This window comes from Centrocercus urophasianus, unplaced genomic scaffold, assembly GCF_019232065.1.
Source record: "Centrocercus urophasianus isolate 14NV4802_14NV808 unplaced genomic scaffold, USGS_Curo_1.0 seq_13, whole genome shotgun sequence".
In the NCBI taxonomy this organism is placed as follows: domain Eukaryota; kingdom Metazoa; phylum Chordata; class Aves; order Galliformes; family Phasianidae; genus Centrocercus; species Centrocercus urophasianus.
The window spans coordinates 44,209,809-44,269,027 of record NW_024884475.1 but is presented as its reverse complement, the minus strand read 5'-3'; the positions used below and the strand labels follow the sequence as shown (position 1 = coordinate 44,269,027).

The window sequence follows — 59,219 nt, the reverse complement described above, 5'->3', positions numbered from 1 at the left end:
CCCCCCCCCGCCCCGCCCCCCCGCCCCCCCCCCCCCCCCCCCCCCCGGGGGAGGGAGGGGGAAAAGGTTGTGTGCAGCCTTTCTAGACAGCATTTTCTGTCAAATAGCAGTAGGCAAGCTGTTGATCATTTTCCAAGACACTTTTTTTGTAGTGAGTAATGCTCCCTGGTGCTTAGAGTGGTAATTCTGTATTAGTGTGCAGTGGGACCTCTGGTGGGCATCTGGTAGTATTTCTGCTGAGAAGTCTTGAGAAAAAGCTTTTGGTCATCAGCCAGATCCAGACGGCTGACTTCTACCAAAAAGGCATATCCTACACTGTATTTTATGGTCTCTGGGTCTTGTGTCATCAGCTACTTTTCAGCTTGAAAACACAGCTGATAAGGATTTTCAAGGGAAATAGCCTATTTATGGTGCTACTGTTGTTAAAATTCTGCTTAACGCACTACAGACTCTAAACTGCCAGATATGAAGTGTGAGTTTGCCAGAAAGTGCATTATTGGCACCAGCAGACCACTTTGCCACAATTCTACCATGCAGTATTAAGTCCTTCTGGAATAAGTTTATCTTGTTTCGAATAGAAAATTTCAGCTATAATGTGACCTTTAAGGATGTTTCTTTATAGGACAAATGCATGCCCTGCAAGATTTCTGCTTTGGTAGTACTGTTCTCCCCTGTTCTATCAAGTCCAGGAGGTTGGAAGGGGATGTTATTCTTAGGTGATAATGGTAGCATTTAGATGCTGAGTGCTTCACTGCTTTTCATGGTTGTTTTTTTTCCTGAGAGAAAATGCTTACACAGAAAGAGCTGTGGTTGAAAGTTGAAGGCAGATGGCTGAGAACAGTGAATGATGTGGAGCAAGGAAGTCCAGAGGAGCACATATTGTCAAACAAAGAGATTGGTTCCACTTACAGGAAATGATCTGTCAATTGCTAAAATTGCAGCTGCATCAGGGCCTTACTGTTTCTCAGGGAATATTGATGTTCTCTTGGCTGTGTTCTTTCAGAACTGGGCTATCTCCCACATTTTATTTCTGCCATCTTTCTCAAAATTGAATGAAAGTATGAAAACAAATAAAACAGAGCAAATGAAAACGTGTATAGGAGAACTGCTTTTAGCAGAGTTTGGTAGAAAGGCAGAAATAATTATGGCTGGGAGCACGTCTGCCATTTCAGAGGGAGCGAGGTTCTCCTTACGCCTCCTCCCCAGCTGGCTTTGGTTTTCATTTTCTGTCAAACAAGTCAGAGAAATAAAAGGAGAAGAAGAACATAAGAACAAGTCATGGAATTAGAGAGAAGAGGATATGATAGGAGATTGGCTAGCATCCCTTTCCTGCGGTAATTAGCGTAAGTAGTATTGAAAAGAAATGCATGCAAGCAAAGTTACAGTGGTTTGACATGTATGTGCTGCTGACGCAGATCCTATGGTCATACACAGAAATAAGCAGTGATCTATTGATTGAAAGGACATAATCACAGCATGTGAAATTCTAGTAAAAGTGACCCAATAATACAACAGTAAAAAATATATATATATATAATAGTAATAATTCGGAATCTTCTATCAATTTTTATACAAGCATTTGGAATTGCTGAAAGTACTCCTGCCTAGCATGTCTCTAATCCAGATAATTCCATACTGAGAGCTAAATAGTTTCACTGAGCTGTCATCCACTGTCAAAAAGCAGTTTAGCAGTGTGAGATTTGAGGAGCAATGTGACACTTGATGAAAATATGTGCATGATGAGGAGGATGCGTCCTTAGGTCCTTGGTTCCCATGGCAGGCACTGCAGCCTCAAAACAGGCAGAGCTAATTTGAGACAGTGTATGTTACACTAGGCTTCCTCAAAACAAATTATGTAGGAATTTATTATAGTTCTGATAATTTATTCCTGATTCTATTGTATTTACTTATCCCTGAGAATCTTGCTGCTTAGAGAACCTGGATAGGATAGATTACATTAGTGAGGAAAAAAGAATGAAATATAAAGAGAATGAAAAGTGTCAGAAACTTGGAGTCGAAACTTGGATTTTAAGAGCAGCACAGATATCTTCTGAGGCAAATGAGATCACCAAGTGGAAGCCCTTGTGTTTTCCAAAGTTGATGTAGTTTTCATTTTTCCATATTAGCCAGAGACAGTCATATTGTTGCCTTATACTGTCTGCTCTGTTCTTCCCAGCTGCAAACTAGGCTGCAGTGATGGAAAGAACTGAAGAAGCGGCTTTTCTGAAGCTGGGCAAAGGAAAACAGGACTGTCTCTGGCCCAGAGTAGCACATTGCTGTAATGAAGGGGAGAGAAGGGTGTTACTGCTGTGTGAAAGTCCACTGAGGTCTGACTGTAGCTCTGATAAAAGTTCTGTTTCCATAGAAATATTCTGTGTTGTGAATGTTTGGGGTGAGAAGAGGATAGGCACAGCAGTATATGAAGTGAAAGTTCTCTAACTTCGTTCTAAAATATGGCTCTATTTATCATCTTCACATCTTGCACGGATGACCAAAACTGTGCAGAAAGGTTTTCTCTCTTATCCCCATCTAGTAACTGATCTACTTAATGCCAATAGGGCCATTTCTCAGCACAGTTATTACTCAGCAGCAATTTGTCAATAAAGAAGCAGATAATTTAGGTACAACTAACTGAAATCAATCACTCAGAAGGATCTGTTGTGACATTTATGTGGTAAGTTTACTGGAAATGATGAGTAACATCAAGAAAAAGCTTAAGAGCTGAAACCAGGAAAGATAATTTATCCCTTACATGGGGGAAAAAAATTCCAAGTAGATCCACATTGTTCTGTCTCTATTTAGCCTTTTTTTAAGGAGCAGGAGAGAGTTTTATTTTCTGGGACCACTCAGCCATCCTGTCCTATCAACTTTATGTGAAGCACAGTAAGTGAATATTGCTCAGCATTGAGAAGGTGAACTCCAGTTTGCCTCTCCAGAGGAGAATGTGTGAGAATTCCAAGAACTGTGTTTGATTACAAAGGTTGGAACTGATGCTAATAATTTCTGTAGCAGGGAACAGAGCTGTTTGCTGAAGTGGTTTCATATGAACTTCTGTAAGGTATTTTTAATAGTGCTCACCAGGGGTGCCTCAGACATCTTTAAGTAACATATTAACAGTGAAACTAATTGCAGCTGAGATGCATCCTGATTAATTACCATGGCGCTAAGAAAATTGTCTTCTAAAGAAGCAGCTGTCCTCTTTGCTCTGGTCTTCTCTGTCCACATACCACAGTAGCTGACTTGATATTTTGCTTCTTGTAACCACAGTGTTAATTGCTTCCTTTATCGAAGATCAAATTTACTTCCAGAAATCTTTTGAAAACAACAGTCATGTAGTAAAACAAAACGTGGGAGGTTGCTAAGGAAAACTCAGAGTGGAGCAGGAACTGAAAATCACAGAATCACAGAATGGCCAGGGTTGGAAGGGACCTCAAGGATCATGAATCTCCAACCCCCAAATCCCAAAAATCATAGTAAATCCTATGAGAATGGTCATTTTCTGGCAAATCCCTTAACTATTCCCACTTTGGAGTCTGTTCAAACAAATATTTTAAAGGTAACTTTTAGATCATTGAGAATACTATGCTGTGGCTATCCAGAACTTCTAGAAGCATGTTACAGAGATGTCCTGACTGAGGTAACTGTGAAGATTCTTTGAATTCCATAACTCTGTAATTCTTTTATGGAAAAACATGAGCGCATTGTCAGAATGCTCATGTGAGCTTTTGTTTGGGGTCTTAATAATACCTTTAATCATGCACTTCATCTTTTGGTTAACCGTGAAATGGTCAGGCACTTGGATGCTATGATTCTTGAGGTCCCTTCCTTCTCTCTCTCACTCTCTCTCCTCTTCTAATTTTTCAGCTGCTGTCAGCATCCCAACCGCTAGATGTCTGCATTGCACAGAAAACTGAAATGTGCCTTGAGAAAAGCAGCTGGGAAAATAGAAGGAAAACCAATGGGGAGAAGGGGGAATGCAAAAGGACCTGGAAGAGCTCACTGCCAGGCCCAGCCACCCTTCAGCCAGGGATGATATTCAGGCTTCTCTTGTCAAGTCTCATTTCAGTGCCCAAGGCTATGTTTCCACCACCAGGAATGCAGAACTGATGATTTTATTTTGTTTGGAGAGTGGGAGGGAAAAGGAGCATTACCTCCACCTCCTTCCTGGTGATAGGATGTGGCAGTGGCATGTTTTCCATCTATGTTAGGGTTGATTTAACCTGGTAAATGGATGATGGTGATAGGATGAGATGTAATGCAAAATGTAGAGTTTTGCACTTGGGCCAGAGGAATCCCAGGCATCCTACAGACTGGAAGGAGCAGTCCTTGAGAGCAGCCCTGTGGAGAAGAACTAGGGGTCTTGATAGATGAAAAGCTTAACATGAGCCAGCATTGTACTCTTGTGGCTCGGAAGGCAAATGGGATCCTGGGCTCCATCAAAAGAGGGGTGGCCAGCAGGGACAGGGAGGTGATTGTCCCCCCCTCTACTCTGCTCTTGTGAGGTCCCATCTGGAATACTGCGTCCAAGTGTGAGCCCCCAGTACAAGAAAGGCAGGGAGCTGTTGGAGTGGGTCCAGAAGAGGGCCACGAAGATGATCAGGGGACTGGAGCACCTCCCCTATGAAGACAGGCTAAGGGAGCTGGACTTGTTCAGCCTGAAGAAAAGAAGGCTGCAGGGTGACCTCATTGCAGCCTTTCAATACCTAAAAGGAGCCTACAAACAGGAGGGGAATCAACTCTTTGAAAGGATTGATAACTGCAGGACAAGGGGAAACGGTCTGAAGTTGAGGGAGAGGAGATTTAGGTTGGATGTCAGAGGGAAATTCTTTACAGAGAGAGTGGTGAGGTGCTGGAAAACAGGCTGCTCAGAGAGGCTGTGGAGCTGTTCAAGGCCAGACTGGATGGGGTCATGGGCAGCCTGGTCTAGTGTTGGGTGGAGGGGTTGGTGGCCCTTCATGTGGCAGTGGGATTGGAGATTCGTGATCCTTGAGGTCCCTTCCAACCCTGGCCATTCTGTAATTCTGTGATAAGCTGTGCCAGGGGAAGTTCAGGTTGGATAATACAAAACATTTATTCTCAGAAAGATTGGTGAGGCATTGGAGCAGACTGCCCAGGGAGGTGGTAGAGTTGCTGTCTTGGAGGTGTTCAAGAACCACGGAGATGCTCACTACCACTTTGGTTAGTGGGCATGGTAGGGATGGGTTAATGGTTGGACTAGATGATCTTAGTGCTCTTTTTGCTCCTGAATGACGCTATGATCCTATGATCTCCTCTGGCTAGGATGGCACAGGGCAAGGATGTCCTGGAGACTCCCTGTTTCAGTGGTGGAGTGTGTGAGGAAGCAGATAATGATCCAGGATGACAGAACCTAGCTCTGTGACATGCATATACCCATAGAAAGCATAGCCAGCGCAAGATCAGGCACTGGGACAGCTGAGCACTGTGGTCCCCAGGTTTCTAGGTACAGTATTAATCTCCACCTCGGACCCCTGTATCTCTTTTATCATGCACAAGTCTACCTCCAGTTCTTGCTCCCCATTCTTTTATTTCTGCAGTTCACCTTTCTTTGCTCTCTTACCAAGTTTGGGGTTTGTTTTTTTCTTTAAGGTACCATCCTGCAGTGCCCTGGTCATAACATGGCATACTATGCTGCTTTATTCACAGTGAAGACTTTTATTGGCATGATCCTCCAGCTGTCAGGTCTGGGGACTTTTATGGGATATTAATTAGTAATTAGTCTTATTTGTATCATGATACCCATGGTCACAGGATTCAGAGATGTAGCTGCCCACTGTCCCTATATCCAGCTCAGGGTGACTTTGGTGCTCTGTAATGTCAATCTAATTTTGCCTAGAGCAAAATCAAGATATGTTCTCTGCCGGAGTTAATGGTAGTGACGTCCTATGTAACAAAATAGCTAGCTGTTTGCCTTGCGTATGTTCTTGTAGCATTTTACATAATTTGATTACTACTGTTGAGGTCACACAATGCATTTAGACAAGCTACTGTTGTATTGATATAAAGACAACAGGCTGCTACAGAAGAGACGGAACAGGGAGTTGTAACAGGTTCAATGTTAAATAACACTAGCTATAACAGTTTGGCTAAAATTGCTTTTTACATCTATAACTGAAAAACATCAGTGAGAAACAACACCCCAAGTGCAAGACCCAAGTTGACTTGAAGTCACTGAAACAAATTTTTTCCATAATATTTTCGAATGCACTTTCTATAATACTTACACTCTGTTTAGGTTATGATTTCATTTTTACTTCCAGTGCCAAATTCAGTGCAGTTCTGAAGTAACAGAAAATGCATACTAAAATCTTTTCAGTGCTGAAATTACAACTCTGAAATGCTGGCTAGGGATAAGCATAATAACCTCAAATGCCTTGGTTTTCTTATATTGAGATGACTCCTGCTGTGTTTCTTGAAGGACATTGGGAACACAGAAAATGCCATTTCTGTCAAGCAAGAGAATTTTGATGCCGGAAGGCTCTGGATGAACTTCCGAGGTTTTTTTGTTTGTTTGTTTGTTTTTTCAAGCCATCATTTATTTATATATATATATATTCTCTGAAGCATTAGAATTGGTGAATGATAATTGGTAGAAGTGTATCCTTTACTGATTCAGTAGACCAGCCACGCAAGTAAGAGTAAAATCTTTGGAATGCAAATATGTGTCTAGAAGCTAGAAAGGAGGAATAGCATTACCAACCTGTAATCCCCCACTGTTCGATTCTTGGCTGGGAGGAAAAGAAATGCTATGTTTAAAACATGTGGTTTGTTCTGGTTCAAAAGTGAGCTCTGCAAAAGCAAGGCACAATCTGAAGCTCCATATTTTCAAGTTCATGCTCCTCATATCTTTATGGTTGCAAATCTGATCCAGTTCTTGATAACAGGCAGCACTGTGAATGGAAAGGATTATGCATAGGATGTTTCCATTATGCTACACTATTTTATCACCGCTCCAGAAGCTTGCAAATAGGAGAATGGGAATTATAGATTATAGCATACAGTTTTCTTTTAGTACATGCTGTCCAGGGAAGAATGAGAAGTGAAAACTAAGTTGTTTCAGAGCTATTCCAGCTCCAACTCCCTTTTATTGTGATAAAGCCAGGCTAAGTTCTCTTTTCCCACATGCAACAACCAATAGCTGGTCTGATTTCTGGTTTCCTAGGCTGATAAGTTATCAGAGTTCCTTTGTTTTGTGCTTGATGTGGTCCTCAGGATGACTTACTTTCTCAGATACCCAGCTGCACTTCTCAAGAAGGATCTCTGGATTCCCAGGACAGCAGTTCCCATGTTCTGAGTTAGTTGCCTGTTAGTGATTTAGCGGACATCTGAAAGAAGAGAAAATAAATCAGTATTTTTTCTCCATTCTCACCAAAAATCTTTGAGACATGAAAGCAGTTAGAGTTTGAGTGCCCACCTTTGGATAGGCTGATTTCCACTTACCTCATCTGTGAAAGGCTCTGTTCCAGTTTTGTAGCTTCACAGGGGCACAGAACCTCATTGTGACTGCTGAACCCAACAGCCTGCAGTTCTAATCTCCAGCTCCTGCATTTCCATCAATTTCCATCTGTTTTTGGAATATAATGAGGTTGTTTAGTGGGTGTATGGATGGAGAGTTGATGGTTGGACGTCGTGATCATGGGGGAGTTTTCCAATCTGTATGTTTCTGTGTCTATGATTCTTGATGGCTGTAAGCAGGTCATGCCACTGTATAACATCCAATTCCCTAAAGTTCACTAATGCTAACGTACTCAAAAGGAAAAAGAAAAAAAAATAAAAATAGAATAAAGCTAAAAAACTACAGAAATAATGAAGAAAAAAGAGAGTTTTTGTAGGTTTTGGACTGCTACCAAATCAAGTTCATTTTGAACCTATACTGAACCAAGTGTTCCTACTTGTAACCCACTCATACTGCCACCCTGAAACACTAAAAAAAAACATTCTCTAACACATACTAGAGACTTTAGAAAGAGGCAGCGTGGGATTTCAGTGAATAATATTGCACTAGTGTGCTCTGGAGTATTTCCTTGCCAGTTCAGTTTCCTAAAGCGTCTATTTCCACGTCTTTTAAGTTAAAGTTACTGAGTTCGGAATCTGTGGTGCTGTCTCCAGAAGGTTTGTTTAAAATATGGCCCTCTGCAAACAACGTAACCTATGTGAACAGGACCAAAAGAAATTTGTAACAAGTTCTATGCAATTTTTACCCCTGGACTGGTCTGGGTCTGTTCAAGCTGCAACAGTAGCTTTATTGTAACCTGTGTTACCTCGGAGTTAATAGGCAGGACAGCAACTAGCTGTTGCCTTGCACTTTCTGGTTATTTGAAGCTCACCAAAACTGTAGTAAAGAAATCATCAGCCTACACTTCAGAGGCCAGAGTAACAGTGATAGGATGAAAGGTAACAGCCCCTAGTTGCACCAGGGGAGGTTCAAGTTGGAATTAGGAAACGTTTATTCGCAGAAAAAGTGGTGATGCAATGGCACAGGCTCCCCAGGGAGACGATGGAGTCAGCATCCCCAGGCATGTTTGAAAACCCTGGAGATGTGTCACCGAGGGACAGGATTAGTGACCATGATAGGAGTGGGCTGGGGCTGGGCTTAGGGATCTTGGAGGTCTTTTCCAATGACTCTGTGATTCAGAGACAGCATAAAGACTTGGGCATTTTTCTTCCAAGCACTCCAAGCAGCAAGTTTGTGTTTGTAATCGGGATGAAACACGATCCACAGTCTGGGGGTGAACAGACAGACACTCCCAAAGGAGAGGAGAAAGGTTGGAGGAGAAAATCAGAGCTCCAGGCGCGCGTGCAGTAGTACCACCCTCCCTGCACCAGCCGAGCCGCCAGCCCGTGCCGTGCGGGAGCTGCTCGGATCCACCGCACCGAACGTGGCTCCGCAGAGCCCCCGCGGCGCTGGCTCAGCGAGGCCGCAAGATGGCGCCGCGGGCGGCAGGAGGAGAGGGGGGACAGCCCCGGCCACGGCGCCCGTGGGTCCGTCCGCTCCTTACCGCCCTCGCCGCTCGCTGCCCGCCCCCCTCCGCACCGCACGGCCGGCGGCACCCGAGCGGGGCTGCGCGCTGCGCTGCGGTCAGCGGATGGAGCGCGCTCTGCTTTGACTTATCGCCCACAGACAGGTAAGGCAGACCTGTTGTTTGCATTCCATCTCTACACCGTGCTCTCCTGTGCCTGGCTGCACTCCCCTCATCCCTTTCTCAGAGGTTTTAGACGCCTGCCAGAGCCTTCTTTGGAATGCGGTGACTGCCACTGCAGCATTTCCTATGGCAGACTGCTGGGTGTGAGGACAGTCCTCCCATAATCTTCATTTCTGCTCTATGTGTCGTAACAGTTTCGTCTACCTTTGATCTGCCTGCATGCTGAGCTTGGATCTTCGGTTGTGCCATAGGTTGCTCCTCAGAGATAACTGATGTATTACCTAGATACATGCGTTGTTTGAATTCTGCTCTGTAGCACGGATCCATCAGTGGTGAACTTCAGGACTAGCTGAAGTGCCGGCTGCCAGGAGACACCAGGAAATCACAGCAGAAGGTGAGTGGTACACCATGTCACAGTGAGCACCCGGAGCCGAGAGGAGCAGAGACTGCTTGGAGGAGAACTACATGTGAAACGTAAGTAATATTGTCTAATACTTCTGTCGCTACCTGTCAAAAGCAGCAAAGCAGGGCAGAACTGTATTGGAAGCCTTAATAGGCTTCACTGTGAGTCTGAGCTGGTGTTCAGGAACAGCAGCTCCGTGCAGTGCTAAGGCAATGCAGCCCTAAGCTCAATTCTTCTTTCCAAGTGGAGATCTTTTTAAGCTTGAACTGCATCAAAGCTGTAAGCTGGCACTGTCGTAGTCCACAGATGGGATTTGTAGGCAGATATTGCTCTAAGACTCCTTTGACATAGGGTTAATTGAATGCTGGACACCCAAATGCAATCTGCTAGTTTTTTTTCTTCTTCTTCTTCTTCTTTGTTGTTTTCTTCTCCAAATTATGAACATTAAATATAGTTTGCTCACCTTAAAGCAAATGATATGCCAAAGGGAAGAAGATATATCGCTTTGGAAACCTGTGGAGAGCAACTGGGTGCAGCAAATGTATGGAGAGAAGTGTCCCCACAGTAATCCAAACTCTGTCAGTAGATCTGACATTTGGAACAGCACATGAACCAAGTGCTGTTTCTATAAGGATCTCCTTTTGAACACAGCTAGAGACAGTCAGATCCTTGCTCTAATCAGCATGGCAGTTTATGTTATTTACGGACGTGCTTACAAAAAAATGTATCCTTTATGTCGGGTAGATGTGCACCCAGTGGTTGAGTTTGTGTGATCAATGACCTCAGTGGAGAAAAGAAGCTGTAGTGTTTTCATGTACTAAATTTTATTCTTCAGCAACAGAGCATGAACTTCTCTTCCCATTTCTTTATTCCTGTTTTGTCTGTATTGGGTTGAGAGGAGCTTGCACATTTTTTCAGCTAACAAAAAGAATTTGCTGCCTTTTGCTTTCTATCCACCAACTCACCACCCTTTCTTTTCCCTGTATCCCTCACTTTCAGGACTGAAAAAGGTGAAATCAATCAACTAGTATAGTCAATTAAAATTTTGCTCCTAGCTAAATAGTTAGCACTCGTTTCCTACCATTCAGCAGAGATATTTTCCTTCTGTACAGGCAACCAAGTAACACTGCAAATGTATTTTTGCACTTAGGTCATTGGACAAAATGGGGAATGCATCAATGAAACCAAAACATTTGAGGCAGCCAGACAGACACATAGCAAATCTAGCTCTTGGTTGTGCTAGCAACTATAAGTTTCTAACAGACCCTGGTTTGGGCATCCACGTCACTGGACAAGTTGATGTGCTTTGCAGCAGAGTGCTTGAACTGGAAAAGGAGCTCAGAAGAAAAGATGAAGAGTTGCAAGAGGGTCAAAGTCTTGTTGCTGAGCTTCAGGAGCAGCTGTCCGTGCAGACAAAAGTCATAGCAGAACTCACCAAGGAACTTCAGAACAAATGCATACAGCTGAACAAGCTGCAGGATGTTATTAACACTCAAGGAGAACACTCTCTTCAGCCTTCTCCATTCAGAGTGACTCCAAAGAATCAAGTCTCTGCTGACAGGAGGAAAGGAGCTAAGGAGGGTGTATCTGCAGAGCCAACAACACAGCTCTATGATTCTGGCAAACAAGCTAGATTTTCCTTTGAAAAATCAAGAGTCAGAAAGGATTCCAGGTGAGCTCACTGTAGAATGGCTGTATGTTTGTGTTGCAAGGATGTAATTTCTGTCCCGACTATATTGTCTCTTCATGAGAGATCACAATCAAATCAAATCAGCCATCTTTTTTCCTGTATAGGCTTTGTCACTGTGGTAGTTAGGTGCTAGCTAGATCTGTTTAACTTTTAACAAAGAATCATCTGTGTCTCAGACTTTAGATTGAGTTGTAGGTGGCCTCTGTATTTTAGCTTTTAGCCTCTTCATTACTATCAACCAAGCAGAAACTAAGTCTCAGGCCCAGGTTTGCCCACAGCTTACATTTTAAGCTCTGCTTCGGAGCACTGATGTGCAGAAGACTGGATGCCATCACATAGGTTCAGAACCTTGTTCTTGTGTTATGGATGTCCTGAGAAAGAGCAGATGGCCTCAGCTAGAGTGCAGTGTGGGCATGATTCCTAGCTGTATACTAGTTTTGTCATCCATCTGGGCAGTCTGTTCTAGTGGTTGACAACCCTGAACATGGCAGAAGGGTTGAAACTGGATGATCATTGCGGTCCTTTTCAACCCAGGCCATTCTGTGACTCTATGATTCTATGATCACAGTACCACTCCCTGTTGCAAAATATGACAAGATATTTTGTACAGCATGATTATCCTGTTAGTACTTCCTCCTGCCTTCCAACTTCTGACAGTCATGGTTTAGGAACATATTCGTACTTTTACCTCTCTGAATCCAATTACATTTCCAACCCCTGCAAAAGCCAAGAGAACCAGCAGTTGCAGCTCAACATGGAGACAGTTCTCAGGCCAGTATCCTTACACATACTTTACAGTTTTACCCTTCAGTTTAGGCAAATCCCAAGTATGCGACTGAACATGGTGATAGCCAGAATCTGTGAACTTCAGCTAGCAGCTCAAGTGTCTCAGTTTTGTGCATCTTCATGATTTTGGGGCATTCATGGTACATGCACTGCTGTAGACATAAAAGCCATCTGGCTCAGTCAAGTTGTCGTCCACTGTGTCCATCACTACATTCCATTTTCCCTCCAAATTAATATTTCATAATCTGATTCAAAAATAATCACTCTTACTGGTAAGGCTCCCAAAGATTTGTAACAATTTAAAATATACTATTTCTGCATTTATTCTGAGCTTTATTGTCCTGGAAATAACTGTTTTAATATTCACTGCTTCAGCATTAAGAACAGCCCACCATTCTCTTTCCTCTCCACTGTTTCCAGCTCTCCTGCTGTTCTGTTCACTTCCATTCTATTCCCTTCTGTTCAGCACCTCCCAGTTTCCTTCATTTGCACTTCAGTTTTTATTGGAACTCTTATCCTCCACGATGGCCACTAAACTTTCATTTGCCTGCTAACTATTGCCCTGAGTATAATTTTAGAGTGAAGCCAAATTCATTGTTTCATTATCAAGTGTTAGTAAGTGTTTCAATTTTGTTGCTGTAATTAGCATTAGAGAGTTTGTCATTAGAGAGCTGGTCATGTGTTCTTTACAGAAGTTGCTTTGTAGTTTGTAGAACTAAGTTAAAAAAAAAAAAACAACCCACAAAGTTAAGAAGTTAAAAAAAAAAACAAAACCCACAAACAAAACACAATAATTTTGGATGTGGACCGTAAAGATCACCTTTTAAAGCTAGCTATTACTTGGCCATTGACGTAAGTCAGAGAAGACAGAATTGAAACAAAAAATATTACTTCTTGGGTGTCCTCTGTGTTCAATAGATCATGCCAGAGATTAAATTACTTCGTCTTACATTATTAAGCTTAAATTCAACTTCTTATTCTAGCAATTGTTCTTAAATTACCAAGAAATCTTCCATAATTATTCATTTTCCTGCTCTAACTCTGGGTAGGACAAAAGGCAATATACCTGGGTTTTACTTGAAAGTGCAGGAGCATGCTCCAGCAGTCATAAGACAGTTAAATAGCTGAATATGAACTTGTATTAATGGTGCTGTAGCAATAGTGTTGGTTGTTTTTTCTTTTTTTTTTTTTTTTTACGTTGTACTAATGCTGTAAAAACTCATTGCATAGTTCTCTGCTATTTATTGAACAGGGTTTTAAAGAGAATTCACCACTGGGAGTATTTCAATATAGATGCTTTAATGAAAACTCTAGAAGCTTCAGATGATTCCTCATCTATAGACTATGAATGCATACTCTTGTATATATGCAGTCTTCTTAGCTAGTTGGATAAATCCATCCCAGCTTCCAAAAATGAGTGTGTTCTTTAGGGGAGATGGAGTATTGACAAGTTTTAGCAAAGGTCTGTAGAATATACCCCTTGAGAGTGGTATTTGAAAGTTGATTACAGTCCAGCTATTTTTCAGTCTGAAAGTAATTCAACTTCTTACAATTTGCACAGCATTGCTAATTTAAATGTCTGATGACCTGTGGTGCTTTTTCTCCACTTTTGTGTGTCCCTTCACAGTATGCTTCCATGATCAGTAGCATTTAAGCCGCTGATGTAAACTTTTTCCTCATTACAGTCTCAGGATTGTGACCTAACTGCTACTAGTCGTTATTGGGTGGAGAATAAAATTATTATTATTATTTGTCACTTAAAAAATACTTTTAGTTTCAGCCATTTCCAACATATGTCCAAAATCTCTCATCGCTAATAGAAAGACTGGTGGAGAGAAAGCATTTTGCCCTGAGGCATACGCTCTTAGCAAATCACAAAACTGGGGTGGGTGTGGGAAAGCTGAAAAAAAACCAGTCAACAATGATATATTGTGCTGGATGTATATGAAATGAGCAAACAACTGAGTCAAGACTGTGATACTTCTAGGTCCTCACTGTACTTCCTGAAAGCAGCACCATCCTCTGTTTTGTATTTCTGGGAGCTTTAGTGCTTGTTCCTAAGTATCATTTCATGAGCCATTACTGCATTTTATTGTGGTGTAATGTGCATGATGCAGGCCAGGGTAAATGAAATAAGCAAAGCCATTTTTAGTTGGAAACAAAGTTAGAGGCTCTATTCCAATAACCGTATTGTCTTCAGAAAAAGCCATGTTATGATCTCTGTTTCTAAGCAATCTTTACCATAACTACTTGATTTTATTTTCTTTCTTCTTGTCATTACCATTACAGATTCACAGACATTATGTGGCGAGTAATGTGGTGAATGTACTTTCTTTTCATTCCCCATTTCCATGACAGTTCATTGCTGATTTCCCTCAGGAGACTTTGTACTTTCCCTGGTTTTGATGACTGATTTGCATTGTTTATACAGAGACAAACAAGAGGGGTTTGCTTGTAGAAAGCCATGAGGGTGCTGGTTTTGTTGGGCAGCTTGTCTACACATGCTGAACAGGAACAAGGGGACTTGAAGACATAATGTCACTTAAACTGGCAGTAAAAGAGAACTGCTCATTTGGTCCATAAAGGCTTTCAGTGCCGCATTTGCTTAATTGCTTTTGTTTCTGGCAAGGATTCAAGACACTATGCGGTATTTAGAGGCAGCCCATGACCCAGAGCAATCAGAATGCATGGATTGCCTGGTGTGTACACAGAGCCAGCTCTGTCCCAGCTGGTTAGTCACTAGTGGTCAATTCAGGTAACGTTGATTTTCTGACATTCTCTCCTTAAAATCCAACCATTCCATTCTTCCACCAGCAGAGCAAACATGCTGTTCTTGTCCTTGAAATCATTTCTAAATCAACATTTCCTACTGCAGGAAGTGATGCAGAGACACTGTGTCAGGAAATATGAGCCAAGAACCAACCAGGACACAGTCCCACAAGGTCCAAATGGGTGAAACAGCAGGATGGTGATAACAACCATCAGCAAACCCAGTCAAGGGGTTCAGTCAGGTCCAAGATCTAGCCAGGATACATGACCATGGTACTTACAGTGTGGTGCTCAAATCCCTACAAAATCAAGAACAATGATGGCACTTCTTACGGGATTCCTTTAAGTTACAAGGAGTATTATGTGCATCTGTGATACTGATCACGTTGTCAGTGTTAGAAATTAGAGGAAACATTTTGAGGAGAATGAATGCCTGATGAGTAATGTAACCCAGCTGGGCTTGATCTATCAAACTTTGCTTTTCATCAAAAACAGTGAGAAGAAGCTCATCACAGACGCCCTGAATAAAAATCAGTTCTTGAAGAGACTGGAGCCTCAGCAGATCCGAGAGATGGTGGAATGTATGTATGAGAGGACTTTCCAGCAGGGGAGCTATGTCATCAGACAAGGAGAGCCAGGAAATCACATTTTTGTCCTCAAAGGTGAGTTCTGCTTGCTTGTGCAATGTGTAACTACCAGAATCAGGGAAGCAATTTGGAAATCTTTGCAGGAGACAGAAACATTGTTATTTGTACTCATACTGGCCCCACTGACGTCAGTGCATGTTTCATCTGTGACTTTTGTTTCTTTTTTAATAGAACTAGAATTACAAGAATTATTAAGAATTAGAGTTCATGCTGCAGAGTACAGGCACATACTTGAAGAAAAGAACTGAACTTAAAGAGTTCAGGTTCATGAAGACCTCCAGAGGAGGGCAACTACTAATTCTAATTAGAAATGGAAGGTTTAGTGTGAAAAATTGATGGTAGCTGTGCTTGAAAAGAAAATACAGGGTGTAGAGAAGGAAAGAGGCAGGATTTGTGCAACCAGAATTTCTCCTGACACAGTAGAGCTTTCCTTAGGGACCAATAGGTATGTTGAAAAGAAGAGGTCCAAGATTTCAGGATGGGTTTTTTGGGGGCCATAATCTGTGAAGAAATTCAGATTAACTTTTACTTCTGATAGATTGATGGTAAGGGTCAAGACCACTTTATCTAAGGATAAAGTTACTTGCTTCTCATCTTTCTGCCCTCTCCCTTACAGTTTGTGCATACACACGAATGTGTTTGCAAGAACAAACAAGCCTCATGAGGAATTCTTCTTTCATCACTGTTTTAATTTGTGTTTGTCTAAAACACATGAGGCTATCTCAACCACCACAAACTGTTTTGTTGTAACAGAAGTTTATTTCATTGGGGTTTAGAATGACTCTTCTCCATAGCCTATTCATGGTGCTGAAAAGTTTCTCAACTCTTTCCCTTCCACATCCAAATCGTATATTAGCAAAACATCCAAAAGAGAAAGAAACCACTCTGATGGTTTGTATCTGTGTTTCAAGGCAGTGTCCCTATCCTTGTTTGACTTGAGAATGGTGAAGCCAGAAATGCATTAATTTTTCTTCATTTCACTGTGTGCAATAGAGCTCAGATTTAATTCATGCTAGCCTGATGATTTTTGACAGAGGGCAGACTGGAAGTCTTCCAGCAGAATAAACTGCTCTCCTCCATACCTGTGTGGACAGCATTTGGTGAACTGGCCATTTTATACAACTGCACACGGACGGCTTCTGTGAAAGGTACGTAACATTTCTTACAGGAACATTGCTCAAAAAGAAGCCAGTAGGTACACCTGTGAGATTCTTGTAGTATCTTGATTGTCTTTGAAGTTGTCATTTAATAGATGTCTGCATCTCCTAAGTACCTATGGTAAGCTCATGTTTCCTTCTTCGAGTTTGTTCTTCCTGGGCAGTTGAACAATCCCCTGCCACTAATGTTTTTTATCTCCAGTATGATCTTTGATAAATGATCACGCGTCTCCAAACTATGCTTTTTAACCAAATCTGTACCAGATTAACAACTAAGGAAGGGTTGTGTTTCAGTGTAGAATGATTTAGTAGCAGAGGTGATCATTAACTCTCAATGTTCATATTTCAAACACTGATTTTTAAGTGATCTCAGATCTATATGCTGTTATCTTTTTAATAAAGCAGAAAAAGCCTAATTTGAGAAGAAATAAAACTTAAAGGAATTAGTTGCTTTTGTATTTCTTTTAGTTCCATATCACTCAGTAAGTTGCTGAGTCTCACCATGGTCCATTTGTGTATGGCATTCAGGAGAAGAATGAGTTTGATAACAGTGAGGTAGTGGGAGAGGTGATATTTCTCATGGAGACATGCTGTTTCTCCAAGACAAATATTGACTCTTGCTTTGTGTTTACTGCCTAACCACCATAGAGTTCAGCGTTGCTGTGATATAAGTATCCATCTTCTTGTGCAAGACCGGATAGTAACCCATCCAGTATCCCTGGATTCCTTTTCTAGCCTGCCATCTTAATTCTGTGACAGAGCAGTAAGTGAACAAATGTGGTTTTAATTCCCCATCCCCACTATTCCACTCTCCACTATCCTGCAAAAATAACTCATGTGGCAGCATATTTCTTTTCTTGTCTAAATCTTCAGGAACCTTGAACCATCAGTAAGCATGAAGAGTTTGTGTGTGCTTAAAAAAGGAGCAAAGGCACTAAAACAAGAAGTTGTTTGCTTTAAAAACTTCTGCTCCTTCTTCCTGTACCTAGTATAAGCACTTAATCATTGCTGACTCTGTAGATGGAGTAACCTCCTGTAATCTGTTTCTTTGTGGCTGCCTGATAAATAGAACAGTGTCCATAATGTGATTATTTTTCATCCTAGCATTTGAATGTTTCCTATTTTTCGTATTTGCCTTCTGTATAGCATTAGCATTGTAAAGTAATGGTTCAGCATAGTAAGATGTCATGCTATTTGAGACCTTTGTTAACGTTAATTGGTTTTGAGGTAGGATGAGAATTGCCCAATAGTTGAACAGAAATGGTGTATAAATAGCTAAAATCTCTCCAGAACTCACTCACAAGCTTTCTTGTGTTTCTTGTATTGGAAGAAGAGCACCATGGTGCCACCACTGAGCACAAGTAGTAAATCCATATGTGGAAACTCTAATTCCTTTATATCACAGAAGGAAAACTGCTGAATGTGATGCAGCATCTTTTATTTTTATTATTATTTTTTTAAAAAGCAAACACCATATTTTGCTCCAAAAAAAAAATTAGAAGTGCAATGGGGTCTGTCGTGTCAATGGTTACACATAGAGGCCACCCAATAGTTTACGTCTTTGATGATTGATCTTGTGCTTGCTTTCATATTTTGATTACATTTCTAAAGGTAATTAGAAATCTGTAAGGTTTGTTTTTACTACCTTTTATTCCCATAGAAAAAAAAAAAAGCTTTTAGAGGAAGAAATATTTGAAGTTTATAGGATGACATGAAATTCCATGTGTTCTTTACCTGTTATTCCTATCTTATTGTGTATCTCAAAATCAGTTATATGTTATCCCAACTAGAGATTGATTCAAATCATAGTATGCAGTACTATCTATCTCCTATCAAATTGTTAGGAATTCTTACGGATTTTTCTGCTTTTTTTTTTTGTCTGTTTGTTTTGTTTTCTTAAAGCAATCACCAATGTTAAAACATGGGCACTGGACAGAGAAGTGTTTCAGAACATCATGAGAGTGACAGCACAGACAAGGCAAGAACAGTACAGAAACTTTCTTAGAAGGTAAACATCATGCATTTGAGTTTCTGAGCACTGGTTTGGGCTCTATGGTAAGATGCACAATAACATTGTGCTTAATAACATTAAGAGCACCTTAATGCCTTTGCATTAGGTACTCAATAACCTGAATACTGATCTCTTTCAATATTCTTTAGGATTCACAGAATCATTTTGTTCACTTTAATTGTCTTTTCCTGTATTGCATTAGGAAGTAGCAAGACCTGCTTGACAAAATGAATAATTTTAAGTAACTGGTAATTTAAGTAATTTAAGCTCTGGAAACAAGGCTGTGTCACCTGGGAAGAATACAGGAATGCCGTCCGGACTTGCAGACGTGGGATCAGGGAAGCCAAGGCGCAGGCAGAACTGAACTTGGCAAGGGACGTGAAAAACAATAAGAAAACCTTCTACAGGTACATTGGCCAGAAGAGACAGGCCAAAACGGGCGTACCTACTTTGGTAAATTTAAAAGGAGAACTGGCTTCAACAGACGAAGAGAAAGCTGAGGTGCTGAATGAGTTCTTCACCTCGGTCTTCACTGGTGGCCAGGATTCTAGTCTTTTTCACGTCCCTGAACCCTGCATCCCCAAACCTCTATGTGGGGACCAAGGAGGTAAATCCCTCCCCACTGTAAGGGCAGAGCAAGTCCGAGAGTGCCTCCTTAGACTGAATGAATTCAAGTCTATGGGGCCGGATGGCGTGCATCCCAGGGTCCTGAAGGAGCTGGCTGAGGTGGTTGCCGAGCCGCTCTCCATCATATTTGAGAAGTCGTGGCTGTCAGGTGAGGTCCCGGATGATTGGAGGAAGGGTCACGTCACTCCCATATACAAGAAGGGGAGCAGGGAGGACCCGGGGAACTACAGGCCGGTGAGTCTCACCTCCGTGCCTGGGAAGATCATGGAACGGATCCTCCTGGACAACATGCTCGATCACATAAAGAATGAGCATGTGATCCGAGACAGCCAGCACGGCTTCACCAAAGGAAGGTCATGCCTAACTAATCTTGTGGCCTTCTATGATGGAGTGACGGCATTGGTGGACGAAGGGAAGGCGACTGATGTCATTTACCTGGACCTGAGCAAGGCCTTTGACATGGTCCCCCACCACATCCTCATCTCCAAATTGGAGGGAAGTGGATTTGATGGGTGGACGACCCGATGGGTAAGAAACTGGTTGAAAGGCCGCAGACAGAGGGTGGTGGTCAATGGCTCTATGTCCAGGTGGAGGCCGGTAACAAGTGGTGTCCCCCAAGGGTCTGTCTTGGGACCGGTGCTCTTTAACATCTTTATTAATGACATCGATGAGGGAATTGAGTGCACCCTCAGCAAGTTTGCTGACGACACCAAGCTGAGTGGTGCGGTTGATACGGTGGAAGGAAGGGATGCCATTCAGAGGGACCTCGACAGGCTGGAGGGCTGGGCTCGGGTGAACCTAATGAGGTTCAACACGGCAAAGTGCAAGGTTTTGCATTTGGGCCGGAAGAACCCCAGGCACCCGTACAGGCTGGGAGGAGTGGTCCTTGAGAGCAGCTCGGCAGAGAAGGACCTGGGGGTCCTGATGGACGAGAGACTGAACATGAGCCAGCAGTGCGCTCTGGCAGCTCGAAAGGCAAATGGGATCCTGGGCTCCATCAGGAGAGGGGTGGTCAGCAGGGACAGGGAGGTGATCGTCCCTCTCTACTCGGCTCTTGTGAGGCCCCATCTGGAGTACTGTGTCCAGGTGTGGAGCCCTCAGTACAAGAAAGACATTGAGATTTTGGAAAGGGTCCAGAGGAGGGCGACTAAGATGATCAGGGGGCTGGAGCACCTCCCCTATGAGGACAGGCTGAGGGAGTTGGGCTTGTTCAGCCTGGAGAAGAGAAGGCTGCGGGGTGACCTCATTGCAGCCTATCAATACCTGAAGGGAACCTACACCCACGAGGGGAGTAAACTCTTCAAAAGGGCTGACAACAGCAGGACTAGGGGAAATGGATCGAAGTTGAAGGAGGGAAGATTTAGGTTGGATGTTAGGGGGAAGTTCTATACAAGGAGAGTGGTTAGGCCCTGGAACGGGCTGCCCAGGGAGGTTATGGATGCCCCGTCCTTGGATGTGTTTAAGGCCAGATTGGACGGGGTCCTGGGCAACCTGATCTGAATGTGTGTGTTTGGTGGCCCTGCTAGGCAGGGGGGTTGGAACTACATGATCCTTGAGGTCCCTTCCAACCCGAGTGATTCTGTGATCTGTGAACTGGACAAATGTATAGGAAGGCTACATTGGCTTGAAGTCAAAACAATGTATTAAATAAAGAAAGTTAATGAAATCCTCTGACTAGAAGTTAATTTGCTGCTGGTGCAGATTAACTAATATATTCGTCATCCCTTGGAGACTTGAATATGAGAACTATGTGGCTCTCTTTATGAACTCTTTCCTTCATATAGTATTGGGAAGACTATAGAGCAGTGGAGTATTTTTCCATCCTGTAGGGGACTTAGAGATGAATTGTCCTTTTTTCTCCAGAAAAGCGTGCTTCAAGTTTCCAAAACATAATTAGCAGACTTCATCTTTTCCTTTTCTTCAACTTTTTTCCCTAAGCATGGCCATTCTGATATTGTTTCAGAGATCTCAGGCCTGACCATACATAGAATGTATTTTTGTGCATTTTTTTCTTGTCTCCATCTTTGATTTCTGTAAGTATTCCTATATTGAAGCCAGTAGTTGGAGAGCTACTTGCCGTCCTAACTTTCACAAGCCAGAGTTCTCAGAACAAGAGGTTTTCTCACTCATAGCAGCAGGTTCACTAAGTCATCACTGAGGCTGAATTTCTTTTAATGGCTGTAAATGTAATACTGTTTTTTTTTTACCTTTGTCTGATTTTGTGGTCTCTGTAATGCATTTGGAAATACATGATTGGATTATTATAATTTCTTGGTTTTAAATGGATGGGTCCTGAATGACAGAATTTTGAATTTAGAGCTTTTTCCCCAATCAAAATACAAAGTTGATTTACAAACTGACGAACGTTTGCCACGTTTCTCTAATTGTATAGATTTTGCTTATCTAAAAAGTGAGATAAGAGTGCTTCAAGCTTCTAGATAGTGCATATTGTATACTGTGTATTTGATTAAAAAAAAAAATCAGTTTAGTTAGTTACAAATTGTGTTTGTGGTAATTGTTTGGATGAGAATAAGTCATAGTGTTTATCATAATATATACATATATATTCTTTCGCTTTGCATTTTCTTTTTTTTTTTTCTTTTTTTTTTTTGGTAGTGTGTCCCTCTTAAAAAACTTACCAGAAGACAAATTGACCAAAATCATGGACTGCCTGGAAGTGGTAAGATGCTGTTAAATTTATCCAAACAATGTTTTAAACAAGTTTTAAAAATAATGAAGGATGAAAAAAATAGAAATAAATACATAGATAGGAAAGCTTTTCTGTTTTTTAACACGAGAATATTTTTAATTGGTCAGAGTGGGATTCCAGATTGGCAAGAAATAACAGCAGTGCTAATACGTTTGATGAAGCTGCATTTAGATGTGTTACAGATTGGCCACCATGCCAATTTTACATAGTAGAATATCTGCATATTATTATGGGATGTGACTTGTGTTGTACACAGGAAAGTAGACATCAGTAGCACATTCAGATATATTAAGAACTCTGCAAATAATCAGATTTTTCAAAGAGACTGATGACATATCAAGCAATGTGGTCTCCTCTTTTCCTCCCAACAGGAGTACTATGACAAAGGAGATTATGTTATTCGGGAAGGAGAAGAAGGAAATACCTTCTTTATAATAGCAAAAGGAAAGGTAAGATATAATAAAACAAACTAATTATGTATACAAACACTTCTATTGGTAAAGGATAACAGATTCTAAAGAATCAAAGCTGGAGAATTTCATCAATAAACTGCCAAGAGATTATGTTAGTTTACTAAAGCATGTCTGCAACTGCAGATGTTTGCTGGTATGGCTGAGTTGAGTTTATTTGGGTTGGGTTTTTTATGACTGTAGTCACATCAGCAGTATTAGTTGTCTCCAGTTTTGATAGTTAGTACATTGTTCCCTTGAGGAACTTCTTATCAATGTGAGAGTGTTGCTTGCAGCAAACCTTTCCTGAAGATCTGAAGGAGACCATTTTGCAATCCAGACACCTGTAGGAGCTGTGTATTACATACTCATTAAATTTATGCCTTGATTTTGTGAATCAGAATACTAAATTGAAACAGTGAAATGCTTTTTGAGAATAATTTTTCATCCTTTATTTTTTAAAACAGGATGGATGTTAAAAAATGTGAAGTGTTACAAATGTTAAAATTCTTTCATAAATTCTCTGGTCTTATTTATTTGTAAAGGTGGAAAATATTAGTTGCTGTTCTACAGGCTGCTTATCTGAGAAGACAAGCTCATATGATATCTGCCTGTTGCATTGCCTGTCTTGAGAAACTGAAGCATTTTTTTCAGTTTTTTGTTCGTTTTCAAAGGGGATTTATTTTATTCTGTTTTAAAAGATGTGAGGAGAAAATGTTGGAGAATGGGAAATAGATTAATTTTTGCCATTTCCTAGTAAAATCTGGGAGGGACTGCAGGATGTTTGGTGGATAGGTTTAAGTTTTGAGATGAAGTACAAATTATATTTATTTGTAACTTACTGCAATATCTTTGAGTTTCAGGTGTTTATGAAATAAATAAGCCATGGGATGCTTTGATGGGATATTTCAATCTTCCTGAATTTTTGTTCCTGTGCTTTCCAGGTAAAGGTTACCCAGAGTACTGCAGATCACTCACAGCCTCAGCTGATTAAAAATCTGCATAAAGGAGATTACTTTGGAGAAAAGGCCCTCATTAGGTTAGTTCACACTGATTCCTGATGTATCATATTTAAGTGATCTGTCACTGTGTGCCAGGTTATACACATCATGGTTGTTTCGAATGTAATCCTTGTTTTAATTGTCATGTCAGCCAAAGAAGGCAATGGCTGAATTTGTCTTAATGTTTTGGTCTTTGCAGAAACAACTTTGACACTTAGTCTGCCTCTTACTTTTGGTTTTCCCTATAAAAACCAAATGCTGGTCTTCTCTGTATATTTTTGCTTATATTCCAGTAAAAGCAGTAATGAGAATTTGTTGCTACAACCTCTGGATGACTACTAGCATGGATAAGCTCAATGATTACAGGGAAGAATCACTCTTTTTGTGCAAGTGCCCATGATAGTAAGAAAAAGTGAAAAGGAGTATACAGAATACATGACCTATGAGCCATGTACCTTTCTTCGGGAACATGTTTTCAGACTTTGTGTTCTCAGAAGGCCTTCATTTACTGCATCTGAACTTTACTGATACTACTGTTTTTCATGATGTTACAACCAATCTTTGGTAGAGTAGTTGACTTTTTGCTTCTGGGGATCTTTTCCTGGTAGAAGTTATGTGTTGGATTTGCCTAAGGAAGTTCCTGTGATCACTAATTTGATTTTAAGCCTGTGATAGATAGTGCTTTCAATAAGTGAATTTTTAAAAACCTAAGCATTAGAGAGCTACTTTTTGCTCAGTACCTCAAGTGCTCCCTTACTTTAATATCTTTTCTATGCACCTTGTTGGCCTTCAGGGAAGTTGTAACACTCATATCTAACAAGTTACATTAAGACCTTGTAAGGTCTTTCTTTTTAGCAGCAAATTGGATGGGTAAATTTACATAGGATGTAAAATACTTTATACTAGGCTTTTCTATAAGGTGTCAAATATGAAAAATGTGCAATAAAGTCCCAAATACGTATTGACATAAAACAACCACTGAGAAGTTGGGCAAAGAGAAGAAAACTGCACTTTTTTTTTTTTTAGAGTTCTAGATTATTCTGTTGATTTTGTATGGGCAGTCTGTGTTTGATTTGGCAATAAACACTACCGTAAGTAATTTTAAGCTGCCTAAATGTGAAAGTCATTATCTCTTACCAAGACCTATAGTGATAGGGAATTGCAATATTTTCACAGAATCTGCTAAACAGCAACAACTAAAAAGATGATTAAGGTACTTACAAAACACTCAAATCATACATAGATTAGTTTCTGGGCACCTTTAAGGTCTTTTCTATGAATATTTATTCAGATGATTGAATTGAGAATGGTGTGGGGAATATTTTATCTCTGAGAATCACCTCTGAAATGAGTAGCAAATCTGCTGCAACGCTATTTACATATTTTGCTAATATTGAGAAGGTTGCTAAAGGGAATCAAGATCTGAACCTCAGTGAAATGAGAATATATTCTTTGCTAGATTGTCATACTGACTAGTAACATACTAGAACAATTCATTCGGTTCAGCAATACTAACTCAAAAGCAGGCTGTGGAGGCCTTCCAGGAGTTTCACTTAAAGCAGCTGTGATCCTCCAAGAGTAAGTACAGTGTAGAATACTTTTAGGATTTGACATTCTTCTGAATTCTTCTAATTTCTGTCATTTCTTAGTGATGATGTCAGATCAGCAAACGTTATTGCGGATGAATATGATGTGGAGTGCCTCGTAATAGATAGAGAGTAAGTATTATGCTGTGCCTTAAGGAAAGACTTGCATTCTTTTTCAGTTGGTCAACAACAAGAGGTGACTACAGTGTAGGCACAGTCACAGTGTTTTCTTAAGTGAATACTGGGTGCGTGATCATCCTTTTGGTGCAGTGATTTGTCTTTGTGCCTTAGTCAGACATCTAATGAAAAGAGGCTCGATGGAAGGCACAGGGGCACGGATGCTTGAGAGCAGTTTATTCCTTTCTTTCTCTCCTTGTGCTGATGATGTTTCGCATTGTTAAATACTGTTCCTTGGCTCTGGGAACAACAAAAAGCCCATGCATGTCCTTGTTTAGGGGATATTCATTTGTCAAGGACGCCGTGCAGCCAAATTGCTGATTTTTGTCCAGCAGAGGCCAGCTGCATGCTTCCTAAAGTGGAAAAAAATAAAAGGAATAGTTAGAGGATGTAAGGAAGAGAATCAGCAGAAATAACCCAACTTTCTCGATGTTCATTCTCTGAGTTATTTCAGTATAACAGGAAATGAAGAGACTGGGCATTCTGACAAACCAGGTTTGATATTTCAGCAGGTTAGCAGCTAGTCAAAGCTCTGAAAATGTATACCAGCTAAGCAACAGTGCATAAAACCCTGATGCAGCAACATGGATTTTGGTTTCTCTCTCTTCTCGTAATATGTATGGTAGTTTATGCTGTTTCCTTGATGATTTTAGGACATTTAATCAAACTGTTGGAACTTATGAGGAGTTACAAACCTACCTTGAAGGTTATGTGGCTAATCTGGCCAGGGCTGATGAGAAGCGACATGCGAAGTAAGTCAGATCCTTTGTTTGACGTATTATTGATAGATAATCACAAAAAGAGAGAGATACGTCTGTAAAATCATGGATGGTGGATCATTGATGGAGATCATTTGGGAATGATTGGAATCACTAGAACAGAACTATCTGGGTATGCTGCTTATGGAGTCCAAGGACTTTTATGAAAATTAGAATACAGAGAATCTCAGTGCATTTACTTGCAACCAGGTGCTCAATCTGTCCAAGAAAACTGAACACAGAGAAGCAGTGAAATTGTGCTTGTGTGATGTACTTTTTTTTTTTGCATTCTCATGATGAGTTCCTTGACCACTAAAGCCACTAAAGGTCAGCTTCAGCTTCTGAAGCTGTTAATAAACCACATAATTGTGGTTCTATTGCGGTGGCTAAGCAGCCCTGCAGAAACTTTTTCTCCAGTGTGAGTGCCCGAAGTTTGTTGGCTGACTCTTTCATTAGGGACCTCATCACGAATCAGCTCAAGTTTTAACCTGACATTAACACTTAACATTGTTAGTACTTGATTAATTTCAGAAGGATTTCACTTTCAATTTACTTTTAAATGTTGTCCAGAAATAAAGTGGTTCTGCACAGAATAAATGAAGATAACGTTAGGAAGTAGGAAGGCTTTCCTTTTCCCTTTTTTTCTTTTTTCCTCTGTTTTCCATTTCCTCTTTATAGGATTATTAGAGTCCTGTGATATGTTTTGCTGTCAAGGAAATTACTAACCTATGGTAATTGTCTTAATGCAGAAGAAGATCCTTCTGTGGACAGTCAACCAAAGAGGTGTCTTTGGAGATGATACAACTGAAGGAGAAAGTAGCCCAGTTCCCTTCTTCCCCATTCCAGAATTTAGAAGTTGTCACAACTCTCGGTGTTGGTGGGTTCGGAAGGGTTGAGCTTGTAAGAGTTTGTTTTAAACATATTTACATAGTTCTCGGTCTTAAATCAAATCTTTGTCATAATTAAGCCATTAATTGCTTTATTCTGAGCCACGCTTCACAAACCAGGTTTCCATGCTGGTTTATTGCCAGTTTGGAAATTCTACAGCATCACCTGGAAAATAAACAGAAATTAAATTTTAGCCAGCTGTAAATGGCTACTACTTGGAATTTCTGGGAGCCCTGTTTTAACTTCTTTTTTTTTATTTTATTTTTTTTATTTTTATTTTTTATTTTTTACATTTTGGATAGTATTTCAGTGTAATGTGAAATCACTTGTAAACATTCTTCACAAACAGACTGCGTTTTGTTAATTTGTGTTGTACTGGTGTTCAGTGATTTTAAATTGAAATTAGGTCTCATTGTGGTAAAGTAGCTGTAGGATAAATAATCTGTTAAAACTGATGCTGTTTGGTGCATGTAAAATGGGTGAAGAGAACATTTCATTTTTCAAGTAAAGACTGGGATCCCAAAAAATGTGATGATTGTCTTAAAATCATACTGAGTAGCTGTGCAGAAAATCTGAAATCTCCCCTTTGCTACAGTCATCGGTTTCAATGCTGTGCTGTGTTGAAAGAGAAGGCTTATCTATTTTTGAGAACAGATGGGCAAACCTTTTTTTCTTTATCCTGTATGCACTCATTATTTTTATTCACAGGTTAAGGTAAAAAATGAGAACGTGGCATTTGCTATGAAGTGTATAAAGAAGAAACATGTAGTGGACACCAAACAACAAGAGCATATATATTCTGAAAAGAAAATCCTTGAGCAGATATGTTCTCCTTTCATTGTGAAGTAAGTTGACTGTAAGATTTCCTTAAATCTGACCCACCGGTCAGCATTAAGAATGAAGTTTTTGGCATAAATGAGTGCTGGAGAAAAGGCATTGTGGATCTTGCATTTCATCTGGCACATCCTAAATAGCTGCTGTTTGCCTCCACAGACTGTATCGCACATTTAAGGATAATAAGTATGTGTACATGCTGCTGGAGGCGTGCCTTGGTGGGGAGCTGTGGAGCTTGCTGAGAGACAGGTAAGCTTCATATACAAGTAAGAGTGGCTTTATATACAAATAGAGAGGGATGTGTGGAATATGGGGAAGGGAGTGAGTGAAGTTTGTTCAGAGATAAGACTGCATTATCGGGTAACTAGCAGCAGAGCAGTTTTGGAAAAATCGTCAAGAAAATATGACCTGGATCAATTCATTTATACAAGCAGGCAGATGCAGATGCTGCAAGGAAGTTAGGAGAGATTGTCTCTCCTGCCTTTTTCTTCATATACAGAGATATAAAATCCAATCTGTCACCATGGGACAACCAAATCAGGCAAGAAATATGATCATAATTTGGTTGAAGGTACTTTTGAATAAACGATACTATTGTCCTAACACAATGCATGATTTATGTTGAACTTGGAAGTGCAGTCCTTCAAAGGAAACACAAGTGATCTTGTTTCCTTTTCTTTAACAGAAAGCTTCTAAGGCAAATTTGTTAGAGAGAGGTTGTGCTCTGTAATACCACGTGGCATTTTTTCTTAGTTCTCAATTTTTTCTTTTAAACTGTGTTGTCATTTGGCTCTGTTATTATTCAGTGGCTACATTTCACAGTCAGTGGATATTGTTATGCATTTAAGCCTGTCTAGACTTTTTTATTTGCAGTGGGAGATGATGTATCAATGAAAATATTCAAAACAGGCTAAGTGACATACAAGATCCAATGATTCAAACACTGCCCCATGAAAAGATTCATTTTCAACCACAAGTGACATTCTGAATGCCAGTGCAAAAGCAGCTGTTAGCATTCTGGGTGTTACATGTTATCTGGCTAATGAGTGAGGTACTTTTAGAAGTTGATTTTGTCTGCATGGATAATGATTTTCTTTCAGAGGCAGCTTTGATGAACCCACTACAAAGTTCTGTGTTGGATGCGTGACAGAGGCTTTGGACTATCTGCATCACATAGAAATTGTCTACAGAGACTTGAAGCCAGAAAATTTAATTTTGGATGCTGAAGGATATATAAAATTGGTAAGATGCACTTTTATCTTGTTGTACCCAAGTGCTGTTAATGTAAAGGCAGGATCCACACTTCCCAGGTGCAGCCTCAAGTAGTCACAGGCTCTACATTATTTCAGTTGAGAGGGAACACAACAAACAGCTCTTGCCTGATTGGACTGACATTAAAAGTAGAAGTACAGTGCTCTTTAGAGAGCTTCAGACATCTGTTCAGAGGATTATAAGCAACCCACCTTTTTCCGTGGGTTGTAAGTCTTGTGTCCTCAAGAAAAGCATGGGTTGTTCTACCCAGAAGGAAAATCATTTGGGAAATTACTCATGAGAACAAATGGGATTATTCTGTAGCATTCAGTGATCCAGTAGCATTACTTCTTTCTCCTTCACAACAACACTGTAATTGTTTAGCTATAAACTGCTGACTGTGAGATCTCTGCAGGAGGTGTGGAAGCAGTGAAGACCCTAAAGCTTCCCAGTAACCTCTTCGTTATGCAGCATCTATTGGTTTTGATCAGGTTGATTTTGGATTTGCAAAAAAGATCGGATCAGGGCAGAAAACCTGGACGTTCTGTGGAACCCCTGAGTATGTTGCTCCAGAAGTCATTCTGAGTAAGGGCCATGACTTCAGTGTGGATTTTTGGTCCCTTGGGATTCTTGTGTATGAACTCCTTACTGGCAGGTAAGTGCCCCCTACTCCAAGTTCTTTCTCCATTTATTTTCTTTTTGAGAAGGTTGTTTGTAAAATAAACACCTTGTTATTCTTCTCAGAGTAAATACGGATGACTTGCAAAATGGTATGTTTTCTTGTCTCTTATACACAAGTGATCATGCAGTATCCTTGATTCCTACAGGCAGTTTCTCAGTTTCACACCTTTCAGGCATTTCAAACAGGCTGAAACACAGGTTGTCGAAGCAGGAAAATGGTTGGTTTTTTTCCGTGTTCTCAAATATTTGCTCTGAGCCACTCCATACAACAATGTGCTTTCTTTTTCCAGCCCACCATTCTCTGGAGCTGATCAGATGACAACCTATAATTTGATTCTAAAAGGCATTGAAAAACTGGATTTTCCTAGAACAATAACAAGGCGGCCTGAGGATTTGATCCGCAGACTCTGCAGGTAGGATTGATGCTTTGTGACAGAGCCTGGGTATAGACAGGTTCAGCTATTTAAGATAAAGATCAGACTGCTAAGTTCCTTTCAACTTCATTTAGCTACTCCTCACAGCACTGTGATGTGGTCATGGCTTCCTGGAACATTTTACCATACTCAGAAGAAAGGAGCAGGGAGCAACTTCTTTATGTCTCTCAATGTAACTACATTTTGTATGCAAGCTTCCTCCTTGCAGAACTGTTCAGTGCAAGCAGTTAGGACATGTAAATGCTCTTACCCAAAAACAAGAATGTTTTTTTCAATCCTTACGGTTTTTTTTTCTTTCTTTTTAAAGGCAGAACCCGACAGAAAGATTAGGCAATCTGAGGAATGGGATTAATGACATTAAGAAGCACAGGTAAGTGAAAGAGGCTGCCAAGAAGAAAAAGTGCTTCTCAATTGGAAAATACATTTAATATTTTAGAGCTCAGTTCAGAATCTTGCAAGGCTCCAGGCATTTCCAGGGAGTTTGCAAAAGAGATATTCCTGTGCATACCTATGCTACGACAGCAGGCAACACTATGAACAAAAAATCAGCTAGAAACACCCTGGTTACTGTTTTGTTTGTTTGTCACAGGTTAGTGACATCAAAGTTGGATTAGGTTAATTAATGAGAAGTCAGTGCCTGTAGAACTCATGTCTGCCCTTTTAGACCTTCTGACTCTTTGATCTAAAACCAAACAGTTGTTCTTTAAGAGCAAGATTTAAGGGTGCTAGCTTTATATCCTCTTCCTTTTAATGAAAAAAGTCCACAGTGAATTAGACATTTCCTGCTTTTTTTTTTTCATCTGAGTGATTTCTAAGCCCTGCAGTTTGTGCCTGAGAAAAGAAGTGCTTTGACTCTTCTATCAGTGTCTAATTTCTCATGTCCTTAAAAGGAGGCTGAATTCCACAGGGCATGCACATCTTTGCATGGCTGTACTTACAACAATCCTCAAGTTTCCCCCTTCTCACAACCTTGTGGCCACGTGGGCAGTTGTCATGTAAAATGGTTTTGAACCCTTGCTTGCCTGTGTTTAAGTTTTTAACAATATCATCCTTCTAACAGAAGCTAACAGGCTTCTTTTTCTTGATCTCTGTCTCTATAATCTCCCATTTCTTTTTAATCAGGTGGTTGAATGGTTTTAACTGGGATGGTCTGAAATTGAGGAAATTAGCATCACCTTTGAAAAGAGAGGTATTGGCTTTGGTGTTCAATTTCATAAGGCTTTACTAACACAATTGTGAAGCATTTCTCTGCAGAGAAACAGCAGAGGACAAGTGCAAAATTTCCTAGAGATGGACATACATTATTATAACTCTCCAGTTCACTGAAAATTGAAGGAAGAAAGGATATATCCAGGCAACACTTAAATTCAATTAGATAAATGAAATGCTATTCTGCCTGTGTAGTTTACATTAGGTTTTTATCATTATTAGAATAAATGGTGATGATTTATTGATGAATAGTGAAAAAAATGTACTTTCTGAGACGGGTGCGTTATTAAGATGCACTGTCACATGACTGTGCACAATACAAACGTGTATTTTATGCTATGAGAGCACATCATTGAAGAAGATTTGTGCTTTAAATGGCTCATTTATCTTTTGGTGTGATATGAAAATGGATTGATTGTAGATACTCTGAAACTCACTTTGGGTTAAACTTAATAACTCTGGGATTTAACTTTGAGAAGTCACCTCACGGGTGTAGATGTGATCTTAAACAAATTTGAATCAAAGATTTACCTAGTGTGGCCCAGTCTTATTAACTTTAGAGAGCTTTGGGTGACATCTAGGATTTTGTAGTATTGGGGGAATGTTTTTGTATCAGGAGGCTAATGGCTTTACACTGTTGTACAAGTTAATTGCTGTTACTTTAGCTTTTAAAGAATACAGAATTTCACCCATTGAAAGAAAGGATCCATATCATGTTGGCCTTTCATTTCTACACTGGTAGCAACATAAATGATGTCTAATGAATAGAGAGTATTTCAAAAATTGACTTCTGAAATAACCATCTGTTTTATTTTTAATGCCACAGTTATCTGGACCAACCGATTACAGCTACTTTGACAGCTATCCACCTGAAGAGGGAATGCCTCCAGACGAACTTTCTGGTTGGGACAAGGATTTCTGACACTTTTTTCTTCCAGAACATCTATAGAGACTCATGGGCATCAGTTCTAAAGCTGTTCTTGTGTTTCTTGCTTAAAACCAAAGTACATGACGTTATTGAAAAATGTTATGCTCCTTTGAGAATGGAAGACGATACAGCAACCAGAACTTTCTTGGATATTGTACCAAATTCTGTGTGCATCTCCTTATAACAAAAGCATGCAGATGCAACCTGAATCTTTTTTGAATACGCAATATCTCTATGAGCATTTTCTGTCACTACGGATGGGATGCATGGTTTTGCCATTGGGAATTTTACTAGCATATTTTGATACCAACAAGGTTGCCACATGTCTTTATTTTGAACAGAGAGAATGAAGATTATGGGCCCATAACTTTGTGGAATTTGTCAATACCTGACACTACACATTTATTTTTCATTTTATAATGAGTCTACTGTACATTTTGCTCTTTCCAGTAATGGGCAGTCCTGCATTGATCAAGAAGCATGTAGAAGACTTTTTTTGCAAGACTGATTTGACTTGATGCTGCAGCTTAAAGGGTATCAGTGTGGAAACTGCCTCTCTATCTGTTCAATTCTGCACCAGGTTGATCATGTGGAACATGGTACAACAGGTCAAATGGAAATCCAGCTGGGAACTAGGTAAATGCATAATAGATTTTTCCTGGAGAAGCAGACTGGTATAACTGCTTCAAAGAACTATGTCTGCATCTTAAAATGTTGTGCTTTTATGTAGCGTGAAGCTAAAATAGGTAGAAAAAAAGTATCTTGCAAGAAGAAATATGTAAGTACAGAATATTTTGTCCTTCAAATATATTTTCAATGATATTTTTCTTTCATTGGTATTTTGCTGTAATTATGAAATTTGCTGAAACATCAATGCTAAAACTCACGCTCATTTTGATGTCCTACTTGCTATCAGGAGATATGGATACATGTGGGTGGTAGGCACAAATGAAAAAGGACAGCTGCTGACTTGGTGTTTCCCAGTGAACTAATATCCCAGATGAGCTTTACAATCTCCTTGCAGGTTTTCAGGACATGATCAGGCAGAGACTTGAGCAACTCAATTTGGACTCAGTGTTGACCCTTCTCTGAGTTGGAATGGAGACCTCCCATGATCCTGTGACCCCAGGAATTAATTTTATCGGTCAGCTATTTGCATAATTACAATGTATCAGGACACTTTTCTCTATATGAATTTGTAGATGCTTAACGTCTGTATTATTAGAACAGAAGAGTTCTTTTGAAATGTTGATTGGATGATAAATGCAGTTGGGTGTGGAGTGTTCATGAATTAAGCATAGAACTCTCTTGCACCCTACTATGAAGGCATGGCATCTTCCTGGGGATCATGCTGGTATTCTTGCATCAATGCATCTGTAGCCCTTGATAGAAATTTGTTCTCAACCTAAATTAAGATATTTAAACTGCCGTGGCACACTGCATTTCACGTGCTCGATGGAATAACCTCCTAGGAAACTTGTGACGTGTGTTCAGGGCTTCTTAACTGACACTGGCTGACTGGTTATGACCTATCCAACTGGGCAAAGAAGGGTTTGCCACTGAGGCTGTCCATTTTCCCCATTTTCGATGAATGAAAGAATCGGATCTTCCACTTCTGAGGTCAGTGTCAAGCTATTGTTTGCCCTTAGTTAAAGCGTAGGGAGCTGGGGCTGTATTTGATGAGGAATGTGTGTTTTGTTTCGAGGGGGAATTGCCCTTCACTGAATCTCTGCCTGATGAACTGCAGAATGTGCTGTAGGGGAACACTCATTTGGCTGGTTTGGGCAGAAATTTAACAAAATGTTTTCATTAAAAATTGTAGGTAACAAGGAAATCCTTGAACTAATGTATTACATTGTGTAGGCTAATTGATTTGTTCCACGTTAACAAATATTTTTTTCTTGTTGAACAGTCAGACAGATTGATTTTCTTTGACAGAAGATCAATTTAAGTATTTTGTACAGCATTCAGCCCAAGTAAAGGCAGCAGAGTCCTTTCCATTGGAAAATAATCAGGCCAAAGAGGATGGATTGGAGGCTTTAAGCTAGGACTAGTGCGTTAGTCCCTTTTAGCAGCTTCACTTATTACCACCAAAAAACAGATTTTCATTTCAGGATTTAGGCAAGAGTAGATGTTGTGGATGTGTGTTTCTGTGTGTCTCTGTCTGTCTCTCATACATATTTTTATGATAGTCAAAAGAATATTGAGTCAGATTTTATAAGAAGATTTTGAATGTATTTTTCCATCGTATCTATAGGTAGTTTTCCTTGAGATACATAACAATGAAAATATATATCATTTTTTAAGTGAAGAAATATAAGTGAGTGCACTGTTCATGGCAGTTAGCAATTAAGCCTATGGAACAAGAGGATGTTTTGTTTATGAAGCAATCGAGTTGCTTGTTTAACTTGCAGTGTGTGCAAATAAAAAAATAAGCTTGCAGTGCAATGGGTAGGACAGTGCCTTTTTACAGTCTTATTCCACACAGCAAAATCGCTGAAGTTGGAAATGACCTCTAAGATCATCTAGTCCAAGTATCAATACCTTGCCCTCTCGGAGAATCATTGAAGTTGGACAGGACCTCCAAGATAATGGAGTCCAGCTGTCAGCATGTCTCTCACTCAGAAGAGAATCCAGTACCAACAGATTCAGCGGTATTGGAAAAATAATCTTATTTTGATGCTTACCCCATAAAATTGGCTTCACCAGTTTAAAAATATATTTGAAAAAGGAACGTACCTCAATTACATGAGACAATAACACTAAATCTGTGATTCTTTATCAAGCATTCTCATTGTCTCCCAGAGCAGATAGAAAAATAGGCTCTATAATAAGCTTAGTATAGCATTTAAACATAGCTATGTTATAAGTAAATATAGTGTGTTGTCCCATTTTTTTTTCCACTGAATCATAGAATCCTTAAGGCTGGAGAAAGTCTCTAATCTCACCACTTCCAACCTCCCACCCCATCACTACCATGTTCATTGACCATGTCCATCAGTACCACATGAAATATTTTTGCCTTCGTCACTCTGGCCTAACCTTACTAGGTTTTTTTATTCCAATAGCCCAATAGTCTTTAAAAGAAACCGAAATTCACATCACTGCAAGCTCCCTGATATGTCTTTAAGAACAACATGAATGCATCCTCTCAAAAAATCTCATTCTCCCTCTGTTTGTCAGGCGTGAATTAACATGCTGCTTGCCAAAGGAAAACCCTGTCAAAAACGCATCTTCAGCTGATGGTACACGGTGACCAAGTCAGGAAACAGTTTTAGCTTTGCAGGTGATACAAAAGTTTATTGGGAAGTAAAGTGCTCATTTTAAAGATCAATACATTCTTGATCATTGCAGAAGGCTCGCGTAATTAACAGCTTGCTAATGAGACCAAGCACTGTACATAGCCTTTCTATACAAAACCTTAATTTTAAGTGACAAAATTGTGCTAGAATCTACAATAAAAAAAACAAGATAATATGAATGTTCAGAACATTCGTCATGCAGCCATGCACTTATTGCACAGCTATTGTCACACACATGGATATCCCATTGGAACTACATGCACTTCAAGATGAAGTTTGTTATAAGGATAGAAATTGCTATAGAAATACACATTAATACATACAGCTAGGAATGCAAATTCATTTTCATTAAAAAAAAAAAAAAAAAAGTAGTACAAAGGAAGATAAGTGCCATCTTTGAGAACAAGGCACAGCTGACAGCCTTCTTGCTAAGAAAACATGCTGCAAGACTGGTGGGCAAAAGAATGCTGTACCTCAGTACTTTCTATTAGAAAGCTATTGGAAAGCAATGTTTTACCTTCAGTGGTGCATCTCTCCTTCCAACAATAAATCATCTATGACATGGAAGGCACAGAAAGGACCTCCTATTTATCCCAGGAACACAGCAAAACATGGCAGAAGAAAAAGAAAAAAAAAAAAAAAGGCACTGTGTGACAGAGGTGAAGATGACCATATTGATCAGGTGTGGAGAGGCAGTTCTTAAACATTACTTCTAAAATGCTGACGAAACAGAAAGAGGCACTATGTGTATAGTTTCTATTGCAGAGTAACCCGATTAACAAGTTACAAGCTAAGAGCACTTCCTCTGCTTAATGAAACATAGCATTTAAAATAAAAAAGGAGGAAAAGGACATTTTATATTAAATAAAATGTCAGTAAGCCAACAATAACTCCAGGAAAAAAAAAAAAAAACAAAACACAAAAAAGAGACACTGTTTTGACTCTTGCCAAGCGCCAGCTGTTAAAATGAATAGGGTGATAACTGATGCTATTTTCCTTTTAAAAAGTGCTTTTCAAAGCTTTTAAACATTGTGTTTTTCTAGTAGACAGCAGAAAATCCACAGCCTATCACTGGAATGCTTTAGTCATAGTGCCTTTTGTCTAAAGCTTGTTGTCCTCATGAAACAATTTGTGTATAGAAACTGGAATAGATGTATGGAAACAGAATTCTGTCCAGGTAGATTTTGTCACATCTGGCTTCCATTCTACCTCTGCATTTTCATTTCTAAGGCCAACAGTCTCAGTGTTGGTGATTTGGACCTGGCACGTGCTTGCAAAGTTCTCAAAATGCCTTATGAATAGAGTATTTATTTCACCTACCGCTGAGCTTGCCTTTAGTGGTCAGATCGGGATGATGACCTCATTCTGGGAAGCAGTGGTGTAGCTGACTTGATGGTGACTGAACAGCAAAGCCTATGCTACACATGGAGGTTATTAGCCCCATTTCCTCCTCCCCCATCAATCCCATCTGACTGCGAGGAGGATGGCCGGGAGCTCCTCGACCGAGGCTGCCCGTTCAGTCCCAGTGGTGTTCCCAGACGATGGCTCATCTGAGATGCTGTGTCATCTGACTCCCACCTCTCCAATTCCTCTCGTACCAGCCGCTCCATCTGCTCCCTGTGGATCTCATTGTCACGGCCCAGCCTCTCATCCTGAACAGATAGAGATACAAGATGGAAGTGTAGTTCCCAAACTGCAGCCCATTCAAAATCCTATTCTACAGATAGAGTAATCTCTTCCTGTGTGAAACTCGTACACCACCCTTTATTTTGCAGGCTACAATCAAATCACAGCTGCTATTCTGTAGTAAATGGCTTTCTTGAAGTAATTAAGTCCCAGATTCTCACTTTCACTTGTGAAAGCATGGCTTGCATTACAATATTTAGCCTGCAAATCTATCTCCAGAAATGTAAAATATATTATGTGCCCTGCACTCTGTCAGACTTCTCCATGGAAAACTCTCTAACCATCACAACAACCAAGGAATGAGTGAGCTTCCTCGGAAGCTACTGAATGCCACCACTTTCAGGGCATTAAAAGGTGCTCTGTGGCCTCTGCATGACACAGGTCTTCTAGAAAATGGGTCCTCATATCCAAAACTCGTTTCACATCTCTTTATAGAGTCATAGAATCATTAAGGTTGGAAACCTTAATAATTAAGGTTGGTCATATTGGTGACCTCTAAGGTCACCCAGTCCAGCCATTTACTCATCCCCTCTGTGTCCACTAGCCTTTTCTCTCATGGCCACATCTACACAGTTCTTGAACACCTCCAGAAATGCTGACTTCACCACCTCCCTGGACAGCCCAAAACAGCAAAACAAAACTCAAGACTGCTCAGCCTGAGAGAAGCCCTGCAATCTTAGCACAACTCCCTTCACCCTCCCAAGGCAAGCAGAAGAGAAATGTACTAACACCAAATAAGACATACAGGCCGTGACCATGAAGTGATGGCACAGGACTGAGGTGAGGACACTGACCTCTGTCACTCCATCCAACAGCCTTCCCAACACATCTCTCCTTTTCAGTTTGGCTCTCTCCATTGCTTCCAGCTTCACAATTACTGCATCAATCTTGGAGACGATGCTGCCAATGGAGTGCTCCATGCGATCCACCCTCCTCATGAGTCTGAGGGCAACAAACAATTTTAGCTTGTTAAAAGCAAGAGCTCAAGTTCTCGCTAAGCTTACAAACCTCAATACTAAAAAACCAAATTTTCTGACTTGACAGTGACATAGCCATTTTCTCTCCTCAATGACCAGATTTGAAGTTTTTTCTTTTGGGTAGTAAGGAGCAGTTCCAACTGGTTCCTCTGGGCTTCTCTGAATTACACGCAATTCAGATATGACTTGAAAGCTATTAAATGGATTGACTTCAGCACGTAGAAAAAACGTAACTTTTTTTTCTGATTTTTTTTTTTTTCTGAATTATTCAATGAATATTTGGAGTTACAGGAGAGACTACAACATGTCTTAAACAACAACAAAAAAATCACACACACAAAAAAATATCACCCATGCAGTTTTTCTTTCTCAGCAGGATTAACTTACACTTGGAACTCTTCATAGGACACTCCACTAGAGCTGCTTCCCCTCCTCCTTGAGCTGTGCCCGCTGTCCTCATCTTCATCTTCCTCAGAGTCATCCAAGCTCCGAGAAAAGCTGCGGCTGCTCAGAGGACGTGGCAGAGAGCTCCTGTCCAAGTCCAAATCCTCCTTTATGAAAACACAAGACACAGATAGGAAAGAGGTAAAGGCTTCCACATGGGGCCAGGGATGTCCAGGCCAAGGACCATCAGCTCCACCCTCCACCTTGCACAGGAAGCAGCATCATCAGCACTGATGGAATGCTATTTCTATTGCCAACCTCACCCTCTCTTTCTCCAAGTCATCTCTCATCTGCTGGTGCTCATGCTCTGTCAGTTCCTGATCCCCATCCTGATCATATTTGGTAAATATTGCCTCAATTTCTGCATCCGTGTGGCCCTTCCTGAGAAGGCAGTAAAAACAGAACCCTTTGTGTTTTTCAGGTGCAAAAACAACTTTGTTTTAGAAAAGCAATGTATTCACAACAAACTTTTGTAGTGAGCCAAGATACAACTGAATCAAAAGTTATTTGCATTTGTATTAAAGGCATCACAGAGGCAAAAGAAACTTGTCAAAGACTTAGTGTCAAACATTTGGATATACAATTCAAGGTAAAAGTAGTAACAGCTTCCTTACCCTTTTAGATCTTGCCGGAGTTCATCAAAATTTAGTTTTCCTCCACCCTGTCTCAAGCTTTCTGAAATGTCATCAACAGTGGTTTTCTTTAATTTAAGTTTGACCAGGGCTTTATTATAGCCCTAAAAGAAATAAATAAATAAATAAATAAATTCACTTGGTGTGCAACATTAACGCAATGTTAATAGGCTTCTTTTGATTGCAGTTCCAAAGTTTAAAAGTCTGAATTACTGATCCATGCCCAGTATGTGTTCACATGTTTCTGACCATGGTACAGCCCCACACTCACACCAGATAGCACACAAATGCACGTACGTTTCCAAAACTGAAATTCAGGTGAAGCTCATAAGTCTGTGGTGGGCAACCCAACTGGCAGCCTATCCTCGAGGTTCCCAACACATAATCAAAACTCGATTCATCTCATTACCTGGCAAAAGATAACCCCAATTTCTTCACACAAACTGAATGGTGGTTCAGCTTCATCAGTTTAGCATTTCTGTACATAGCTAGGCAGATGCATCCTATACGTTATTCACTGGGCTGATCCTTTGACACAAAGTTTCAGATTACTAGAATACTTTGTAGTGCAAAGTTTCCAGCTGAGTGATTGACACTCAGTTCACACTCCTTTATTTAACTAAGAGATGTGTATTTTTCCTCAACTGTTGCAGCCTTCCTATGTACTGTTTCTATATTGCTTCATGGAATAGTGAAGATGGAGATGTCAAACCAATAAAACGTTACTTTTACCTTTCTGATAAGGTCAGACAATTCCATTTCTGCCTTCTGTTGTGCCATATCCGACTTGACTTCAGAGTATGTATCATTGATAATGGCCAAAAACATGTTCTGTTCATAACAGAAATGAAAAGTCCATTTAAAATAACTCTACAAGTCCAAGTTCTACCATTTACATGACCTATTGTTCACTACTGCTTCTTCTCATCCCAAAGAGCCAAAAAAAAAAAAAAAAACCAAAAACAAAAAAACACAACCAAAACCCTCACTAAGTACAAGGGACATTATATAAATCTGAAAATTACAATGAAATATATGATGCCTGCTACACAATGCTAAGATTAGTACGAGGACAGTTCTGAAAGCAGAGCCTCTTATTTTATTCTGTTGGCCCATGACATCAGATGTGGATGTTGGTGACGTGGCAGTAAAGGCTGAACCTTCCTACCAACATCCTACATGTTAAATGGTGATGGTGATCAAACAGCAGATGTGAGCACAGCGAGGCTGTGGGTGATGCGTTTCAGCAGTGGCAACAGCAGGTCACCTCTGCTGTTACTGATTTTCACAAGCATGGCACGCAGGCTCTTGTTCATTGCTGGTGAAAATGCATAGCCAACGGTGGTGAAGATGTTGAAAAGTGTTTTGTAGCTGAGATTTTTTTCTCTAAGTAGTTTAAGTTCAGCTCTTTATATCTGTTGTAGTTCCCATGTAAATAAATGGCAGGTATTACTTTTAGAGTGACCTATGCAAAATCCTGCGTTAATGGTTGCTACCTTACCAAATCACCAAAAGACACACCATTTTGGGAATAACATCTGAGGATGTCCTGCTCACGTAACAGTTTCAAGTTGTATCACCAGAAAATAGATTACCACATTGTAATGCAACTTCCAAACTACCTGAAAACTACATTCCGGGAAAAGGTGCTGGGCCTCTTATGTCAATAACTATTTTATATCAACTTGTTTATATCAAAACTATTTTATTTGGTGTCCTAGGTTTCTAAGAGGGAGGTTTTAGGAATGAAAAATTCTTCATAATTAAAAAAACAAAAAACAACCCACCAACATACAATGAGACAATGACGCGGAGCACTGTAAGACAGTGACAACAAAAATACAGTGCAAATCTGTTTTAAAGGAAGTAAGAAGAGCACAGTGGAAGCCCAAGGAAAGATGAAGCCTGATATATTCACCCTGAGTAGCCATAGGAATCCAAGACGAAGAGATGCAAAAAAACAATGATGTACCTAAAATCAACATGCCACCTACCCACCCCACAAAAACAAAGGTGTACATACCAAAAGGATGAAGAACATAAAGAACACAAATGTAGTGAAATAAATTGGTCCCAAAATGCGATTAGCTTCTTCAACCTCTGTGAAGTTGAAGTCTCCCAAAATGATGCGGAACTGAGTAAATCTTAAAAAACAAAACACATCCAGGGGTTGAGAAAAACACTTCTGGAGCTGTGCAGGAATTCCTGATCTATTTTACCATAACAGTCAGGAATGAAGGGCAGCAGAGAGGTCTGCACTGCCGTAATACTCACTCAGATATTGCAATAGTCAGCTTCTCAAACCCACTTCTCTAAGATTAGCAAAACGTGCAGTCAAATGCAACACACAAAGTGCAACTAATGTGGCTACTTATGGCTTTTGGTCACAGCTGTGCAGAAAAACAACCTAGTAACTACCTCGGCTGGATCAGTTAAAGATGAATAGAGTCCATCTGGAAGCCAGTCAACTAACCAGAATATCAGGAAGAGAACACCGTTGAGCACATGGTATCAGGTACAAAGAGACAGTTTTTCCAACAAACTATAAAAAAGGTTTACATCTCTAGAAAACAGCTATCACTACTGAGCTACCAAAAGCGAGATGCTTACAGCGCATCTCTGCAGGCAGGTTGGTTTGATCTCTGGTGAGGCAACCAAGTCCATTCACCAGTGCATCGAGAAATTATTTGTATTTTTTATTTTTTACTTACATGCAGTCCTGGAAAGTGCTGAAGTCATCAATCTGAGTGCCAAAGACAAGATAGGCCAACTGAGCATATGCCAAGAAAATGATGAAAAACATAATTGCAAAGCCAATGACGTCTTTGACACAGCGAGACATGGTTGTAGACAACTGACTCATCGTTCTGTTGAAGTTAACAAACTTGAAAAGCTATTGAAAGAAAACAAAAAACAACTGTGAAGACAAGGAAGACAGTTTTTAATCCCAACTGCTGTCTGGCTCTTTACATGAGGTGTCTTAATGAGCTGGATGGGGACAGAATGGGGCGATTTTCAATTAGAAAAACTCACTTCCAAAAAACCACTAAGGCTTGTAATTTGAAGGAAAAAAATTGACAAAGCCAACTCCTACTTGCACTCCTATTTGAAATCCTGGCTTCAGAGCATTAGTATCAAGCTGCTTCCAAAAGCATGAAGGAGAAAGTATATCCAATAAGAAGCAACAATTTCTCAATACAGGAATTATGAAAACATTTCTTCACATATCTGCTGTGACAAAGATCTGAATGCATCTTCTAGACTTAAATGAGGACTAAAGCAGAGAGAGAATGACAACCCTGTTTTCAATTTGCACAAAGTTACCTTTGCACTCACACTTTCTGCCATAATCAGTGTTAAGAGGATGTATAATCAATGAATATACAAATGTTATAACTAAGAAATACGCAAGAAAGTTAGGCTAAACATCTTATCATGCTAAAGAAGAACAGATGGAAAGCTTACCCTTACCCTGGGCTTGCTGAGAATTCTCCAAGAGGAGCAATCTCCAAAGGAGATCCTTCCCCACTGGTAGTCAGCTCTTAAATTGGGTCTAGAAGAGGTGGAGCCAGGCTCCACTCTTTCCAGTACCACAGGAGAATTGCCTTCACCTGTGCTCCCAGGCTGACTCATTGCTATCTCAGGTTCAGGCCATGATTCAGCAGTTCCCATACAGAGAAACATGACTAAACTCAAAAATAGTAGCTGACATTCAGAACATCCTTATTTTAGAATATGGATTTGTGTCTTGGAGTTACCTTAATCCAGACAAAAAACACAGTGACTGCAGCAATGTTGTTGAATTGTATTTGCCAATATGCCAAGGGTTCAAAATTGGGGAATGAATTCTGATCTTCTAGTAGCTTCTTCAGGAGCATATCAACAGTTGATGTCCTGTAGATGCTAATTCCTATCGCTGCCATGGAGAGCTGAGTACAAAAGAAACAAATGAGATCATGGAAGTTGATTATGATTTTAAAATAGATTCTGTAAGACAAGATTCAAACTGGAATTATAGGTTAGATCAGGAAATGCATTTTACAACAAAACTGTGACAGCCCTGAGTTGAGACAAGTAGCCTGGAATAAGGGAATTTGGGAGTCTTTTCCTTGCCACTGCTGAAGAACAAAATCATGGTGACAGCTGGTGGGCTCAGAAAAATGAAGCTGTCACATGGAAGAACTGGAAGAAACATGGAGAAAGTACGTTAAAAAAAAAAAAAAGGACTTGAACATTAGATTTGTCCAAGACTGAAAGTACAGAATGGAAGTGGGACAAGGTCTACTTCAGCTTTGCTGGATTTGGATACCTTTGCTAAGAACAGCTCAATGTAAGTCTGGATCATATAGCATTAAATTTGAAGCTCAGATTTTCAGCTGCACTGAGATTGCTGGTGAACACAGAGTCATTAATGTCTCCCACAGAGTGCATTTCAGAAAGCAGTGTTAGACATATAAAAGTTACCTACTATGATTATAAGGATATCCAGACAATTCCAGAGACTTCTGAAGTAGTGCAGCCTGTGAATGTGAATTTCTAAGATCTCTTCCACCATGTAGTACAAAACAAAAAGGCAAAACACCATTTCACAGGCTGCCAGGAAGAAATCCAAAGTGGAGATGTAGTGAATCAGCTTCACTGGCTGAAACTGCCAGGATGTAAGAAGGCCTCCAGTAGCTGGAAATTCCACTAACAGCCTGGAATTTAAAAAGACAAAGAAAATTATTTAATTTAAGCATTGTCCACAAAAACATGGAAAGACCTGTCTGAATCTCTATCTGCTTTGTGCTTTGCAGTCTGAACACTGTCAGTGCTCCTACCTTACAACGCAGAATAGGTTGATGTTTGCATTGTAGACTGAGAAATCAATGAAAGCTGCTCTTGTCCCTCTGTCCAACCACAGGTTCTTCTTAAGGCTGGCAATCTGCACAGCTGTCACTTCCCTGGTCCTTGAGAGATCTTGGTAATAACCAGCCCCACTGTACGTGGCCAGCAGGCCTGAGTGGCTACTCCCATTCAGGTCCTTCTCATTGGTGTATGTCCAACTGGTTTGGTCAGGAGTGAGACAGCACATGTTAGTTCTTCTACTTTTAACTTACAACTGACAAAACAAACAAGAACCTGGTCAAAAAACACAAGTGGGTTGGGTGGTCCTGTGTGGAGCCAGGAGTTGGACTCCATGATCCTTGTGGCTCCCTTCCAACTCTGGATATTCTATGATTTGTAGAAAAGTTTTAGTTAGAAGCGTAGAATCATTACGGTTGGAAAAGATTGCTAAGATCATATAGTCCAACTGTCAAAGGGTTTTAAGGGATTACTTGCAAGAATTTCTCATGTCTGCACCCTGGGGAAAGAACTAACAAGGTTTGTTTCACCAACATAATAGAACGTGAATAGGAAGAAAGGCAACAAGTATATTAACTGTGAAAACAGAATGCATTGATCTGCTTATACAGAATTTCTCTTCTCTTGGGAAAGCTAGAAAAACCTGGTGTTGATGTAGCTGTGCTTCACCTCCCAAACCCTTTCCAGTGTAACCCACACATTGTCTTCCAAGAGAAGCAGAACTCCTCCCTTGTTTCAGCCAAAAAAAAGATGACCCAGCAACATCCAACACTCACCCAGCTCTCTGTATTTAGCTGGCTTTACAGCTTTACAGACAGAACCTACAGTAATTCTAGAGTTGCCCCTGTGAAGTGACTTTCTGTACCAGTCAGCATAGTCTGGGCCAGAAAAGAATATATTTAGTTGCCTACAGAAGTACTACATACGCTGTTCCATTTCGAAGCCCAAAAGGTGCAGTATCTTCATTGGCCACAGAATAGACATCATAGCAGTCTTTGATTTCATCTTTTAAATCCTCAGGAATCGAGCATGAACCATTCCTCACTTTCAGCTGCCGAATGCGGGGCACCCCTAGGAGCAGGTTCTCATAATAAATGAAGCTTCTATTTTCTGCTATGGTTTTATTGTTGTACCACATATCCCAGTAGAGACCATCCAGCAGAGGGCCTTCTGTGAACTGTAAAGGAAGACAGAATTTCAGTTTGCATGTTGCTAGCACTGTTTTCATACACCAAATCAATAGCAAGATAATAACTTGCTTTTAGCATTACCTTCCAGAAGTCGTCCATCGTGGACAATGTTTTGAAGTCTGTTTTCTCCATTTTAGATACAGGTGTTTCCAGGAAGAGCTGGGACATAACCCTCGTGTAGTAATACATGCTGGAACTCACTGTCCCATATGTCACTGTACGTGGTTTGGCAAGGGGTGAGAAGAAAAAGACAGAACAGTTTTGAATACATCAGGTTGTACTTGTATAGATTCTGCACTAAAAGACTAAGATCAGAACAAAATCCATACCAAGAAGTCAATCGTCAGTGATTACAGTATTAATGCTTCTATAAAAAAACAACCTCAAGAACCACAAAGACTGGACTCAGCAGCCTAAAAAGCAGCCAGTGCCACTTCAGGCATCCTGAGAGTTGGGCTCACCCCAGACATTGGAATGTCCATGTCCTGTGCAGGCAGAAAGGGGTGCACAGCATGGGACACTGCCAGTCAACACAAGCTGTCAGTGGTTAGACAACAAAACTGCACCCCAGATGTGCAATGCTGTAAGAGAATCACTGCACAGAAAGTAATGACTTCATGCTGCTTCTGTTCCTCATTCTGGGCCAAGCATGTGGCTGAGGACCACAGAGCATAAATTATAAAATGACGTACAGAGCCATGCTGGCTTGGGAAAACAATCTCTGGCACTGATGCCTCCACTGCCTATAAATACTTAACAACAATTCAGGGTTAAAATTCAGAGAAGCATGGAAGATCAGGTCTACAGCAAACAATTTTCAACAGCACTGACAAACTTACAGAAGCATTTTATTACAGGGAAGAAAATGTGTTTTTCTGAGCAACCAGAGAAGAACTATTTTTAATAAACTTCTCTGTGGCAAATCGCATGTTTGACTTGATTGCACAATACCTATTCTCTCTCTACAAGTGTTCCCTCAAAAATACAGCAGTACAAGGAATGCTAACAGCATTTTGCCAGCAGTGGAAAGCATCCTCCCAAGGTACAGCACAGACCTGTCTGCCCCACAGTTACTGCTTAAGTGTAAAACTAAAAATGATCACTCTTAAAGCATAGCTAAAGTTAGCAGCATCTGTGCCCATTTGACATACTGCATCTGCCCCCAAAAATATTTTCTGTCGTAAAACTAATTGTGAGCAGCCTGCAAGCAAACTTATCCCACTGAAGACAAATTCATTTTCGTTCAATCATGTCCAAGTCCCTCACTGCTATACCTCTCCCAGTGGAAGAACCTCAGGCATTGCTACATTCCCTTGTCCATAAACCTACACCAAAAGTCTCAGGCAGGAAATGAACATGACAGTCAGTATATTATCATTTGTGCAGTATGTTACCAAAAGAGTTGTATCAACTGAATAATGTTTGTGATTTGGGTTTTTTTTATTTGCTCTTATTATAGCCATTTTGCTCTGGACAAGCAAAGCACTTTCTCTCAGACTACTAACACTGTTTGTGGTTTGGGTTTTTTTCAATGAAAGGTTTTCTTTAAAAATAAAAATGGCACGTTGCCCCATTACAGATGATCACAAAGGCAACTCAACAGTCATAGGCACTGTAGGAATTTAGAACAGAACTATCCATATGAAAGACTGAGGGCTTGAAACCCATCAGTTTTTCAGAATTTTAATGCATTAAAATGCAGTTTTAATGCATGCAGATTTTGTTGCTAGTCTCCCTAGTGACCAAATAAAACATCACAATCTGTCATACTTGGCACTGTCTTCCTGATTGTCATGCAAATATACGAACACAGTTTTGACTATTAGAAATTCAGAAACTGCTAAGGTACAGAATGTCAAGCAGCAATCCAACTACGAAATCAAGAGAAAGCAATAACTCAAAATATTTCCCCCCACAATGGCCTATTCATTACTCTGCCACTTCTCTGAAACACCATGGATTTGCAAAGAAGTGGTGCAGGACTGCACACATTAAGGCTGAGTGGTACTTACAGACACACAGCACCACGAGGAAGATCACGTACGTAATCAGCTCCCGCAAAACACTTCTCAGGTATCTCTCTCTGCTGGTGTTGTTTTCTTCCATCAGCCTTGTGCCCCACAGACCTAGCAAGAAAAACATGTATAGTTACATACACAGGTGTCTGATAGCAGATACCTGGAGACATGGCCAATGACACACCCAATGGCAGACACGGACTAAAGTGCCAGATGGATTTGAAAGCTTCACTAATGTCATGTCTGAAAATATTATCAGATAAGCAAAAATGCACATTCCACATCAAAACACTTTTAGTAATTTTAATTAATTAACCAAAAGAAGTGTACATCAGCCAAGCACCTTGAGCTTCACAGTGTTATACTTCTGAACTGAGTCACGGCCAGAGCCATTGATTGAGCACCTGTGGAAAGGACCCAGCCCTGGGAGCACAGGTGAAGGCAATTCAGCTGTGAGACAAGAAGGGGTGAGCCTGGCTGCACCCTTCTTAGACCTCATTGAAGGGCTGACTGCCAGGGAAAGGATTTCTTTCTAGAGATCCCTCCTTGGTGGAGCTTTCCCCTGCAAACCCAGAGTCTTCTGTTACAGATAAGCAATCTTCTTCCCTTCCTTCATAGGGCCTTTCCACTTTCCATAGTGCTGATCCTTCCATCATAACACCTCCGGTGTAATGCCTTTCCCATCATGTTGATCTGTCCAATTGCTACAACTTGGCATTCCCAAAAATGCAGCCTAGGAGAACTTGTCAGACAGCAGTCAATCCTACCAAAAGGGTAACAAGAAAGCAAAAGTATCTTTTGAATGGAGCTGCTATCAGAAATAGCTGTGTGAGAATGGAAAGCAGTTGGTGACTTCGATTCTTATTTCCAGTGTCTAATACAAACCAGAACAAAACTGGGAATGGCTGCTGATATTCAGCTGAGAACTGCTGCTGTTATTCAGCCAAGAACTGCTGCTGTTGGGGAGCACCTCTTTATTGAAGCCTAAATACAGCAAGGTGATTTATCTAAGCTTATGATGGGAGAAAAAAGACATCTCAAAATAGAAGTTCTCTATTGCCAAACTCCTACCCTTTCAGGTATTTTAAATTGCCAATCTTTTAAAGCATCCTTCACATTCTCAAATGATGGCAACAATGCAAACCCAGCATTCCTAGGAAAAAAATTTTGATCCGTCAAATACACCACAGTAACTTGAAGCCACTTGAGTCACTATTAATATAGAACTCCACAAATCAAGACTTCAGTATAGCAGTACGTTGCACTAGCAACCCTCATAATAAAAGCAGGAAAACATTACAGAAGAGAGGAAGAACAGGCTGGAACAGCCAGTGAGCAAGCTGGCGAGCGTGCTGAGTCCTGGCTGTCAGCACATTACTCACCAACAAGAAATGCAGTGAACAGAAAGCTTGCAAGCTCCATTTCTGTCTTGGTAGAAAATAGCTGCAAGTCAGCAGTGAACAGAAAGTTGCATACAGAAAAAAAAAAGCCAACAACAAAAATCCAACACGAGAGATCACACAATGATCTTTCCATTAAGTGGTCTCTAGATTTGCCTGGCAGCCACCTGTAAGCACTCACCAGTAGACACGTTTTTAGAGGACATACAGTACTCTCCTTTTTGCCTTATTTGAATTCTGTTCTAGGTGCATCTAAATGCACAGTGGTTGTAAGCAATGTTGAATTCGAGTTGACATCTGCCAGCACCAAAAACATCACTTCTAGCCTTGATTAAGGATTTCCACTTCATTTCTTATGTAAACTTGCTATTCCTCCACTTTTTGACTTTACATTTATATACATACACACACAAACAATTTGTATGTATTATGTATATATATGTAATATAGGCATGCAATGTGAGGAAGGACAGGTTAGGAAGAAGAGATGAAGAAGGTGGAATTATGAATAGGAATGAAAAAAAGAAAATGTGAGAAGGAGAACCAAAGTAGAAGGGATGAAGAAGAGAATGAGAATGGATGGAGAGGCAAATGTGAGGGAACAAAAGAGGGAAGATGAAGGAGTGGAGATGAAGGAGTGGAGATGGGAGTGAAAAAAGGATAGAAAAGGAACAGAGAAAGAACGTAGAAGAGAAGGGATGGAGGAACGGGAATGACAGAAATGAAGAAAAGAGAAAGATGAGAAGGAAGCAATGGAGAAGGAATGAAGAAAAGAATGAGAAGGAAAGGATGAGGAACAGAGAAAGAAAGGAAATGGGAAGCAGAGAAGAAAGGATTGAAGAGTTGGGAAGGAAATGGAATGATGAATAGAAAGTAATGAAGAAAAGAAAATGACGGGAAGGAGACATGAAGGAGAAGGAACAGAGAAGGGAAGGAATAAAGAAAAGAACAGGAAAGGAATGTACACACATATATACACACATACACCTTTATATATGAATATCTGATTTATAAGGCACAGAATGCATTCATTTATTCTTACGAAAAAGTTCTGAAAGTACTCAGTAGTTGGGCAGAGACAATTACAGCTGTCCCTCACCACACAGTGCCAAAAACAAGTCCAGGTGGGCACTGCTAGCTGATCTGCCTACGAAGAAGTTCAGGTGCTAGCAGAGAGTGAGGACCATAGCCCTGAACAAAGGCTGATTCCCCCCAAGAGAACAAGGGCAACAAAAACACATAACATTCAAAAAGAAGTTCACACTCCCTCCTGTAGTGCTGTCAGAGCCAGCACTAATTCAACTCAGTACAAATTGGATGATTTTTATCACAATGAATTAATGACTGAAAATGGCATTTGATATTTCCACCGAACAATAACCAGGAAAATCTTCCAAGACAGCCTCTGTGTACACAACTTTGTACTGACGCATGTGATGACATAGTAACACTAGGAGATGGAATACAGCTCTGATGAGAAGATTGCCTTTCCAACCTGGCTCTGGAAACAGATGTTAATCTTATCCGTCAACACTAATGAAGACTGAATGACTTCCTCTTAACAGAGGTGAACAGCCGTGACCTCTTCTCCCTGGGCAGCTGGGATGGCTGCTGGGGAGATCTGCAGGAGAAGAAAGATTAAGGCCACTTAATGGACACTTACACCAGAGGTCAAAGAGGATCTCTGAAGACAGGAGAATGAAAGACAGATAATCATATGCAGTCAAGTTTCTACTCACTTGCTAGCTCCTGCTACAGTCTTCCTGATCACTGAAGTTACCAAAATCCTATTACAAGCAGATGTACTTCACAACTAACAGCAAGAAAAACTCAAGATATCATTGAATGTCTCTCAGCTGCTGAGCAGCAGTCTATCCATGTTACCACCACCACCATCTGTGATATACAAAGGACTAATCCTCTGCTTTCTTGCATTGCAAGAAAAACCATAGAATCATAAAATAATTAAGGTTGTAAAGATCACTAAGATCACCTAGTTCAATCATCAAGCCCATGCCTGTAACTACTCTGGACCACGTCCCTCAGTGTCACATCTGCCTTTTACTTGAACACCCCCAGGAACAGTGACTCCACCACTTCCCTGGGCAGCTTGTGCCAGTGCCTCACTGCTCTTTCTGAAAAGAATCACAGAAACACCAAGGTTGGAAAAGACCTACAAGATCATCCAGTCCAACCATCCACCTATCACCAACAGTTTTCTCTAAACTGTATCCCTCAATACAAAATCCAAATGTTCCTTGGACATGGTGACTCCACCACCTCCCTGGGCAGCCCATTCCAGCGCCTGACCATTCTTTCAAAGTAGTATTTCCTAACATCCAGCCTAAATCTCCCCTGGTGCAGCTTGAAGCCATTCCCTCCAGTCCTATCACTGGTTACAAAGGAGAAGAGACCAACCCCCAGCTCACTACAACCTCCCTTCAGGTAGTTATAGAGAACAATAAGGTCTCCCCTGAGCCTCCTCCAGACTGAACGATCCCAGCTCCTTCAGCCGCTCCTCATAAGCCCCTGTGCTCCTGACCCCTCATCAGCTTTGTCACCCTTCTTTGAACCTGATCCAGAGCGTCAATGTCTTCCTTGCAGTGAGGGCCCAAAACTGGACACTGTACTCAAGATGCAACCTCACCAGAGCTGAGTACAGAGAGACAATCACTTCTCTGCTCCTGCTGGCAACACTGTTTCTGATGCAGGCCAGGATGCCGTTGGCCTTCTTGGCCACCTGGGCACAGTGCTGGCTCATGTTCAGCCTAGCATCAGTCAATACCCCCAGGTCCATTTCCTCTATGCAGTTTTCCAGCCACTCTGCCTCAAGCCTGTAGTGTTGCCTGGGGTTGTTGTGGCCAAAGTGCAGGTACCAGCGTTTGGTCTTTCTGAATCTCATCCCACTGACTTCAACCCAGCAATCCATCCTGTCCAGATCCCTCTGTAGGGCCTTGCTACCCCCAGGCAGATCAACACTTTCAGCCAACTTGGTGTCATCTACAGACTTACTGAGGTGCACTCAATGCCCTCGTTCAGCTCATCAATAAAGATATCGAAGAGGACAGGCCCCAGCACCAACCTCTGGGGAACACCACTCATGACTGGTTGCCAGCTGGATTTAGCTCCATTCACTACCACTCTCTGGGCCCAGCCTTCCAGCCAGTTCCTTATCCAGTCAAGAGTGTACCTGTCCAAGACATGGGCTGCCAGCTTCTGCAGGAGAAATTGTTCCTAATATCCAACTTGAAACTCCTCTGGTGCAGCTTGAGGCCATCACCTCTCATTCTATTGCTGTTACATAGGAGAATATGCCAACCAAAGAGCTATAAAGTGATAAGATCTCCCTCAAGCCTCCTCTTCCCAAATTGAATCAGCCCAGAAGGTGCAGCTTTACACCACTTTCAACATAGCATGCATTTGATTAATGGGCTTTCACCTACATCAGCTGAATGTATGCAGGATGCTACTACGCCAGAGGGGTCCTCATCTTTCAGCCTGAAAGCAGAAATCAAAGGCTCGACTGACAGATGGGCACCAGCTCTCCAAGTGCTCCTTCCAGCAGCAGAAATCTTTACACACGTAACCATTGCTGTTATTTTCTCCTGGGTGTTTTGCTCTCTTGTTATAAAGTGACTTATTTATTGCAACACTTTCTGCTGCGAAGATCCTCCAAGCCGCGACCTCTGCAAGCTGACCGTATCAGCGCAACGAACGGGAGGGACTAACTGCGGCCCGGGACAGAACTACCGTTACAGCAAATAATTTCTGAACGCACACGAAAGACAAGCAAAGGCAGAAAGCAGAGGAGACAGCCCAACTCGAACCCCCTGCATAAAACCAAGTGTGTTCTGGCGCTTCTGCCCACGCCACGATAGGCAGCGACTCGAGGAAAGTCCATCTCACCTCGCAGTCGCCGTGCCAGCCGCTTGGCCCAGGCGCTGCGGAGCGGCGCGGAGCTCTCGGGCGGCCCCGGGGGGCGGCCCCGCACCTCCGCAGGGATCCGCCGCTGCCGCCGTCCGCTGCCCACCGAGGACGGAGCGGCCGCGGGGCCGCCCCACTCCGCGTCCATCTCCAACGCCGGCCCCGCCGCCACCGCTCCCTCCTCCTCCTCGGGCTCGAAGCCCGGGTTGTCCCTGCTCCAGGCGGACAGTGGAGGGGACGGCGGGCAGCAGCCGGCCCGCGCCGCTTCCCCGAGCCGCCCTAGCTCCAGCTGCTCCCGCCCGCGGGCCGCCATCGCCCGGCGCTGAGCCGCCCCTTCTCCGCCCTCGGGGCCGGCCCGGAAAGCCCGGGGCACGGTGGGAGAGGGGGTCGGGCCGCCCTGCTGCCTCCCGCCCCTTCCCCCTCCTCGGGGCCGTCCCACTGGAAAAAGTGTTTTTGGGGTGGAAGCACGGGGAGGGGCTGGGTGTTGGACCCGATGCAGGGAGGAAAGGGGTAAAAGCTCACACAGCTGCCACAAAGCCCAGAGGTTTTTGTGGTTTTTATTTCAATCCGATTACAAAATATACACAGGAGCAGCGGGACGCGCAGCATCTCCGCGGGCAGCGCTCGCCCCGGCTCGTTACGGCTCAATGGCACCGCGGTGCCTCGACCTAAGCACGGCCACACGCTCTACATTTACAAACACACGCCGCTATGGTTCTCCTCCCTCCCCCCAGCCCTGCGCTTGCACAGAAATTACAAAAAAAAAAAAAACAAAAAAAGAAGCAATGCACAGATGCTCCTTAACGGGTGACCTCATTGTTTTCAATGCTGCGCCGATCTTCGGCATCCTCAGCGCTCTCTAGCGTCTGGTTGCTGGTGTCGACGGCGGGCACGCTGCCCTGACTCTCCCTGCTATCCACCCCAGCGCTGGCCTTGCTGTCACCTCCGTCCACCTCAGGGCTGTCAGATTTTGGCTGGCTGTCGTTCTCCACGCTCTGATGTTGGGCCAGCTCACGGCTGTCCTGTTCGCGGCTCTCCTTGGGCCACCAGAGGCCCGCTAGCTGGCTGCCCCCAACCTCTGCGGAGGCGTCATCCTCAATGAGCTGCATTGCATAGAGGTAAAATGGAGAGCATCAGCAGCTGAACATGAGCCATCAGAGTGCCCAGGTGGCCAAGAAGGCCAGCAGCACCCTGGCTTGTGTCAGAAATCGTGCAACCAGCAGGAGCAGGGAGGAGATTGTCCCTCTGGACTCAGCTCTGATGAGACCACATCTTAAGTACCATGTTCAGTTTGGGGCCTCTCACTACAAGACAGCAAGACCCTGGAGCATGTTCAGAGATGGACAGGGGAGCAGCTGAGTGAACTGGGATGGTTCAGTCTGAAGAAGAGAGGAGGCTCAGGGGAGATCTTACGGTTCTCTACAACTGCCTGAAAGGAGGTTGTGGTGAGGTGGGGGTTGGCCTCTTCTCCCAGATAACAGCAATAGAATGAGAGGGAATGGCTTGGTGATCTTAGAGGTCCTACCTCAATCTTAACGGTGCTATGATTAACTGTTCCCATCTTCACCACCCTTCCCAATAAGCCAGGTGCTGCTGCACAGCGCTGCTCACCTTCCTGGCAGTTTTGCGGAGCTTGCTCGCCTTTACCATGTGGGCTTTGGCCCTGAAGCCATATGCCACACTGTCACCCCGGCCTGCGTTGTCCCCACGGTTGAAAGGTGTCACGGGTGCCTCTGTGGGGAAGTCTGTGACGACTTCATCAGACTCATCAGTGTCATTGGAATCATTGTCATCATCATCACTGTCATCCACGGCCTCTCGGCTCTTGCTTGGAATGTCGGGAAAGTCCTGGAAAGCATTTAGCATGCATGAGACAAATTTATGTATCCAAGGCATCTCCCTGTTCATTGCAGAGGGTTTGGACCAGATGGTTTTTAAAGATCCCTTTCAACTCAAAAAGCTCTGTGATTCTATGAGGTGTGCTGAGAGGTGTCCCTCTGGTAACCCAGTGCTTAGGTGCTGCTGCAAACTTAAGTTCATAAATTGCTCTCAGTCAGTCTCATCCTGCCCAAAACCTTGCATTATTTATGAAGAAGTGTTACTACAATAGATGCATTTAGATGAGGAAAGTGAGTACTTCTATGCACTGGCTGCCATCCAGAAGACTTACCGGCTGTTCTGGGACATCAGCATTTTCTTCCGAAGAGTAATGAGTCTGAAAGTAATAGAAAGCTCACTGTTAGCACACATAGTAGAGCAAGAAACAAGCTTGCTGTTCTTCAAGCCCTCAGTTCTAAATCTTGGCACTGGGAGATGTCATGCTTTCTCCCCGTGAGCTGGCTCTACCTGTTGAAGTGAAGCCAAGTCATTCTGTGTCTGCTGCAGGTGCTCCTGAGACTGAGAATCCACGTGATCCTGGTGGTACCTGTGTGTGTGATGGCTCCTGGGGTCCTGCAGGAGAAGAAGGGAGGTTTTAATACCCAGAGAAGCACAGCAGAGCTGATGGCATCATGCATCCTTAGATGGCACAGGTGAGCAGCACTGATGCATCCTCATCCATTCACTGCCACAGGGAGAGGACAAGGAATAAAGCACCATATCCCATTTGAACATTAGTCTTAAGAACTACTTTATTAAAGAAAACAGGCAGAATGTTAACAAAAAGGAGCTTACGTATTTTTCTTCAGAGCTGGCAGAAATCGCATGCTGCTTGGATTTGTTCACCTTGAAGGGAGGAAAGAGAAAAAGCATTTGTGAGTATTAATTTATTGCTAACATGCCCAGAAAACATGCATGTGACTGCTAATGACATTTAGGATTTACTCACTGGCCATGCAGCAGCGATGCTGATAAAACATAAGCAAAGAAGTGCCAGCTTCATTGTGATGTTTCACCTGGAAAACAGGTTGGAACAGGGAGTCATCAAGTCAAATACCCCCCAAAACACCTTTCCTTTCTCCTGTTTTTGTTGTGCCAAGAACATCTTTCTGGCAAGGATTTAGCCTGCCCATGGCAAAGTCATTTCTCCATCCTCACAGCTAGCTGGCTTTATGATGCTTAGAAACTAAACAGCAGCAAGAATTCCATCTCAGGTTTGTTTTTCAGTTACTTTAAAACTAGTTTTCAGAATTATTAACTAGAATGGCTGTAAATTAAGTTTACATGCTGCATTTATGGCCAGACCTTCATTTCACCCTGCAGACATTTGACCACAGTAACCTACGTTTCCAAGCAGGAGTCAAAGATCTGTTCACATTGCAGAGAGAAGCCTTCAGGGCTTTCAGTGACCTCCTGACATCCATCAGCACACAGACATAAAGCTGCTATTTTAACTGCCACACCTGGCATCACTTAAGAAAACACCTTCCTCCTAAAAGCAGAACTACTCCCATAGAAAAGCATCAAATATTCCTCCCCAGTAATGCAGCTTTGCAGCCCAATGCCTCTTGAGCAAAAACTATGTTCATAATGGCACACAGCATGTGAAAAAGCAAAAAAATTACCTTTCCTGTGCTGGAGAAGACAGCTGTTCGAAGGGCTTCTGGCAATCCCAGCAGCAGCTCCTACTGTGGGCTGAGTGACGCTCTGGCTTTCTCCCCTTGTCCCTGACTGCCTGGCATCTGCACCCGTGGGGAATTTAAACCCTGTCCCAGAGAGCAGCCACCAATCCCTGCACAGCGGAACAAGCTGAGGTCATGAGGCTGTTGGCCACCATCCTGCCCACGTTCTCATCCACTTCCTCTTTGGCTTTGTGGCTTCTGAAGCAAACAAAAGCTACTCTATGGTTAAAACATTACTTATGGGCAAGATCATTAACCAGCAGGTCTGCTGAATGCACAGCTGTTGGTATCGTGTAGGAGGGTTTTGGGGGCACATCCGCCCTCCTTTTGCAAGGAGTCAGAGCCTGGTTCCCAGAAACCCTTCACGCCCTGTTCTGTAAGGGGTAGGGATGTGTCATGTCTGCAGTGTGAGGAATGCCAAGAGTTTTGGGAACCAAGGGACATCATAGGAACAAATCCTATGTCTGCTATCTAGCAGCAGTGTCAGGTCTGATCATGGGGGTCTGTTTCAGCTGTGCCTTGCCTGGATCTGGGGGCCTCACCTGTCTCATCCATGACATGCTGTAAGTCTCACAGAGGATCACAGAATCATTAAAGTTGGAAAAGACCTCTAAGATCAGCAACTCTAACCCAAACCTATCCCTATCATGCTCACTAACCATGTCCCTCAGTTCCACATCTCCACATTTCTTGAACACCTCCAGGGTCAGTGACTCTATCACCTCCCTGGACAGCCTGTGCCATACTCTTTCCCTAAGTGTGTCTGTGAAATTGCAATGAGATGTATCACTAAAGCACAGAAAATCTTTCCATGCAGTCTTCTAGAAGGCAAAGTGTTCATAGCTGTCTTAAAGTTGCCATCTCTCTCTACAATTTTGATCAGCAAACCACAGTATGGTTTGAGTTGGAAGGGACCTCAGAGCCAACCCACTCTAGTCTGAATCTAGGCTGATTGTCACCCAGCAAATCAAGCTGCCCAAGAGCTCCATCCAACCTGGCCTTGAGCACCTCCAGGGATAGAGCATCCACAGTAGCATACCTGGCTACTGATTTTGCAGCTTTTGAAGATGTTCACTTTATGAGAGAGAACGGCTGATTGCCCTTAATTGTACACAGATGAGAAAAGCGCTTTGTCACAGCCACAGCCACCAGGCATCCTGTACTTGCCTACATTTTGTTGTCCGGTCAGAGACTCTGGGAGAAGGAGATCCAAGTTCTCTCAGTGACTGCTCACGACATCATCATGCAGACCTATCTAATGACATTTTTGATCTGATAATAGCAACAGACTGCATAATCTGCATAATAATAGAAGTGAACAGCCTAGGAGAAGATCTAGTCCATCTCTAGCACATCAATAACTGCTCTACATGTCCATAAACCCATGTCTAGATCCACATGAATGGTGACCATCACAATTTTCATCTTTGGAGCAGTGTGGGACCCTTGTTTCTTACTACCTCAGCGAATACTATCCAGAGATTTCAGGAACAGAGATTTCCTGGGAATTTAGATGGTTTCTGTCACAGAATCATTAAGGCTGGAAAAGACCACTAAGATCATCTAGTTCAACCATCAGCCCATCTATGTCCTCTCCCAGCACTTCTGCAGTTTGGTGCTTCTGGAAGGCAGAGCTCTTCCTGAAGCCCCTGAATTCAGACACAGGCTTCCAGCTGCAGGTAGAAATTTTCACTTGAGCATTAGGTAGCATGGGATATGCCCAGATAAACACACATTGAGTTTATCAGCTATTCAGTGGCTTCTTCCAAAGGGCACTGTTTCTCTCCCCCAGAGACATGATGTGCCCCAGGGGAGCTGTTTCTGGCTGGCAACCAGTGTTTTTGCCCACTGGGACATGACAGTGCTTTTGAGCACTATTCCCAGAGCTGGAGGGCTGTTTTGCAAGAGCTGAGCAATGACATTCATGTTTCGCAGTAATTCACAAACAGGACGTGAAGTGACAGTTAGTAAAGAGCTTAATTTTATGCAAGATCAGCTGGTGCATAGAAGTAGTAAATTTAGCACTCGTCTCACATCCCTCATTATGTGGTTATTCATCCTGTAAATTATTTTGCCCAGCCGAGAAATTCCTGTCCCTTGGCAGGAGGCAGTGCTCCTCATTCTCCCAGTGATAAGGAACAAGCAGGGGAAACAGAGGACTTTCACCATTTCCACTTCCTACATTGAAATTCCTACAAACTCCAGAGGGCAGGGTAACAGCAGGATCATAGAAAAATTAAGGTTGGTAAAGATCTATAAGATTATCCAGCCCAACCACCATGTTCATTAACAATGTCCCCCAGTGCCACATCCACACAGCTCTTGAACTGTTCCAAGGATGGTGACTCCACCAACTCCCTGGGCAACCTGTTCTAATGCCTCCCCACTCCTTCTCAGAAGCAACTGTTCCTAATATCCAACCTGATCTTCCCCTGAGCTCAGTTCATTGCATTTGGAAAAGCGGGAGTGCACCGTATTTTGACTTTTGGGGCTATTGGAGTTTGTAATACGTAATCCGTTGCAGGTAGGTGATGCTTTCCCTTTGATGTTCTGTTAAACTCTGAGCCCTTGTCAAGGGAAAGCCCTGCCCATGATGCCTTATCCTAAAGTAGAGCCAAACTCACTGCAGGTGAGCTCAATGTGTATTTGGCCATCCCACAGCCATCAGCATTCTGGGTGCAGGTCATCTTGGCTCTGGTATTTGCCACGGATCCCACTTAGCACACATGGGGCTGAGAAATTCCAGCTGTGCTCTGGGACAACAGAGCAACATCCTCAAGAGAGAGCACTGAGTGGAACTGAACTTCACGCACAGCTTTGCAGAAGACTGCTTTTTGCACAAAGCTTTGCAAAAAGCATGGTGACTCTTTTTTTCCCCAATCCCCTGCCATCTCAGCATCCCCGTTTCCTATTCCATTGGCAAAATTTTCTCCTCCAAGAAGAGGGCACACAAATGGAAAGATCTGCATGCATAGAATAAATGTGGAAAGAACATTGCCTTGTTCTACCTTGCGAAATCACTGGAAAGTCACCCGACTCCTGTGACACAGAAGCACAGGCAGCAGAACAGCTCGCAGCACTTTT

At 41.8% G+C, this 59,219-nt stretch overlaps 3 protein-coding genes across 3 annotated transcripts; 1 reads left to right on the top strand and 2 right to left on the bottom strand.

The window, feature by feature from the left end:
* Positions 1 to 9,307: 9,307 nt before the first annotated feature.
* On the top strand, positions 9,308 to 32,237 carry PRKG2 (protein kinase cGMP-dependent 2). Its single transcript, XM_042812840.1, has 19 exons — positions 9,308 to 9,635; positions 10,715 to 11,236; positions 15,305 to 15,471; positions 16,491 to 16,604; positions 18,516 to 18,621; positions 21,868 to 21,931; positions 22,333 to 22,410; positions 23,355 to 23,449; positions 25,061 to 25,129; positions 25,828 to 25,926; positions 26,682 to 26,832; positions 27,529 to 27,665; positions 27,814 to 27,903; positions 28,755 to 28,896; positions 29,397 to 29,560; positions 29,877 to 29,999; positions 30,328 to 30,390; positions 31,143 to 31,209; positions 32,056 to 32,237. Exons 2-19 carry the CDS (start codon positions 10,728 to 10,730, stop codon positions 32,149 to 32,151), a joined length of 2,334 nt encoding a protein of 777 aa, XP_042668774.1. The 5' UTR covers positions 9,308 to 9,635; positions 10,715 to 10,727; the 3' UTR covers positions 32,152 to 32,237.
* A 3,192-nt stretch (positions 32,238 to 35,429) lies between these two features.
* Positions 35,430 to 52,888, bottom strand: PKD2 (polycystin 2, transient receptor potential cation channel). The gene is made up of 15 exons (XM_042812694.1): positions 52,558 to 52,888; positions 47,246 to 47,359; positions 45,315 to 45,448; positions 44,970 to 45,220; positions 44,019 to 44,243; positions 43,667 to 43,895; positions 42,957 to 43,127; positions 41,910 to 42,091; positions 41,222 to 41,342; positions 39,931 to 40,029; positions 39,181 to 39,302; positions 38,830 to 38,947; positions 38,510 to 38,673; positions 37,940 to 38,087; positions 35,430 to 37,111 (listed from the first exon to the last, which is right to left on the bottom strand). Exons 1-15 carry the CDS (start codon positions 52,886 to 52,888, stop codon positions 36,878 to 36,880), a joined length of 2,643 nt encoding a protein of 880 aa, XP_042668628.1. The 3' UTR covers positions 35,430 to 36,877.
* A 228-nt stretch (positions 52,889 to 53,116) lies between these two features.
* SPP1 (secreted phosphoprotein 1) lies at positions 53,117 to 56,171 on the bottom strand. Its single transcript, XM_042812361.1, has 7 exons — positions 56,079 to 56,171; positions 55,403 to 55,469; positions 55,249 to 55,299; positions 54,922 to 55,026; positions 54,746 to 54,790; positions 54,187 to 54,423; positions 53,117 to 53,678 (listed from the first exon to the last, which is right to left on the bottom strand). The coding sequence occupies exons 2-7, from the start codon at positions 55,454 to 55,456 to the stop codon at positions 53,376 to 53,378; spliced, it is 795 nt and encodes a 264-aa protein (XP_042668295.1). The 5' UTR covers positions 55,457 to 55,469; positions 56,079 to 56,171; the 3' UTR covers positions 53,117 to 53,375.
* Positions 56,172 to 59,219: the final 3,048 nt, after the last annotated feature.

Coding starts and splice junctions, on each gene's coding strand:
- PRKG2 (XM_042812840.1), top strand. CDS start 10,728: ATGGGGAATGCATCAATGAAACCAAAACATTTGAGGCAGCCAGACAGA. Junction 16,605..18,515: donor ACGGACGGCTTCTGTGAAAG/GTACGTAACATT, acceptor GTTTTCTTAAAG/CAATCACCAATGTTAAAACA. Junction 23,450..25,060: donor GGAGAAAAGGCCCTCATTAG/GTTAGTTCACAC, acceptor GTCATTTCTTAG/TGATGATGTCAGATCAGCAA.
- SPP1 (XM_042812361.1), bottom strand. CDS start 55,456: ATGAAGCTGGCACTTCTTTGCTTATGTTTTATCAGCATCGCTGCTGCA. Junction 54,424..54,745: donor CTGATGTCCCAGAACAGCCG/GTAAGTCTTCTG, acceptor AATGCTTTCCAG/GACTTTCCCGACATTCCAAG. Junction 53,679..54,186: donor TCCGCAAAACTGCCAGGAAG/GTGAGCAGCGCT, acceptor TATGCAATGCAG/CTCATTGAGGATGACGCCTC.
- PKD2 (XM_042812694.1), bottom strand. CDS start 52,888: ATGGCGGCCCGCGGGCGGGAGCAGCTGGAGCTAGGGCGGCTCGGGGAA. Junction 43,896..44,018: donor AACCTATTCTGCGTTGTAAG/GTAGGAGCACTG, acceptor TTTAAATTCCAG/GCTGTTAGTGGAATTTCCAG. Junction 38,948..39,180: donor CTCCGGCAAGATCTAAAAGG/GTAAGGAAGCTG, acceptor CTGCCTTCTCAG/GAAGGGCCACACGGATGCAG.